Below are 72,089 nucleotides of genomic sequence, written 5' to 3'. Positions count from 1 at the left end.
CGGCGAGGATACCCTATCTGCAAGATCATCAAATCAGCGTGATACATGTATAACATAAGCATAACAACATATAGACATATGCAAATAAATGCACCAACACATAATCATCATTCTAGCTATGGTCTAGTCATCAATGCAAGGCCATATCAATAATGCATGCTATGACCTCATGCATGACAATAACCATTACTCCATTGTACACATTTCCACATGCAATTATCAACATGCATAAGCAATTCCTAATGAACTACATATACATATGAACGCATGTAGTTGAGCATAAGTGATCAATTCTTGTAATCAACCTACAAGACTGATACATGTAATCAAAACATTCAAGAATGCACCTGGCATACAAGGATGTAGTCACACAACATATAATCAACATGTAAGTTACATATAACCATATGCAACCAGTCATATACCCATAACGATGCATTCCAAAAAATCAATCATCAAGTTCCTTATGACAACCATACTACCATCATGATCAACATCAAGCAAATGTAACATGCACATGAAATGAGAGTGTAAGAGACACACATGCAACTGACATGCATGCATGACCAACACACATCATACATCCAGTATGGGGGGTGAACCATCCTCTGATACCACTCTGTAAAACCCTCCTCACACATCTACCCAAGTAACCAGACAACCAAGGTAAACATGCGATGAGAGGCTACTATGATTGGATTCAACCTCCTATGTGACCTTAAGGAAGTAGAATTGATGGAACACATCAACCAACCTATCCACATAAGCAACAAAACCCTCAGGATACATGTTAGCCACTCACACATCTTGTCCCTGGCTCCCACTAATGTTATGGACATATTAAGCTTTAGTCTCTCTCATGCTATAGGCATGAGAGAATCCATAAACAAAAAGTCGCTCTCACAGGCTTGCTTGCCAGAGTCTAGAGACCCAATTTGCTAGTTCTGTGCTAGCGTCCCCAAGATTTGAGCCAATTTTTTAGGCCTAGAGCCAAGGTAACTGCCCAAAATGGAATGATAGCTTAAGATTAGTCAAAGAACAGGGAAACAATGATGCAAAAGAAATAAGTTAAACAAGACCTTATTCAGACCCCTACTAGTCATGATAGACATTTCATCAAACATATCATCAACATGTAACCTACAGGTGTAAACAACAGAATTACATGTAGGGATCTGATACTTATCTGGGAATCGCTATGAACCATTGTTCCCTCATGTCATTTGGTGCATTATCATTTATTAGGCCATAGATACATTATCCATTCATTTACAAGTAAAAACATGCTAAGATCCATACATAGATGCTTTCATAAAACACACATATAACCAACATAATAACAACATAAATACTCATGAAAGTACAACCATATAAACCACATATGATCCATCAAAATTCTCATACAAATACAAGGAGAAATAACCTTTCATTAATGATGCAAAAACCAAACACGGAATGGGACTTCCTTGTCCCACCCGACCATAGAATGGTTGAGCCAAATCTGTCTTCAGCCATTCACCCATGTTCCATATTCCAAGCATGAATGTGGAACTCAAACCAAAGTACCAACCAGGGAATACCAAGGCTAAACCACCTCACCCTCATCAATAGAAACCAAAATTTAGCATAATCCATCCCGGATCACTAGGACAACATGATGAACACATCATAATAGGCTTTACTATGATCTCCACCTGATTACTAGGCCAAACAACCATGGATGCCATCAAATTTCTCCACCTATGCCGTGAGGAATTTTCCTTGCCTCCTAGTCTCTTAGGCTTTACCGCAATCCAAACCCGAATCACTAAGCCCTAAAATGAGACCCACTCTCCAGGCTTTACCGCATATCCCAAACCTGAGATTACTAGGCCCAACAGAGACAAAACCACCTCTTGGCTTTACCGTATATCCTGCCATTCATCGGGAAGGATTCCTAGGCCCACCAAGGAAACACAATCCTGGATTTACCATAACCCATAGTCTGGCTCAGGGGTCACTAGGCCAATGGATTTACTGTGATCCACAGTCCAGTTTAGGGACCACTAGGCCATGTTCTCTATCATTCAGAGATCCACCTCACTCAACTTCGAATCCATCCGACAATCTAGATCAACCAAAACATGAGAACCCCATCACACCATGGCTACCTGGAAATGGAAAGGCTAGGCTAAAAACACAGTTACACCTAGAAAAACCCATGCCACAATAGCAAAAGAGCCACATGCAATACCATGCATGCCAAATATAGCATGGAAAATACACATGTGAATCAACACATGCAATGAATCATGATGTAGCTGCATGATCCTACCATTCCCTGCTTGATCTTTGCTTCTTCTTTCCTTGTTTTCCTTTCTTGATCCAATCCAAAAATTTCTCCAAGAAAACTCTAAGTGTCCAAGACTGAGAGAGAGAGAGAGAGAGATAATAATGAGACAACTCCAAAACTCAACTTACAAAAGGTCACAAACTGACCGTCAGAAGCCTTTTTATGAATGAGGCCTCTAGTTTCTTCATTTTCCATTATTTTCCTTCAATTTCCTCCTCACATGCAACCTATGACCTTTCACCTCCCTTTTCTCTTAATTTCCATTATTTTCATAAATAAATGTGCCAAAAATTCCATTTTTCCTTTCCAAAGCCTTAGCCATTGCCTTTGCTGATTTCCTTATTCATAATAAACCAAATGAACACCCCCTAGGATGTCTTTCCCCACATTCATCTTGGAATAAGTGTCCCATTAACTATAGTTATTATTGTTTCCTTCATTTACTTTTATTATATGGAATTTTCACCAGGGCTGTTACAGAAGCAATTGTCTATAGAAAATAATTTGGAAGCTAAAATGATATTTGGCATAAAAGGTTAACAAGAAAACAAGAGGAAATGAGTATTTTGAGTACTTTGTAATATGCAAATATCATCTCGTTAAGGATTATACTTAAATTAATGTTGCATCTCTACAAAATGTAGGTTATTCCATAGAATAACTTATGAGCAGTAGCTCATACATGTTTCTTTCTCTGGGAGTCTAATGTATGTGTATTAGACAAGAACAAGATATGAAAAGACTGGATAAGAACTTACCAACGTGATGGGAGGGTCACGTGTAAAATTGAGAAAATTTAAATATTTTTGTTAAAAAAAATTGAATATTTAATTTAGGAGTTGGTTTTGGTTTTATACAAAATATGGAGAAGTTACGAATATCATCTTGATAAGTTATTTTTATTAGTTTCAGTTTCCTTTATTTTGTGGAGAAGAGAAATCAATTCATATTCATGTACCTTTGTTTGTAACAATTAGTTTTTGGAATAAAAGAGTTCTTGGATAGAGGGGAACTCATTGTTTTTCCTTCTAGTTGGTGTGGTTGAAGTTAACTAGAAGTAGAGAAAACACCTCTAAACATTTCTTGAATCTGTGTGATATGGAATATATTTTGTGTGAACTGGGGGTTATTTTGTTTGATTTAATGTCTAACTAGAGAAAATGGGGCAATACTCTTACATACAATTATTCAGTTTATTTACACTAATGAATCCTTTGATGTTTCAAACACTGGGTAATAGTACATTTTCATGTTAATTCTTGCTATATCAATTTTAAAGTCATGAAGGAATGTGTAGTTTTGCAACAATTTGATTTCTATTAAATCGAGACAGAGCATCCCATTTTATAATATGGTCCAAACCCTTTTGAACTATATTTTTTCCTCAGATTGGTGCATTTGAAATAGTGTTGCAAACCCTGGTGAATGAAGGAAAAATAAAATTGTGGACCGTGTAGAAGTGTAGGGAAGGTTTTATAAAGAATCGATTCAATTCCTTTTCTCTAGAAATCACAACGTAGAGCCTTTAATAGTATGTGTTTGGAGAATTTAGCATCTATAGATAAACACTAATTCACTAGACAAGTACTTGTGCCTAGAACAACAATTTAAAGTGTTTTAGACTTTCCCTATAAGCAATAGATAAGAAGAGAGGATAGAAGGCCTACATGTAGTTTTGCTTTCCTCTCATCTCCCTTGTATCGATTTTGTCGCTCATTCCCATACTTAATCCACTTGAAAAGTACCTTGTCAACACAACAGAAGACAAAAACCAATCAAAGCATACAATCCATTGAATATAAATGAAAGGAATCAGAAGAAATTCATATATATAAGCATTATGAATGAACACAACATATGGGAAAAGGTTCAAACACTTTATTAGATAGAAGAAGGAATTACAACCATCAGTGTTTGATTCAAAGTCATTCCTCCAACTTGGATCCCATCCACATCACATCAAAAGCAAGACAAACTTGTGGCATCACATCATTTGATCCAAAGTCAAGTCTCATAGCAGCATTATCTCCTTACAATTCAACACAATCCAGCCCCTAATCAATTAGATGAGTGGTCAATTTATAGGAAGATGAAGCAGGTTTTGTCATTAATGGTGACATTGAATGGCCTTCCATACTTATAATTAGTTCCATGGTGGAGGGGAACTGAATTTAGGATTTGATGAGCCCTAGAACACTGATATGAATGTTGGGATTTGATGTGCCCAAATGGATCTGTAACAGTATGCCACAAAACCATTTTGTAGAAAACTGAAAAGTTGGATTGAAGAACTCATCAAAGAACCTGTTAACCAAATAAATTGAGGATTGTTTGTCAATTAACAAAAAAAATCAGCCTACTAGCGACACAAGTTTATAATATTAATAATTCCATGGTGTTGGGTGTGGTTTTTATACCTGTTTCCTACACTTTATTTCCCCATTTTTGATCCTCTTTCCCTCCAAGCCCATGAAACTTAACATGTTAATCACACTTTTTCTCATTTATATAGCCTATTTCGGCATCATGTTATTTTGCCATGTTTTGCTGAATATTACGATACAATATTCCTTTTTGTGGCTAATAGGGGTAAGCAGTGGAGAAGTATTTTGGATACTCTTCTCTTTTTCAGCTATTGTTTTGGGAAGTTTTAGTGTCTACGATAAACGCTTAAACCCCTAGACTAGTAGCTAAGTCTAGAACAACAGAGCAAAGCATTCTCTACTTTTTCTATAACCAATAGATTAAATAATACAGTAAATAAGCCTACCTGAATCTTTCTCTTACTCCTTATCTCCCTTGACCAATTTTGTCGCTCCTTTCCGTACTTAATCCACTTGAAAACTACCTGCACACAGACAGAAGACAAAAAGTGATCAAATCATATGATAATGATCTATTTATTAAACATAAAATGGAATCAAGTGCATAATACACATATGAAAGCATCAATAAACAATACAAAAATATGGAAAAGGATTTGAACACTTTATTAGTAAAAGGAAGAGTTACAACCCAATGTCATTGATTCAGTGCCACTCCTCCAGTTCAATCCCATCCTCTCCTCATAACAAGCAAGACATTTTGACATCATTACAATACTTGAAACCAACTCAAGTCTCATACTAACAACATGTCCCTATAATTCAATGATTTCCCGCCCTTGATCACTTATATGAGTGGTCTTTTTACAGGTGAATGAAGGAAGTTATGCCATAAATGGTGATAATGAATGCCCTCCCGAACTTAGGATTTAGTTCCATGGAGGAAGGGATAAAGGGATTGATGTTCCTTAACTCCCTCCCTCATCCAATTTTGACCCCAAAGGAGTGGATAGCCTTGGGAAACTCCTAGAGGCATCCTATGAATAAGAATATTCCAAACCCTAATGCAGATTTCGCTCAAATTTGCCCAACACATGCCAAAGAGGGCTCAAGTGCGTTACAATGCACCCTAGCAGTGTACTGGGCAACACTGCAGTGCACCCTGATAAAGGCCTGCCTGCACTAATCTTCTTAGAGGCAATTTTTGGATGATTTCAGTCATGGAATCTCTTGGGAAGGAGAAATTCTTGATGGTTGACTTCATTAGGGCATGTAACAACTGAATTAGGGTTTGATGGGCCCTAATAGTGTTTATCTATAAGTTGGGGTTCATGTGCCCAAATGGATCTGTAACAGTTTCCCCCTAAAGCATGAAGTCATAAATATGTATGTCGAGTGAAATGATTTACTATGTGGAGAGGAGGATTTGAAGTGGAAGGTGACCTGCATCAATTACAATACATATATCATGATAATTTGATTTTTTCTCATGAACTTGCTGACGGAAGGCGTACCCATGCTCAGATTATAAACTTTCATTACATGTACAAATATAGTTGTCTACAGATATAGACCCATGAATAGATGACCATGAATGTAATGCCATTGTACATTTGATTTAGCACTCCTGAAAATATCGTAGACCGGATGGATGAAACTAGATCTGTGGTTTTCATTCTCATTCAATCTTTCACTCAAGTACAAGTCTAACCATGTGAATAGATGATTTGAAGTCGAACATGGGAAGACATCATCTGATTACCAGCCAATGATGTAAGCCGTTAACAGACGCGAGCAGAATCACCGATAATAATGATGACCTTCAAGGTACTATAGTACATTTCGCATGGTGTGAATAAATTATTTGATGTCGAACACCATACAAAGTCTTCCAGTCGAAGGCCAGTGATGTCAACCTATCGCCAGAAGTGAGAAACCTGCCATTGATGTATGCAAGCCTCAAGGTACTGAAGAGGTGTTTCTAAATCAGCTTCTTGGATAATGTGCTAATGTCGACAAGAAGCAATTCGTCATGGGAGGGCCTTGATGTATCCCACATCAATGACACGAAATGAGGTAAATGATTTTGGAGATGAAAAAATTGACTGACGATAGAAGGTTCAGGAATGGGAGTCATGAAAATGAAGGTTTACGGTATTGCAAAGTATGAAGTTTGAATTGAATGACTTCTCTTGAACATGTCGGCGACACTAAAATGAATTGGTAGCATTGACCCAAAACAAAGTAATGGATGGTATGATAGAACAACGGTGTGATAACCATCGAGCTGAATAACCCAACCCACATAATCATGATGATGAGGTGAAAGTGTCATGTTCAAGAGTGACTTGCTACCATAAAGTGTTCTCCCCTTTTTCCCATTTTTCCCAGTCATTTCTGACCAGTACCTCTTTATCTTTATCAAGCTTGAGGAGGATAACATATGCTTGTTGTATAATTTCACCCCTCGGGTGAATCCATTGCTATTTGATGCTTTAACGAGTCTAGCGAAGGTGAAACTTGGTCTTGTCTAGATGGACAAGTTTGTCACTATTTGATGTTTTTAACAAGTTTAATGACAAAGATAACTTGGTCCTTTCCATTTTTAGATAGTTTGAAAAGGGATGAAAAGGAAAAAGTTATTTTTCGTAGATTTTCCTCTCAAGTTCGAAAAAACATAAAACAATACGAGAGAGAACCTATTGACCACATTCGATCAGCATATTCCTTTTTCGTAGTTAATGTATATCAGCCCAAAAAAGGGTTAAACTTATACTAAGTAGATATCAATTCCAATCCGTTAACGAGCTGGAAAGGACAAGTACTCGACAATCTTTTCATATTTAGAGAGTCTGAAAAGAGCTTAAAGAGGACTCCATTTTGAGGAACGATTGGTGTTTAGGATAACAAATGGTTCTGGTGATGTTGGAACTTCTCAAAACATGTTGATTTATGTGAATAGGCTGGCTAATAAGACCACTCATTGCAACTATTCCTCAAAAAGGGTAAAACAACCAAGTGAAAGTGTATGATCATCCAAAGGGATGGTGGCGATGGGATGAAAACGACCAAGGATCATGTGACGAAAGAGGCTGATAGAATGGCAATCACGAGAGTTAAAAATGGAAATGTGTTCATTTTTACACAAACTTGAACTATAGGGACCTATGGTTGGGTTCGGTTTCATGTTTACACAAGCTTGAAATGAAAAACTATGCTTGGATTCAGTTTAATTTTTATACAAGCTCGAAATGAAAAACTATGCTTGGATTCAGTTTCATTTTTACACAAGCTCGAAACAAAAAACTATGCTTGAGATTGGTTTACATGCCCCCAGCATGATGAAAGGGAGAGTCTCTTGTAATGAGATGGAAGTCGTTGCAGTGAAGCAGGATGGTTATCCAACACCTTTTTGGCTTCATCCATATAGGGACAAAGGTGAATGGGTTGATTCCCTTCACATAACCTACAAGGAAACTTAACTTGACCATTAGGTACATGCCCCCCAAGCTTCATTAAATTCACCTAAATAGGCTACTCATGGCTATCAAGTGGATGGAATGAAGGTTCTTTTATGAGATCAAGTGAAAGAGTTGGCTAGGATTTTACGAGATCTAATCAAAGACTCGACTTGGAACTTGGGACCTTGTTTCATTTTTTAATGAGCTTAACACAAGACAAGGAACTCTGCTCAGATTCCTTGTTTCATTTTTTAACGAACTTGAAACAAGACAAGGAACTATGCTCATACTCTTTGTTTCATTTTTTAACGAGGTTGACACAAGAACAGAAACTATCCCCATATTCCTTGTTTCAATTTTTAAAGAGGTTGACACAAGACAAGGAACTATCCTCATATTTCCTTGTTTCCTTTTTTAACGAGGTTGACACAAGACAAAGAACTATCCTCATGGACCTGTTTCATTTTTTTAATGAGGTTGACACAGTAAAAGAACTATCCTCATACCCTTGGTTTCGTTTTTTAACGAGGTTGACACAAGACAAGGAACTATCCTTGTATTCTTGGTTCCAATGCTCCCAGTACATGATGTACAACATCATTGAATTGATCGTCAGTTGATGTAGGTATGGAATGGGTTTCCACATAATTAACCCATAGCGGGGATGATACCACTGGTACAAAAGGACCATTTAGGGAAGATGGTTGACTAGAAGCCATATTTGGACCGGGAAATGAAAGCTAGTCAACGGCGAAAATTCTGCCTTTATGCAGGAAACAAATCACTCGAAAGAGTGTTGAAACAATAGCTCCCATGTCATAAACATAGTCGCGCCCTAGAAGTAAATTGTAATATAAAGGGCCTGGGACTACCATCACATTCAGATAAATGATTTTTCCTCCCAAAGTAATAGGCAACTAATGAAGGATCCCTATTGGTTGACTGGTTCCTATGTTAAAAGCTAATAGATTCTGGGTAACAGGCACACGTGGCGGTGAACTGAGTGCTTGCCAAGCAGTAGAGGAAAGGATACTCACTGATGCACCTTCATCGATAATAGTGCCAGATACGATCACATTATAAACTTGTACTATGATCTAGAAAGGCATATAAGGAGGAAGACGGAATCCTACTAGTCGATTCTAATCAAAGGAAGTGACCAAAATACTTGGAGGGGGTACCAGAGAAACGGGAGAATTAACCCCTTGAGTTACAAGAACGAGAGGATTTTCCTACTGTCTTGATGGAATAGGCAGACTGCCCCCAAGCTCATTTGAATTTGAAGAAACAAAAAGAACCTGAGTGGTATCATATTCACTCTCTTCGGGAAAGGTACGATTTACTGAAGGTGAAATCGGGTCAACTGTTACCTCGACCTATTGATTTGGGTCAGGTATAGACTCATAGGATTCATTTTCAAAGAGAGTGAGTTTGACTGATGGCTGATTTTTTTAGTCAATTCATCAACTAGTGAAGGATTTAGGGAGAGTTTCCTGTAACTAGATGGAAGTCACTGTGGTGATGTAGGATGGTTATCCAACACTTTTTTGGCTTTATCCAGATAGGGAAAGAGGTGAATGGGGTGATTCCCTTCACATAACCTACAGGGAAACTTGACTTTTCCCCTTTTTCCATGAAATTTACTACCACTAGTTGAAGGTGTGTCACTAGCATGATCTTTAGAAGTTGATGACATAGGACGATGTGAATGGGAAGACCATTCTTCTAATATCTGAGGAATATCAGGACAATTTCGAAGAAGATGGTCTCCCACACAAAGTTTGCATGGATATCAAACTTTGTGAGTCTTGAAGGGTACTTCTCATCAGATGCTACATTCAAAGAAATGGTTGCTTGTTGCCCCTCTGCTGAATTTTCTTCTTCTTCTTCTTCTTCCCTTTCTTCTTCTTCTTAGCCACCTGGTTACTAGTACCAATACTTCCACCAGGCAAAGAGGAAGAAGGGTAGGAAGAGACAATTGAGGAAGAATGCAAAGGGTCAACTTTAGGATCAACTGGAGGTTGATTTTGTCTAGTTGGAGGCGTAATCGATTGCAGAGAAATCATGACATTTTGATCCAAGGAGGTTGAAAACAACCATACTTGCAAGCCAATGGTAAATCTCAGAAGGGACAATGTAGCCATATATGGAGCACCAATATTTCCAAAAGGTGGAAAAGGACTAGGATTCCCATGAAAAGTAATTCCTTGATCAATGGACTCCAGATTTGTTGCTATATGTTTCAACCTAAGATCAACTAGGGAGTGAGCGTGGAGGATGTTATCCACAGTCAATTAATTTTATTTTAATCAAAGTAACATAACAAAACAAAAGAGGGATGATCTAGGAAAAAGGTTTACCAAGCAACTGTGAACTGCAAAATACCTCCCGACAAACTGAGAAGTATGGGCAGGCAATCTCCCCGAATGTTGTGTTCGATGTATCACAGTGTACAAGGCATCCGACTCGGTTACCTAAGGATGGATAGAAACCTAGTGTTATCATCCCATATATACCTGAAAGTACGTGGAGGCCGAATCCGTATAAGCTTTGTCTAATGCAAAACTGTGCAGTGAGAGCATTCCCATATACTTTACGTACTGTAACACCGTCCTATATACTCGAAGGTATGTGGACGAGCTACGATATACTCACATACATGGAATGAGGTATCACACTCGAGATGTATTGTAGACAAGTTAGCGATAGCTGCTTTGTTTTACAACGTCAGAACACGTCTCTAGCCTAGAACCACTAAATTTTCTCGTTAATGAAAATTCTCCATTAGGTAACTTGACGTTTATTTTAAGTTGATCTTGCTTAGGAATTTTCCTTTCAAGTTCACCATGTGATGTATTCTGAAATTCCTAGGAATGCAACTATCATGATAAGCAATTTTTCCATTCAATTTAACGATGAAAATCCTAGCTACTTAGGGATAGAGCAATCAAATTCCTTTTGACAAAGAGCAAAGAGCACATCTAATGAAATTTCCCTAGCTATTCCTTTCAAGCATTCACAAACTTTTCAATGCAACATGCTTGTATTTCTTTTCGATTTCCATTAATGTGAATGAACAAAAAGCAAAACTAATGCACAATCGATCAATAAACTCTTTTCATAAAAATGATGATTTTGCGACAATTTCTTTTCAAGGAAAGTAAGACTTTACAACACTTTCGTTTCAAAGAAATAAGGAATTATGACATTTTCAACGAAAAGAATAATCATATGCACACATCAATCAATCAATATTTCATGAATGAGGACTTTACAACAATTCAACTTTCGAAGGAAAAGACAATTTTACGACACTTTCTTTCAACAAAGATCAATCAACAAAAAATTAACTTTCGACTATAGATTGAAAATGACAAAGTAAATAGATAAGAAACATTTATCAATCCTAGTCTAAGTAGGGCTAGATAAGGAGATGAAAAACTATTTTCAGAGACAAGACATCATTGACATTCATCAAATCATTCAAATAAGAGAAAATTGGCAAAAAAATTAGCTCCTAGATGGGAAACTAACCCTCAAGGGATTAGCACAGGCTGTAGTGAGAGACAGTGTGCTTTAGTGCACTAGTTCTATATGGGAAGTGCATTGAAATGCATTGTGTCCTTCATTGGGCTGCGCCGGTGACAGTAAGCCATTTTTGAAGGCAATTTGACACAGTTTTGACTCAATTTTCAATGAAATAAGACTTAAATTCCATCAACGACCGCAAGTACAATATGTAGAAATGTCTTAAGAGGCTGATAAGCTACTAAGATGGATAATCGATCCCAAGTATGGTTTCCAATTTGTTTTGGGAAGTTTCAGTGCCTACGGATAAACGCTTAGACCCCTAGACTAGTAACTAAGTCTAGAACAATAGAGTAAAGCATTATTTACTTTTTCTATAACCAATAGATTAAATAAGATAGTAAAGAAGCCTACCTAAAGCTTTCGCTTACTCCTTATCTCCCTTGACCAATTTTGTCGCCCCTTTGTGTACTTAATCCATTTGAAAAGTACCTGCACACATACAGAAGACAAAAACCGATCAAAGCATATGATAATGATCTATTGATTAAACATAAAATGGAATCAGGTGCATAATACACATATGAAAGCATCAATAAACAATGCAAACATATGGAAAAATCTTTGAACACTTTATTAGTAAAAGGAAGAGTTAAACCCAATTTGCTTGATTCAGTGCTACCCCTCCAGTTCAATGCCATCCTCTCCTCATAACAAGCAAGACATCTTGACATCATTACTATACTTTAAACTAGCTCAAGTCTCATACTAACAACATCTCCCTATAATTCAATGATTTCTCGTCCCTGATCACTTAGATGAGTGGTGTTTTTATAGGTGAATGAAGGAAGTTATGCCATAAATGGTGATAATGAATGCCCTCCCAAACATAGGATTTAGTTCCATGGAGGAAGGGATCAAGGGATTGATGTTCCTTAACTCCCTCCCTCATCCAATTTTGAGCCCAAAGGAGTGGATGGCCTTGGGAAACTCCTAGAGGCATCCTATGAATAAGAATATTCCAAACCCCAATGCAGATTTCGCTCAAATTCTCCCAACGTAGGCCAAAGAGGGTTCAAGTGTGTTGCAATGCACCCTGGTAGCTGTCGTCGCTACTGCTTCTATAACAGCGGTTGCTCGCTATTCCTTCACTTCTGGTAGAGTTGAAGGCTGGGCCCTCAATTGTAACTCCATGATTTGTAGGTTCAACTCCAACTGAACGCGTGCCATCTCAGTACGAGTGTCACGTACCCCTATGGCCAGCTTACAGATGCGTACCTCAACTAGATCCTCCTCCGAAATGTCGAACTCTGGGAACATTTGGCATGCTTCCTCGATGACCTACATAATGTGCTTTATCTGATTAGTCGCCTCGGTCTCAGCGGCGATGGCAACATTTCTCTGTAGGGCTATCTACTCGTTGTTGATCCGTTGTTCATTGATCACTTGCAGGGCGCAGTGCTCATGGGCCCTTAGCTCTGTAATCACTCCATCTTGCAAGAGGTGGACCAATTCTCGCGGAAGTGCTGCTAGGTTCAACCCTACTCACTTTAGGGTGTTGACAGAGTGCCTGTTAGCCTCATTCTATATGGTCAGTGCTCCATCAGGTAGCACTATTGCACTGGAGGCCTTCGTGCGCAACATATCAGAAGCCTCTGAAGTGCCGATGGCCAGCCTGGTAGACACCGTGCCATCCTACGACACGCGGGTTTGTAGCTCCTGAAACCCTTTTTGGATAACCCCCAGGATGATTTTTTTCTGCAGTTAAAATTGTTGTAAGGCCTCCACGGTGACATCTCGCACTCTGTCACCGATATCATGCAAGTCACCCTCTGTTAGCATGATAGGATCGAGTGATGTCTTGGTCGCCTTTGATTTCTTTCTGGGCCCTCCCTTCTCCAGCTCTCTTGGGTGCTTGATGTGGGCGAATGTCTCCTGAGGGTCTGTGCCGTGCTGTTCTATTTCCTCTTCTAACTCATGTGAAGGGGACCTCTCGCCTTTGTCAAATCCCCTCTCTGTCCCACATGTCTGCTTCCCTGTCTGCTGCGTGGCCTTGCACTCCACCTGGGCCTTATCAGCGGCCTCTTTTTTCCTCTTTTCGGCCAGCTGTGTCATCTTAAGCTTAGCCTCCTCCTTTTTCTTCTGCGCAGTGGACTTGCTTCCTCCCACCGCCAAGTCTATTGTAGAGTGCCACTTTGCCAGCTATTGATCAAGCACCACATCAATGGCGTCATTTGTTGCAAGATAAGGAAAGTCGTACCATTTATGTACAGGGTCCTTTCGCACCCTAATGGATACTCGATGGAAGTTTGCTTTAAATTCGGCATAGCCCTATAGGTTGGCGTACACTGTAGGCAACAATCGCGGTTTGTGGTTGATGGCCATTCGGATGTTCATTTGCATCAAGATCCAAAAGATCTTGTTGTCATTTACTCACTACGTGTCCTTAGTCGCCCACAGCGAAGTGTACTTCATTGTTTCTGGGAGGTCTGGCACGACCAAAGGGAACTAACTGTCCTCTGGCAGCTCCCACGCTACCAGCACAATTGACAGCAAGATCCATGCATAGTGGAATGTCTTGCTGAGCTCCTGTGCTTCGCGGTAGTTCGCTAGGAACTCTCCGTGAAGGTAGTTTGGCCAATTGAGCTGGACTCCTTCAGCACACTATGCTACTAGCGCGACGACAGGCTTCCGCACCTCATTGGTACAACACTTCCTCATCACTTTCCTTGTGAGGATCTGCATGGCTACCTTCATAACAGGGTTGCAGATGCTGGATATAGTGTATCAGCGTAGTTTCTTCAGCAGCTTAAATTTTTCCTTCATAAACTCTGTGAGAGCTTGTTTACCACCTTTTCCGCCAAATATCATGGCCAGATTCTTGCCTGTATACAGAAATCATGTTATCCTATGAATCCGCCTATCTGTGATGGGTATTATCTCCTCTAGCCATAGAAACCCGTCATGCACCAAGCACAACAGATGCTTGATGACTAAAACTGTCACCGGGGTGCAGTTTTAGTGCGGCACCCAAATCAGGTTGAGCAACCCTACCTTGTCTGCTCCTCAGAGCCACCTTTGCGGCTACAATGTGGTCATTCCAGAGTTCGTATCAATGATACGATGCATCACCTACTCGATCACTAGGTGTGGGAACTTCTCGTGATTAGCCAAGTCCCAGTCTTCAAGTTTTAGCAGCGGCACTCGTACCAAGCATGGTCCATCAAAAATAATTTCGTCCGACAACAAAGGGGTTTGTAGGGGAGTCTTACTCTCATTAATGTCCTTTGACACCTTGGTCTTAGCCTTGCATGGAGGGACATACTCTGGCAACTGAGTAATAGGTTCTGCACTTTGGGTTTCAACCTCCTCTACTTCGACTCCCACATCCTCATCTTCCATTAGGATGTCTTCAATGTTTTCCTCCTCTAGCTCCAGATATATGGTCTTGCCTTTCTCCTGTGTAATGGTTTTTGGTGGGTTTCTTCTTGGTGATGCACGCACCAGTATGGCAGGCTGCATGCCGTTCCTTTCCTTCCTGGTTTTCTTGGTTTGGGTCAGCTTTGGTCTCAGCATCCTCAATGATTTAGGGACCTCTACCAATACTTCGGCCACTTCTGGAGTAGCTTCCTCTGCCTCCATCTCAACTTTTGGCACCGGCTCCTCTACTATTTCTTTGGTATTTATAGTTTCTGCAGGTGTCGACATAATACTCTCCAATAGTACTCACGACGTCTCAGGTAAGTTTGCAAATGTTGGAGTCTCTTTCAAAGCTTCAAATAATTCTTGGTTCATGAGTGCCTGAAAGCTCAACAACTCAATTCTCAAAATGCCAAGTGTTTTTCGCTAGATAACCACTTGTAATTTATAGGGAATTTTGAATTCAAATCTGATCATTCCCCCCAAATTCGGTCCATTAATGCTAGATTAGCGGCAGATTTTCAAAGATATAAGCCATAAATTTTGTCTTAAATGCCGGCTGCCTACTCCATTTGGCCACATTTCTACCGTCAAATCATGTACAGTGACTTTAATGGTCAATTTCCAGCTGACCTGCACTCCATGGGTAACGCAGCTCCCTTTACACTGCCACGAACCCTATGACACTTCCTTGCTTCGCACAATCCTCCAATCGCGCAGCTCCCCAACCCGGGCAGTGTAGTTTATAGTCCTGTGCCTCCTTTCAGCTGCTTGGAGCACTAAGACTGTGCTACCTTCATCTAGTCACATGGCCAGACCACTGGTGTATGGCTTCAAGCGACTGCCATTCACCTTTCCTGGGAAGGGTTCTCCATTCAATTTGACCAGTTGTATCACTCCTCCATCGGTAATTTCCTTAATGACATAGGGCCCTAACCAATGCATTTTGAATTTCCATGGAAATTTATCAAAACTACTATCATATAACAAAACCAGGTCATTTACCTTAAAGGTGCACAACTTAATATGTCGATCATGCCAGTATTTTTTGTGTTGCTTTTGGACCTGTTGGTGAAATCCATCTAGAAATCTTTGTTCCTCAAGCTCATCTTGCTGTGCGAGCCTTTCCTCCAGGGATTTGCAATCCATCATACCTGTGAGCGCCACTATTGACAGACTAGGCACAATATATTCCATAGGCATTACCACTTCAACCCCATAGACAAGCCGAAATGGGGTTTGTCCAGTCAACCTCTTACATGTCGTTTGATAAGCCCATAGTACTACAGGTATGCGTAGGTCCCAATCACTTCACTGAGCATTGAAAACCTTGTCCAGCATGTTCTCCAAAACTTTATTGAATGCTTCCACCGTCCCACTAGCCTATGGGTGATAAGGCATGCTCTTTTGCTGATATACTTGAAATTCTTCCGTTAGCGCGTTGATTGTTTCATTCAAAAAGTGCGTACCGCGATCACTCATTAAGATATTTGGACAGCCAAATCACGTCAGTACATGCTCAAAGAGGAACTTTGTAGTAGTCGCACCTATGCAATCCTTCACAGGTTGTGCCTCCGCCCAACGAGTCAAATACTCCATCACAGTGATAATGTACCTTGCTCCCATCTTTCCTTGGGGTTGAATGGGTCCCACAAAATCTATCGCCCATTTCTCAAATGGTTGCAACATCATTTGTGGATTAAAAGGCATATCATCCCCCCGTGATGGCGTGCCAATTCTTTGACACACATCACATGCCTTGCAATACGCTTTTGAGTCCTGATGGAGGATTGGACACCACAACCCTACGCGTAGAATCTTCTACACGGTCTCTCTCCTTGCATAATATCCTCCCGCAACACCCCTATGAGCATCTGTGAGGATGCTACTTCTTTCATTGTTAGGTACATATTGTCGTAATATCTCATCAAACCCCATTTTTATAGATGCCCAACAATGACAGAAATCTTCCGTGCACACCACTAATCCCTTCTTCTGCTGGATAGTGTTTCCTTCCGGGGTAGTTCCTATCGTTAGGAAGTGTATTATATCCTCAAAATTATCATCTGCAATGTGCATTGCAAATAGTTGTGCATTAAGCAATTCCTCCTCCAATTTAGTGGGCTCCACCTGCAGATTATCCCCCGTGACATAGGCTTATTGACTAGGTACTTCAACATGGAGTGATTTGTATACATCTTAAAATGGCCTCCCATCAAGTAGTGCCTAAACATCTGGAGCACGTATACCATATATAACCCTTCACACTCGGTGGTGGAATAATTCTTTTCCGCCTTCGACAACCTTATACTTACGAATGCTATAGGATGGTCCAAGTCCTCTCCACCAGCCTGTGTTAATACTGCTCCCAACGCTATACATGACGCATCGACATGTACATGGAACTCCTTCTTCCAATCTGGGAAGACTAAAATTGGCGCGGTGACCATATTTTCTTTCAAGACATCTAAGCTCTTCGTATAATCTTCATTCCAACAAAACATGACATCCTTCTTCAACAATTTCTCCATAGGCGTGGTGATCTGGCCATAGCCTTTGATAAAATTTATGTAATATCCCGTGTGTCCCAAGGTAGCGCGCATCTATTTCACACTCCTCGGTGCTTCCAAGTTTAGTATCACCGCGATCTTCACGGGGTCTACCATCAGTCCCTGTCTGCAAACCACATGACCCAGCAGGGTCCCAAACGGAACACAAAACAAGCACTTCTTCAGATTAAGCGCAATCTGCTATCTTCGACAGGTATCTAGCATCAGGTGCAAGCTTGCTACATGGTGTTTCATCAACCCAAACACAGTCCAATCATCAAAGTACACTTCTAGAAACTTATGAATAAACTCTTTGAACGCAACAATGACTACGCGCGAGAAAATCACAGGCGCATTCTTCAACCCAAATGGAATTACAGTGTACTGGAAACAACCCCACTTAGTCGTGAAGGTTGTCTTACTCCTATCCTTCGGCACGATTTTGATCTAGTGGTACCCCAAGAAGCCATCAGTGAATGAATATGCTTCTTGGCCACCTACATTGTCCAACACTTCATCACTAAATGGATTCGGGAAAGGATAATGTATGCAAGCATCATTCAACTTTCTGAGATCCACACATATCCTTATTTCATCCTTCTGCTTCTTCTCGTCTATCACCATTAGGCTTACCTAGTCAGATTCTTCCACAGGCTCAATGATGCATGCCATGAGCATCTTGTCTAGCTCTAAGCGGACCTTTTCCTTATACTTCGAATTGAGACGGTAAGTCCTTTGCTTAACCGGCTTCGCGTTGGGCTTCAACGTGATCTTCATAACACCTAGGTCCTTGATTATCCCTTTTAGATCCTTGAACTTGGTAGGGAATAAATCCTGGTATTTGCGCAGAAATTCAGCAATGTTATCCACCATTGGCGTCATCCCAATAATCTCCAATCTCCACAAATTTGGGCTCTGCCTCTGTACCAATGTTTACTTTCTTCATTTTCAGCAATGTGGTTATAACAGTATTCTCAACCTGCAGTCCTTCAGCCTTGGGATGACCCTCTATTTTCGAGATGTTAATCTTTCACAGATCCTCATTCTCTTCTTTAATGGTTACATTATGGGATTCTAGTGCATGACTTAGCTGAGTAGCCCACTCAGGCTTAATCAGGTCTAAAGGATCGTACAATATCCTAAATATTGCTGCTTTTACCTCTTGTAGCACCTCATCAATACTGTCATACCCGTCTTCAAAAATGAATGTCATTATGAATCCTTCATGCAGAATATCCCATTCACTTGTCCCATGGCAAAGCTTTGTTTCTACATACCCATTGATCGAGACGACATCCAGGGTGTGACAGAACAAGTGCACCTATTCAGGCTGGGATTTCTCTCCATAAGCCTGAGCCCATTTAGCCAAGTGTTCACGTGGGTCATCTTGCCCATCATACTTGTCTGTCATTTGCACCTTCAACTTCCCAAAGCGTGTCCTCATCATTCTCCTACATTCGCGCCAATTGTCAAAGCTTCCCTTGTGCGTACCCCACCATCTTGCAGGTGTAGCACGCAGCACCCAGTCCAACACTTGGGCTGCTTTTCTGGTACCTCCCTCTCAAATGCATCCAAAAATATATCTACACCATTTAGGCCATCATAAGTGGGTAGATTCCTTACCTTTGATGACACACAACGCAGCGACCGGGTCATCATGTTATAACTCAATGTAGTTACTTCATGTAACCGATTCTGTGAGCGCTCCAACTCTTCATTAGAGTCCTAGGTACAGGAACTCTCACGATCCCATGTAATTCATCCATCCGTTGTTAGATTCACCTAGTCTTGGTCTCGCGTTGTTATCTTATAGATACAGTCTAGATCGTCATCAGTCTCTTAATCATGGACTGATTTAGTATAGCGTGATCCTTCAGCAGGATCTACGGGTATTATTATGTGTAGCGATTTCTTCTCAAATATCAATTTTTGCTTCTTTAAGTTGATTACCCCATTCATATCAGTAGCCCAATCAATTCCCAGGAGTGCATGATAGGGGTTGCTGTCATCAAGAATTTCTATTACTTCAAAGTTAGCTAGCAAGCTTGCACCTTCAATATCTACAGTCACCCCCTGCAGCTGCCCCATGGGGATGATATTTTGCTAGTTCGCCATCGTTAGCTAAATTAGAGACCATTGTAGCACTGTTCTCCCCATTCGTTCCCAAGTCTGCTTCAATAAGTCATTTGCATCTCACCCCAGGTCCAAAATAACTTGATCCATTTCATACTCTCTTATCTGCACAGTCAATCTCATATCCCACCCCGTTATTGTTTTATTCTTACCAATCTTTTGTACTACGCATGGGTCACCTGGAGCATTTCCGACGCATCTATTTATGAGCTCTTGTAACCCCTTCATAGCCCTACTATCGTGCAGTAACTTCATACTAGTTTCTAGGAAGATTGTGAGCATAGAAGGGTCAATCTCCTGATCAGGCTTATCCTTGCTCCCTGAAGTGGAGGCCTCAGCGAAGCTCTTCTTCACTTCCATGAAGGTTTCATGTGTGTGCTCCAAATCGAACTCATCCTCCTTCATCAGAGATTTATGAACCCATGTACTATCCTCAAGTTGTCTTGTCATCTCCTATTGTGATTCCACTTTGGAGCACTGTATTTACATTTGGATCCTCTTCGCGCGAATCAGACCTCATCATCTATAGGTTCTAAGTTGGCGGAGGTGGTAGCACCCCTTTGTCACATATCCTTGCTATTAGCGTAGGGCAGTCTTCCGTTTCATGATAAAAAAAGTGCAGTACTTGCACGATGGATGGGTTGGGTTAGTGCAATCATGGGCATAGTGTCCTTGTCCTATGCAATTAGAGAAGATCAACTGCTCCCGATCTTTGTTAGGTCCTCTTCTGCCTCGGCCTCGTTTGTGCCCCTGAAATCCTGTCCTCACCATCCCTGCGCCTGGGTCATGGGGCCGCGTTTCTTCCTGGACCCTATAGGTGGGTGTTCTATCCAACATCAATTCATAGCTTATGCAGTTATGCTCATCATTTCCTACCGACCTACACATATTGCAGAATAGTTTTTACGGTGTCTGTAAAAACTTCTACAACAAATGACAATTATATGTGGCATGTTTTCTTACTACTTGACATATAGTGCACCACAATGCAGGCCCCGTGCTCGGTCCTGCTTGAGTTTCCAGCCTCAAAGGCATTGTTCCTCCTCTTGAAATATAGTTCGCAAAGATCGGACAATGGTCTTTTTCATGCCCCTAACTCTTGCATTTCAGACACCATACCTCTTCGCGCACCTCTGGTTGAACTGTTCTGTCCTACTTCAAACTTTTCATCTCAAGGAAAATATTTTTCAACTGCGCATGGATCTACTAAACCCCCAAATTTGGATCTTGCATCGTCGTTTCATGCAGCCTCATGGCAGTCTCCAAGGCCTCTACCTGAGTTGTTATCTTCTGCTGCGACAGTGTAACCCTTAAGTGTGACAGGAGCGAAGCCACAAACCATTTGCGATGTTGTCCATCTGTTAAGTTCATGTTAGCTTCGCGGATCTTACACTTCAACCTCTCATCTAATTCCCAAGGTGTCTCGCCTAGCTGCATCGTGATTTCCTTGAATCCAACAATAGACTGTGCTTTAGATTTAGGCCTACTCAATTCTTTGTTCAATGCGATATAGATGTCTGCCTCTCTAGCATTCGGGTTATCATTAGAGTACTTGATGTACCAGGTTAGCGTACAATCTTGTACAGCACTAACCAATGTCGCCTTCTTCGTGTTATCATCTGTAATGCCCTGAGCTTCGCATGCAGCTTTTACAATGAACCAGAATTGGTTCGGGTCCTCATTCCCAAAGCCTTTGAACAAAGGAAACTTCACTGAATGTGCCATACTGAATTGCGGTGGAGGTGGAGGTGGTATGGGCGAAATCACAGGTGAAAGTGGTGAAGTTGGAGGTGGTGTGGGTGGAGGTGGAAGCCACGGGAATCCTTGTCTTATTAACTGAATAACACTTCGTGGAGAAACATGCATTGTTCCCTCTTCATGACCTCGTAGAGGTGAAATCAACGGACTATATTCAGGACCCTTTTTTCCTTTGTTCCTGTAAGTTTTTCCACTTCGCATATCCCCAAACATCAAGGTAGCTGCAGAACCCATTTTTTGCACAATAACATTCTAATCTAGGTATTCAATGTTTTCACGTACTTACCTCGTACTCCTTTCAAAAATCATCGCTCCGCCTCAATGTAGTTGAGTGAGCTATCAACCACGAATGCAGTCACAAATCCTCCTATGACACGATCGAGCCAATGATCAACAACACGGGCGATCTTGTCCTCAGATGCTTCCAAATTCTGTACTAGCTTCAGGGTCCAAATAATAGGACCGTCAAGTTTCAACCTTCCTTGGGTATCTGCTAGTTTCATGATCCACTTGTATAGCTCAATCGGAGAGGAGTAGAAAACGATTTTGTGGATCTCTGTATATAGGTATTTGTCCAACCACTGTTTCTTTGTCAGTCGCGAGTTTTTGTTCTCTTGCACCGAAAATTCGTGATCTTCCTATCCAACTAGTCTTTGATCTCTTTCTTAGTTGGATTCCAATGATACAACATCACACATCTCTCATGCAGATTCCGTTCCCGGCAATGGAACCATTTTTTGGCTTGATGGGGACTGACCTAGGTTCAACGTTAATTAGCCAAACAAATCCCTACACTATTGGCCCTTTCGGCACCACCCTGTGGAGCTTGGACTAAAGTCTCACCCGAAGCAGTATGGGGGGATGCTGGAACCAAGTTTTCACATGCTGAGATGGTCATGATGTCGTTTTATTCCTTCTATTCCTGCCTTCATGCAGGTCACTTAGTTCTAGGGCTCTGTCTACCTAACCCCTTATTCCTCCCTTCGATACCTCTGTGAAAGGGTACAACTGACCTTCGCGTAACCCTAACCCTTGATTCAGATACTTTCATGCTACTAAGGTAGCGTATTGCTCAGATTGTCAAGTTATCTTAAGAATCTTACTTGTCTTATTAATTACTCATAGTTAGCACCACATAATTAGATATTCTTATTTGCATTCATTTATCCAACACAATTACATTCATTCGCGCACCATATAAGCATTATAAAAGAAATTCATACATAAAATGAAAAAATGCATTAATCAGAACAAAGACACAAAAATTGTAGAGTAATTCTCTTTATTGATATCTTCAAGCGATTACAGACTCTATCCACCCGCACACACAGCTGCAGGGGTCCATGCACTCAGCTATGGACTTCCACCCTAGGCCTCTGCGCAATCAGCTGCAAAACCTCTACCTACGCTACGACCCAAAACTTAGACTTCTTACTTTAGAGCTAGGACTCTCTTACTCATTATTCTCCATATGTATGACTCTCAAACTACTCAGAGCTTAGCTCTCTTTATACAATCCTATGGTCCGCAGACCATGGGTAGATATTTTACAGCCAACTTTACTTTAAAAAACTAAGGGTGGACAACCTTTTATGAATTATGACACCTTTGCACTCCGTGACCACAAAATGCGAAGTCTTTAGAAGTTTATTACAAAAATTTACCAAAACATGGGCTTTTAGCGCCAAAACTATCCTTTGGGGGATCTCGTTCCCAACAAGCTGTTACAGGTGTTGTTGTTACAGCACGTGTCGTTTGACCTTTGTTACACCAAGGATGTTGTTACCCAGTGATTGTTGTTACATCCTGAACCATCATTTGACTGCAGGATGTTGTTGCATCGTAGTTGGCAAAGTCATGGGTACTATTCCACACAATAGCTGTTGGGAGTTATGAATTGTTTATTTAGAAGTAACAGATCCAAACGGTTGTGATCTTAACCAATGTATCTGAGAAGCATTTGTATTTAGAAACAGGTTATAACTACTTCTATTTTTATGATCAGCATGAGAATCATGAGATTCTCATGAGTGATCTATTCCTAATTTTGGGTATGTAATAATTATAAAAGGAACTCGATTTCTCATGTACGGGGATGGCATAGAGAAAATCATTGTTACTCTGCTCTTATAAATATGAATTATTTTTAATATTGAAGGCACTATGATGATGTTGTTACTGTTCCTCATCTGATTCTCTTACTAATCTCATGTTTATTCCTGTGCCCCTAATAGAGAGGAAGGGCTCTCCTCTTTAGCAAGGACTGCAGTGGTAGAAGTAGTCTTATATTATTGCTTCTTCTATTGTTGTATGGTTTTCTTCTGTTGCCATATAAATTGTAAAATACATCTGTTTGAGTTCTAGATTATATTATGCTACTACACTAGTTTGATTAAACCAAATGGTAGTGACCAGCTAGTGTAGTCATTAGTTTACTATGTGGTATGCCCTTGCTCTGGTAATTGTGAAGTGTGATTTCATTTCTATGGAGTGTTTTAATTTCTACATGAATGATTATATTTCCGCAATTTATTCAACGACATTATTTACTTTCTCTTTTTATTTTTCATTCTTGGTTGTAGTGTATCAGCACAGACAGTGCAAAATCCATTGAAACAACAAGACCTACCATGGGTTGACAATTAATGGTTGCAGTATTGGTCAATTAGGATTGATTAAAACAACACTACACATTGGTTTATTAATCCCTTGGTTTTATAATATTAATCGCTAGTATGTATAATAATATATTAAGGTGATAATATTAATAATCCCTTAAGTTTACAATATTAACAATCCCTTAGGTTTACAATATTAAGAATCCCTTGGTTTTATTAATCCGTTTGGTTTATTAATCCCTTGGGTTTATAATATTAATAATTGATTGGGCTTACTAATCTCTTAGGTTCTAATATTAATCCTTTAGGTTTATTCATCTCTTGGGTTTATTAATCCCTTGACTTATAATATTAACCCCTACTACTAGCGTAACCCCTTATTTTTATTAGTACAACCCACTTACTATATTGTTGTGCCCATGTAGTACCCATATTGTTATTATTGTGCCCTTACTTTATTATTGTTATGTTGGCTCTGATTATATGATGACCCCTTAGACTCCTATATATAGAAAGGAGGTCTTGTCATTTGCATCATCCAAGAATTGCTCATTTGTGTAATGTAAAGGAGGTTTCCCCCTCGAAGAGGCTGAATTCTAAGGCATTGATCTATATTTTCTATCTTTTTGTGAGATGGTTTCATAGCATTTGGTATGAGAGCTTTGGATTTTAGGGTTTTGCTGCTCCAAAGAGGTCATCGTGGAATTTTCGCTATAATGTTTATGCTAAAAGGTCACAGAAGCTAAAAACAAAACGCATTTGAGAAGGAATTGGTTTGAACCTCGAGTCTAAATTTCAAATCTTGTCTCACTATGTTTTTGGATATATGATCTGAAGAATTTAAGGTTTTTGCAAGCTCCAGAATTTCATCTCAAATAGGTCATCGTGTAATTTTCGCCATAATATTTTTTCTACAAAGGTTAAGATTTCGAAATTAAAACCCATTTGAGCTAAAATCTTGGCGATGCTCGGGTCGGAATCTCAGATCTTGTTTCACTATATGTTTAGAGATATAATCTGAGGAAGTTAGGGCTTTTGTAGACTCCTAAATTACATTCTAAATAGTTGACCTTGGGAAAATGTTGTAACTTTCTCTCTGAGCAACAAATTGAAATTTAATAAGAAGTTACAGAAAGAGGATAGACTGTAGTTTTTTTTGTATATTTTTTAGATCCAAAGGTCGAAATAGTGACACGTGGCACGTCATACAAGTTCGCTCTATGGAAACATTATATAATCAGGTCATCTTAGGAGATTGGGTATAAGTCTTTCTTGGAGAATCAAATTCTGATCAGACTTGCGGGGTTAGAAAGAGGAGTCATAGGGCTACTGAAAAAGACAATTTAATAACTTGGAGATCTAAAATGACATAGTTACAGTTGTTTCAAGATCGAGCTCCTAAAATCAAGAAAAGGCGATATGGGGAAGTTTGATGGAAAGGATCTGTTAAATTGGATACAATAGATGGAGCAATATTTTGATCTACATGAAGTGAAACTGTTACAAAATGTATGTATTGTTGGAAATAATACTGAGAGGGGGGGTGAATTGTTATAGACATTTTTGTGCCTTACAGCTCCAAGCATGAAATTTCCATAAACCAAGGGCTCCTAAGTCCCTAAAAGTGTTGTTCCAACCCCTAAAGGAACAAGGTCAACAAATTACAGCTTCTCCCAGAAGTTCTCCACCAGAAATTGCTCAGAATAAGTCAAATCAGGATCATTTCAGCTGCTCCACTAGCCAAGTGCGTTGCATAGCACCTAAATCCACTAGCTAGGTGCGTTGCAATGCACCTAAATGCACTACCAGGGTGCATTGAGCGGGAAATGAAAAATGGCGGTGTCATTCCGCGAGGTGGAGAGACCATGGAAGCTTCCAGAATCTTCTCCAATGACACTTGCCTCACTGAATTCGACCAAGGATGAGTAAGAGGCTTTCAGTCTCCAAGTGGAAGTAAGAACTGACAGAGAGAAGCCACTAATCAAATCATGAGCTAACTCATCCTCCTTGCATACATCTATATATGGATTCCTCATCCCAGAGATCCAGAGGCTGGAATTTTGCACATTGTAAGGAATTGCTGTTGGTTTTGAGATACATATCAGAGAATTGGGGGTGAAGAAGGGAGTTCTTTGCTGGGAGGTTGATGCTGGGTCAGGAATCATCAGTTGTAACTCCTCCTGGATCTTCTTGTATATCAATAAAACTATTTGAGTTTCTTCTCCATGCTTTTGTATCATTGATGCTTGTTACATTTGTATGGTTAACTTAAATCTGATCCTAAGTTATTTATGAATATAAACCCATGTCTTTGTATAGTTTCCTTCTTCTGTGATCTTACAGGTACTTGGTGAAGCTGGACAAGTAAGGGAGTAGGTAGCTGGAAGCTGTCAAAGAGGAGAGAGATTCGATCGAAGGACTAGCGCAAGACAAAGGTTGGTTCATCCTATTCCTCTTTGTTTATAGTTCATAAAGAAGATACAAAAGTAGTTTTATCTGTTTGTTTCTAAGGTAGTTGTCACACCTTAGTGGGATAGAGCAGTTCTAAATTAACACTTTTCCCGATAACAAAATGGTGACTCCGCTGGGGATCGTGTCTAATTAGTTTGTTTGTGTTTCTCTTGTTGTTTATTTCATAAACTTATAAGTAGCAATCGAACTGCATTTGCCATTAACAAATGCAAAGTAGACATCTGCTACTTCAATCCATTCACTGGATCTGTTTATGATTTGAACAGCTGATTCGTAGACTAACTGGTTGCCCTTGTGATAGCTCTTAGACCCCCCTTAGATCCACCTCTGATTGTGCATTACTGATTGCTTTTACTCGGCCAAAACCAAAGATTAAACTACAAACTGTGACCCAGAACCCAGATAGAATTCTCGTTTCTGCCCCAGCGCAGGCACTGTGAAGAGGTTCTGCATTTCAACCCACTTCCTGAGAGGGAAACTTGCACTGCAATGCAGTTTCTATGTGTAACAGGTGCGCTGATCAGCCTAGCCCTGTGCAGCTGAGGTTCTTTGGTTCATTCTTTCTAGTTTTGTCTCTGATTTTTGCAGCCTGTGATCAGTATATGACTGTTTCAAACCCCTTTTCCTTACTGATATTCCACCTCATTTGTACAAAAGAACTGTAGATGTTTTTATGTGTTTGTTGAGTCGTTTACAGTTTTCCATTGAAAAAGTATAATAGTCGTACTGTCGTCCTTTGATTTAGATCTATCGCAAGTGTCGATTTTGATCATAGGATAAAGTTTATTTGCTGTTGATGGTCGATTATGCTTTTACTTTTGCCTTTGGTTTGAATTTGTGACTTTCTAGTGTCGAAACGAGTATTTATTTCAAAATCATAAAGTGCCGTAAACATCTCTACCTTTTGATTTCGAAAAGAAGCTTGTTTGTGTTTGTCGCTTGAAAGCAAATTCAGATTTGTACATCAACTTTATTTTTAGCATCAATATTAAGAAAGTGAAAAACAAATACATGCATATGCATTTGCATATTGACAGTCTGTTTGGCTTGATTTAGGAAAGTGCATTTACAGTGTGCTCTTTGCTCTTTGCGAAAAGATTGTGTCTTTCTTTTCCCCTAGTAGCTAGGATTTTCATTGCTGAAAAGAGATAAAAGTTTGTTTATCATCTTTAGATTGCATTTTAGGAATTACATCTACATCTCGTGGTGAACCCAAAAGGCAAACTTCATAAGAAAGATCAACTTAAAATAAATTCAATGAACCTAACAATGCTTTGGAACTTAACACACAACATTTAGAGGTCTAGGCTAGAGACGTATTCCGGCGTCGTAAAGCCTGGTAACTGTTGTCCTCACTGATGGTTGGGTGATTCCTCCACTTTGAGACAATAAGTGCCAGTACGGACTTGTTCTCCCACGTATCGTCGAGTATATATTGGGAGACCCCTATAGGCTTAAAACCTTTATCCATAGGAAGCCATGTCGGCCGCCCTACTGATCACAATGCACCGAACACAGCATTCGGGAAGATTGACTGCCGTACCGTAAAAAGTATTCTGCAGTTTTGCGATTGGTTTGGTACTCCCTCTACCTAGACCTCTAGAGCAGTCCCTTTCGTTCCTTTTCAGACTCCTTAACGGAAAAGGTCCATCTGAGCACTTGTCACTTCAGGCTCATTAAAAATAGAAGGAGACTAGAGTCATCTTTTGTTTTTTCTCGACTCTTAAAAACTGAAAAAACAAGTTGTGTCAAAGCGTGTTAAAATTTATTTTAAACGGAATATTCATACCCCCTTTCCTACGTTGATCTTGGGTTGAGAAAATGGAGCCTACCAACCAAGGAATTCCCCTTGGTGGAAATCCTAGTCCCTTCTCCTCTTGGGGAGATGTTGGTGCACCCCATATGGCCACATTATCGCTTCCAGGACTGACAATTGGTTTGCCTGTATGGCTCTTCTCAACCTCTGTCGTTCAGAACACCACCATTCTTGAACAATTGAATCAGCAATTAGACGAGTCTAGAGTTGCCCACCAGCCTTCTACTTCCTCTAATTCTTCCTCTCTTCCTTCCTCTTCACTTGATGGAGCTGGTAAAGCTAAAAGCCAAGCTCCTAAGGAGAAGAAGGAAAAGAAGAAGTAAGAGAAGAAGAAAAAAGAGCCAAAGGCGAATGGGGGAAAACGAGTGTCGTCTAACGAAAATCCACACACTGCACCGACCAGGCTAAATCGCCATGTGTCATTTGCAAAGGAGACCACTTTCAAAGAGATTGTCCTTCCATCCCCCGGATACTAAGGGACTAGTCTCCTCGTTTGCACAACCCGGTGTCGTCAACCTCTGTTGATCATGTTGAAAGCACACCGTCAACTAGTGAAAGTGAAGCCCTAGGACAAAAAGGGAAAGCTAGATTTCCTTGTAAACTGTGCGAAGGCAATCATGCCGTCCACCGTTGTCCCTTCTTAGACGAAGCTAAAAGAGTTTTGGATGATCGTCCGGTTTCACCGTTACGAGTTCCTCCTGGATATAAAAAACTCTTGTCGAGTCCGTCACTAGTTGAGAATCCAGCTGGCCTGCTCAGGTGGTTGGCTGAAGTGCCTATCATTGAAGATAAACCATCTGGATCCATACCAGACGAAAGTCAAAAGGTCGAGGCAGCAGTTGACGCTGTCTTGCCTTCAGAGGTTTCATCTTCAGATGATACAATCACTGAAGAGAACGAGGATGACACCATCCAAATTCTCTTCATAAACACAGACTCCGACGAACATGGGGGCAATATACCCGTTCCTTTACCGCAGGAAGGAAGTTCGTCAGAGCCATACCCGACCGTCTATTCGGTCCCACCTCCAAGCAACCTAGTTGTTTCCTTCGACTGGAATTAACTAGGCAGACCTCGTTTACCAGCAAGCATACCATTCTGAATTATCGTTCAAATATATAGAATGGTTATGGCTGGTACCATCATATATGAGGGGGCTTCTGTGAGTATCCTTTCCTCAATTTCTTGGAAAGCGCTTGGTTCGCCATCGCTTTTACCTGAGATGAGAAAACTCACAAGCTTTGATAAAGGAACCAGTCAACCTTTAGGGATCCTTCCCAATGTGCCCATAACATTGAGAGGGAAGACAATTCGCATGAACGTAATGGTAGTTCAAGGACCCTTGGATTATAACCTACTCCTTGGACGAGACTATATTTATTGCATGGGAGCGATTGTCTCCTCACTCTTTAGAGTAATTTGTTTTCCGCACGAAGGAAGAGTGGTCAAGCTCGTGGACCAGCTTTCATTTCCCGGATCACGCATAGAAAATAGTCACATACCATCCCTAAATGGTATTTTCACGCAAGAAATGTCTCAATCTCCAGTCCGTCCTCCCGATGAGCGCAAGTAATTCGGAGGGAAATGACTAAAACCCGGGGGGCATGCGTCCTGGTCTGCTTCGGCAGGAAAACTTCGAGTATAGGATAGGTTTCCGCGGGAGAATATGACTAGTCTGTACCCCGTCCGGGATTGGAAGATGGGTTATTCTAGAACAAGATTCTCTTGTCAAAGTTATGTGAGTTGGCGGGCATCGTCGCTCACCTTTTTTTTATCTCGGTAGACATCGCCGAAGAAGTGTTTTGTTTGCGCCGCGAATAGAACAATCTTTGGGTAACCTGTAAGAGGTAGGCCTCTCTCGGTAAAACAAATGTTTTGGCGGAAATGAAGTAGAGGTAACTTTGAAACTCTGTTTTATACCTGGGGGCATGCAAACCTTTTGGAGTGCAAGCAAAGAGCGATCATTTATCTGTTTTTTTGGATTGGTCGTTTCCTAACTTGCATAAAGAAAGGATGTGGGGAAAAATCTAAAAGTTGCCATTTTTATATGAGACATTCTTATCATATGATTGGATTATTCGAGCAGAGTTTACCGCGAGGTTCAAGCTCGTTAAAAAATAAACCTGGACCGAGCAAATGTTTCCACTTGCGTTTAAGCTCGTTAAAAAATGAACTATCCCCTGGTAAATAACCACCGTGAATGTAGCACTTCAGCCATTAAAGCCTTGGTCGTGTTTGCACCGTCACCTCCACTTTTACATTGGCCGATCATTCACCTCCATTTGATTGTTTACCCATTTTGAGGAACAGCTGCGAAGAGTGATTTCACTAGCCATCCTTGTGACACTGCCGTGATTGGAAAATTCCAAACCTTACCTGGAATCAACTGCTACCCTTTTTGTCACTCGTTCCTCAAAAGACGAGTCTTCTTTAAGCTCTTTTCTGACTCGTAAAATATGAAATGATTGCTGAGTTTTGGCCTTCCAGCTCGTTAAAGTGACAGGAAGTGCTATCCCTCCTCTAGATTTTAATCTTTTTGGACCTGAGGGATTATTGCACAAAAAGATCGAGCGCTTGTTTTGTTCGGCTCGTTAAAGCTAATGGAAAATTCATCCCTTCTGTATTGTTTTATACTTTTTCGGACTTAGGGGATTAGATGACGAAAAGGGAATTTTGGAGTTATCTTTACGTACCTTTTCAGACTCTCTAAAAATGAAAAGGACCGAGTTATCTTTGTCATTAAACTCGTTAAAAAGATTAATAGCAACAAACTTGTCTTTAGACGAGAACGAGTTTCACTATCGCTAGGCTCGTTAAAACATAGCGATGGGTTTGCCCGAAGGGCAAATTATAGAACAAGCATATGTTATCCTCCTCAAGCTTGACAAAAATAAAGAGGTACTGTTCAGCAATGACTAGGGAAAAATTGGGAAGAAAACTCAAAAGAATCTTTAATGGTAGCAAGTCGCTCTTGAACATGACACTTCCACTCCGTGCCCGAGTCGGGTTGGATTGTTTCATTCACCGGTCACATCGCCATGGTCTCGCCATACCATCAACATTTGGGGTTAATTCTACCAATCCATCACATAAGTGTCGCCGAAATGTTCAAGAGAAGTCATCCAGAAAGGCCACCTATGTCCCGCCCACTACCATACATTATACTCCATTCTTTCATGACCGCCACCTTGAACCATATATCATTAGATAGTTTTCACCTCCATCAAAATCATTTGCTCCGTTCCGTGTCATTGATGTGGGATTCATTAAGGCCCTCCTATGACGGATCACTTCTTGTCGACATCAGCTCATTATCCAAGAAGTTGATCTAGGAACACCCCATTCAGTACTCTGAAGCTTGCATGCCTCAATGGCAAGTTTCTCACTTCCGGCGACAGGTTTACATCAATGACCTTCGACCGAAAGATTTTGCGTGGTGTTCGACGCCAAGTCCTTTATTCACACCACGTGAATTGTACTGTAGTACCTTGAGGATCATTATCATTATCGGTGATTCCTCTCGCGCTTGTTAATGGTTTACATCATTGACTGGTAATCAAGCGATGTCTTTCCATGTTCGACTTCAAAACATTTTTCACATGGATCGACTTGTACTTCGAGTGAAGATTGGACGAGATTGAAGACCCCGGATCTAGTTTCATCCATCCGGGCTGCGATATATATTCAGGAAAATAAAGACATTGAAATGTACAACATTATAGCACAGATAATCATCCTACCAAAAGGATGATGGCTCTATCAGAATCATCAGTCTACCATCAGATGATTGTTTGTCCTATGTACATGAAAATGAATTTATAAAGCTGAGCATGGGAATGCCCGCCTCAGCTAGATCATGAAAACAATATGAAGATAATGTATTGTATTGTATCTTATTACAGGTCTCCTCCCAGCATTGAAAGAACTTCAGATCCTCCTAATAAAGCATTTCACCCGATAAACGGCCTCATACTTTAGGGGGCAACTGTTATAAACATTTTTGTGCCTTACAGCTCCAAGCATGAAATGTCCATAAACCAAGGGCTCCTAAGTCCCTAAAAGTGTTGTTCCAACCCCTAAAGGAACAAGGTAAACAAATTACAGCTTCTCCCAGAAGTTCTCCACCAGAAACTGCTCAGAATAAGTCAAATCAGGATCATTTCAGCTACTCCACTAGCCAAGTGCATTGCATAGCACCTAAATCCACTAGCTAGGTGTGTTGCAACGCACCTAAATGCACTACCAGGGTGCATTGAGCGGGAAATGACAAATGGCAGTGTCATTCCGCGAGGTGGAGAGACCATGGAAGCTTCCAGAATCTTCTCCAATGACACTTGCCTCACTGAATTCGACCAAGGATGAGTAAGAGGCTTTCAGTCTCCAAGTGGAAGCAAGAACTGACAGAGAGAAGCCACTAATCAAATCATGAGCTGACTCATCCTCCTTGCATACATCTATATATGGATCCCTCATCCCAGAGATCTAGAGGCTGGAATTTTGCACATTGTAAGGAATTGCTGTTGGTTTTGAGATACATATCAGAGAATTGGGTGATCTATGCTTTGTTGGCGGTGAAGAAGGGACTTCTTTGCTGGGAGGTTGATGCTAGGTCGGGAATCATCGGTTGTAACTCCTCCTGGATCTTCTTGTATATCAATAAAACTATTTGAGTTTCTTCTCCATGCTTTTGTATCATTGATGCTTGTTACATTTGTATGGTTAACTTAAATCTGATCCTAAGTTATTTATGAATATAAACCCATGTCTTTGTATAGTTTCCTTCTTCTGTGATCTTACAGGTACTTAGTGAAGCTGGGCAAGTAAGGGAGCAGGTAGTTGGAAGCTGTCAAAGAGGAGAGAGATTGGATCGAAGGACTAGCGCAAGACATAGGTTGGTTCATCCTATTCCTCTTTGCTTATAGTTCATAAAGAAGATACAAAAGTAGTTTTCTCTGTTTGTTTCTAAGGTAGATGTCACACCTTAGTGGGATAGAGCAGTTCTAAATATACACTTTTCCCGATAACATGAATCAGTATTATTAGGTCAATTATTTTTCATTTCACAATCAGATTTGTATACGCAACTTCAGTTAAGGAAACAAGCGTATATCAGTAGACTTGTAATTTAAATTATTCTTCAGATGTTGATCATTAATCTGTCCATCAAACTATATAAACAGTAACCAGGAACATTGAAACAGAACAAGCAATCACACATAAGAACACAAGATATAAGGTGGAAACCTAATGTGGGTGAAAACCACCTGCTGCAATTCGTCTCTATCTTCTTTTAATTAGAAACTTATTTTTACAATGTTTCTGTACTCGTGCAGTCCTTTACCAGTATGCAGGCTGCTACCTGCAGAGGGCTACAACTCTCTCTCATTCTCCAGCTTCTCCTGGAAGGGAGCTACAACCCCCTTAGCTCTTGTACTAGCTGAATTACTAGTACGTAGGTGCTGACCAACAGAAGGCTACAACCTTCTCTTTTCTTCTAGGGACCACGTTTCATAAATTTTCAGACTGGATCCATGAATAATATTAATCAAACATCAAGTATATTTGCATCAACCAATCTCTTTGTACAACTGAATCAACCAATCACTTCTCTGTATGCTATACCCAGAAAACAATAACTGTAACCAGACACCAATCCTGAACCCGGAACACTGCAGCAATAAACAGAATTATCTAAAACATATATCCAAGAGATGTACGCTGCTTCAATGTGTACCACCTGTGTACATATGCTTCTGAATCAAGCCCAACCTACGTATACGCAATTTATATTCACAGAAACAGCATGTATACGCTCCTTTGCTTCGGTGAACCTGTGTATAGATCTATAAGAGATAGTTCACTCTTTCAAATATTCAGACATCAGTTATACCCAGATTTTCAGATTTATAGATCAAATCATGCGCCAAACAGAACAAAAACACACAAAGATACTACTATTCAAGTCTTGAGTTTTGACCCATCAATAAAACTTATCCATCTTCTTGCACTTAGGTTCCTCCTTGATTGAGATTTAGCTATGCACCATTAACCAGTATTCCAGTTCTTGCAACTCTTAAGATATGCAATGCTTAAGTCAATATATATGCCAAATAATCTCCTTTCCTTTTTATAGCCTTAGGCCTTACTCAAACCATGGTCCAAAACCATTGAGAACCAATACTAGGGATCCAATACCTGGGTTCAACACTTTGAACGCAATACCAAGGACCAAAACCATAGGTTCAAATATGTCAGACTAAATACCATGGACCAAACATAAGTTTTCCCACATGTACATGCTTTGCTTTGCATGAAAATGCGTGCATACGTATACACGCCTTTTGATTGATAATCCTATGTGTATACGCGACTTTGTTAATAGGAACCTGTGTATACCTCATTTTCTTTCATTCTAAGATCCTGAACTGAGATTTGCATTTTTGAGTGAGTTGCCATCAAGGACAACACATGTGCCATAGAGCCAAACCTGTGTCATAATGCCAACAATCTTCCCCTTTGGACTTGATGGCAACCCCAAGTCACTCAAAAATCATTCTCCCCCTTTGACATCAAGGGCAAAGGGTTATGCTCCCCCTGAGTACATGCTGAATTTTCTGCTCTACTGTCCAAGCTCCCCCTTACCATAGGCAAGGTTTGCAAAAATATTTTCTACATGACTTTATCATAACTGACCTTCCTATCACCAAAGACTCGTACATACATCCATCTCCCAACCATGTGGGGATACACCAAGAATTTACACATGATAAAAATAAGAACATTACTTCATCCATCCCGGGCATAGTGGGGAAACTAGGATAGGCCATTACATGACCTTGATAAGAAAAGAAATACATGACATAGAGATGAAATATCTACAGCAAGACTATGACAACAACTATCATCAGCAACATATGTCAATCATCATTCAAACCAAATGCCATGTTCTCCCTCTGCACCTGTTCCACTTGAAACCAAAACCAAAAATTTCTAAGATAACGCCAACAATGCATTATTAGAAAAATATATGCTCCCCCTAATGCCAACAAGTTTCAGCAGCAAGATGATGCATCAACAACTCCCAGCTTCTGTCTGAGATATTCAAATGTCTCCTTGGGCAGTGGTTTGGTGAGAATATCAGCAACCTGTTCCTTAGAGGGAACATACTCTAATTTAACCTTTTGTTCAAGCACTTGTTCGTGGAGAAAATGATACTTGATAGGTATGTGCTTAGTCTTTGAATGAATGACAGGATTCTTTGAAATATTGATTGCATTTGTATTATCACAGAGAATGGAGATAGGTGGAGTACAAGTTATTTGAAGGACTTTCAATGTTTGCATCATCCAAAGAAGTTGTGTGCAGCAAGATGCAGCAGCCACATATTCCGCTTTAGCTGTCGATAAAGCAATTGAACCTTGTTTCTTGTTGAACCAAGATACTAATCTGGAACCCATAAAGAATGCACCACCACTATTTATTTTTCTATCATCCATGCTTCCTGCCGAATCTGCATCTGTATATGCATGAAGTGTCAGATCTGTATCTCTAGGATACCATAAGCCATAGTTTTGAGTTCCCTGAAGATACTTGAAAATTTTGTTGACTGCCTGAAGATGAGTTTCCTTTGGATTTTCCTGAAACCTTCCAACTATTCCCACTGCATGCATAATGTCTGGTCGGGTACCTGTTAGATAGAGCAGACTACCAATCATGGATCTATAGGTTGGTTGATGTACTACTACTGATTCATCATTTGCGCTGAGGCTACATCCTGTTACCATAGGGGTACACACTGGTTTCGAATCCTCCATCCAATATTTCTTCAAGATCTGCTTGAGATACTTGGTTTGTGATAGAAAAAATGTTTTCTTAGTTTTGTTGGACTTGTAAACCAACAAAATACGTGAGCTCACCAAGCAGGGACATTTCAAATTCTTTTTGCATCACCAAGGCAAAGTTTTGACTCATGTCTTCTTCATTACTACCAAAGATGATGTCATCAACATACACAACAATTATTAGCAACTTATTATTGTAAATTTTTATATATAGATTGTTATCTGTTGATCCTTTTGTAAAACCTTGTTGATGGAGGTACTTATCCAACCGATAATACCAAGCTCTTGGAGCCTGTTTAAGGCCATAGAGAGCCTTTTTGAGTCTGCATACAAGTTTTGGATCATTTCCAAGAATAAACCCATCTGGTTGCTCAATATATACTTCTTCATCCAAGTATCCATTCAGGAAGGTAGACTTCACGTCCATTTGAAATACCTTGAACTTCTAAAAGCTGGAAAGAGAAAGGGACATTCTTATGGTCTCAAGTCTAGCAACTGGAGCAAAATTTTCTTCAAATTCTATACCTTCTTGTTGAGTATTCCCTTTACAAAGAAGTCTGGCCTTGTTTCTAATCACATCTCCATTTTCATTTAGCTTATTTTTTAATATTCATTTTGTTCCTATGACATTCTTATATTTTGGTCTAGGAACCAACTCCCAAGTGTTATTCTTTTCAATCTGTTCAAGTTCTTCTTCCATGGCCTTGACCCAGCATTCATCTTTGCATGCTTCTCGTACATTTTGTGGTTCAGTGCAGGAGTGTAATGCTAGATAACTTGAAGCTTTTGAAATGGTTCTTCTTATTTGTGCACCTTCTTCTTTCTGCCCCAAAATTTGGGTCTCTGGATGATTCTTCTGAACGTACCTGGATGGAGTCTTTTCTTCTATTCTTATTTGTTCTTCAGGTGCCTCATGGGTTTCTTCTTCATCATGAATCTGATTTGATGTTGAAGGATAGTCTTCATCATCTTCGAAATCTTCAGATTTTACTTGCCTAGGAATGTTTCCTTCTTCATCAACCACTACATCAATACTTTCAACGATTTTTCCAAGTCTTTTATTGCAACACTTATATGCTTTGCTGTGGGGAGTGTAACCAAGGAGAATGCCTTCATCTACTATAGGTTCAAACTTGCCAAGGTTTTCATCAGTCTTTTTGATGTAGCATTTGCTTCCAAAAATTTTGAAGTATTTCACTGTTACCATACCAAAGTTCATGAGGAGTCTGAGTGCTATTCACCCGGACGTTTGTCTTGTTGAGAATAGTAATTGCAACAAATGCGGCTTCACCCCAGAAGGTTGCAGGAGTTCCAAACTCATCAAGCATAGCACGAGCCATTTGTTGAACTGTTCTGTTCATCCTTTCCACTACTCCATTTTGCTAAGGGGTCCTTGCAGTAGAGAATTCCCTTCTTATTCCATGTTCTTCAGAAAAATAGAAAAATTCATTCGAGTTAAATCCCCCTCCTCGATCAGACCTGAGGCATTTGATTCTGCGATCTGATTCATTTTCAACCAAGGTTTGAATGATTTGAGCTTATCAAAAGCTTCATCTTTATGCTTCATAAGTCCTATCCAACACATCCTGGAAAAGTCGTCAATGAACAATATAAAATATTCTTCTCCTTGAGGTGACCTTTTCCTAGATGGACCACATACATCATTATGGACAACTTCAAGTGGCCTGCTGGCGGATCCTTATTTCTCAGGGAAATTTGTTATGGTTTTCTTATTAAACTAACATGATTTTCATATTGTATTTTCTGGAATTCTGATGTCGGGGAGATCATGAACTGCCTGATATTTGCATGCTTTCCTTATCTGAGAGAAGCTTAGATGCCCCAATCTTCTGTGCCATAACTAGTGTTCATCATTATTGCTTAAATAGCATTGTTGTTGTCCTCCCTTGAGTATGTATAAATTATTTGGAGTTCTTATGCCTTTGATCACTATTTCTCTTGTATCAATCTCACAAACAATGCATCCATTTGATCTAAATATTACTTCATTTCCTTGATCACACATTTGACTGACACTTAATAGATTATGTTAATAGCCATCAACATACATAACATTCCCAGCTTTGACCTTTTCTTTTAGAAGAACAAAACCTTTACCTTTTATGAGAGCAAGGGTGTCATTTCCAAATGAGACCTTCTTTTCCTTTTCTAAGGCACTTTATGACTAAAGTTTATCTTTATCACCTGTCATATGTTTCGAGCATTCACTGTCAATGTACCACTGATTTTTTTGTCCTTCCACATATAAGGCTATCCCACATCTTTCTCGTTGCAGTTCTTTATTTCTCCATGTTTTGGGACTCAATGAAGCTTGCTCCTTCTGAGTTGTTTGCCGAAACCTACTCATGCATTCAGAATCTTCATGACCAAAGTTGTTACAAATAGAACATTCTATTTCATTCTCAATAGCAGAAAATTTATTGTAGGTCCTTTTCATGATCCCAGTCATACTCCTTTATTTTTGAGCTTCTCTAGTCATGATGGTCTTGTAGGCAACACATTGAGCAGCTTTGTGACCAAAGTTATGACAAGAGAAACATTGGCCATTGAAGAAATTCTTGCGATTATCAAACCTACTGACCAAATGATTATAGTTTCCATTGACATCCATTCTTGAGGCAAATTGAGAATGATTTACATGTGGTTGGTTGTAGCTTCTGTTCATCCTTGAAGTAGATTGCCCTCGATTTACTTGATAATCTTTATTCATTCTTAAAGTAAATTGTCCCTCATTTACCTGGTGATTTATATTATGCCTTTGTTGGTGATTGTCAACCTATTCACTTCTCCTTGCTGCATCAAGATCACTTTTGGAGGTGGATGACTTCTGTGCTTGAGATGCTTCTTCAGTATATCCAAGACCTGTCTTGATTAGAGGAGAAAGCTGCACTTTGATAATCTCATCTAAAGTTTTAGACCCTTTAGCAAAATTAAGATTAAGAGCTTTTGATTTATCAATATCTTTTCTATGTCCCACAATTTCACATTCTAACTTTTCATTGTGTTTTTATCTTTCAGCAAGTTGGAAGGACAGAGTATCTATAATCATCTTCTTTTCTTCTAAGCAAATTTTGAGTTTAGAAATTTCTTCATAAAGACCTTCTTCATCTATAGCATCCAAGAAATCATCATCTTCAAAAGCCATCAAAAGTCTATAATCATTACCTTGTTCATCTTCATCACTATTTGAAAGTCCATCACTGTCTTCATGTGTGTAATAGCTCTTCTTACTTACATTCTGTTTTATGTTCCCTATAACTGGTTCCTTACCTTTTTCAAGCTTATCTTTATGAGGACACTTGGCAGCATAGTGACCGACTCTTCCACAAGCAAAACATTTGAAAGGTAACTTACCTCTGAATCTTCCAGAACCCCGTTGAAGGTTCTTGACAAAATTTGATTCTTCCTCTTCTTCTGATAGATGTCCTGAGTCGTAATCTCCTTTTCCTGAGGCTTTGAATGCGGCTTCTCTCTTGTCTGATGGTTCCCCTTTTCTCATTTCGTAGGCGGTTAGTATTCCGTGTAGCTGTGACATGGTAAGGCTCTGTAGATTCTATTTTTCTTCTATGGCAGAAACTTTTGATTCAAACTTAGAAGATAAAGATCTTAGAACTTTTTCAACCAATACAACTTCTTTTATTTCTTCACCCAAATTTTTCATACAATTAACAATCTCATTTATACGTAGGAAATAGTTAGCCACATTTTCATCATTGTACATTTTGAGATTTTCATAGCTCTGAGAGTTTGAAGTTTTGCTAATTTTACCTGATCATCTCCTTCATAGCTCAGAATGATCTTGTCCCATATTTATTTTGCGGTTTTGAGCTGCATAACCTTGACGAATTCTGATTGAGATAGACTCCCTAATAGAGTATTGACAGCCTTTGCATTTGTTTCATACTGCTTCTTACCAGCCGTATCTGTAGGAGTTGCTGAAGGAAATGTGTATCATGTTTCCACGATATCCCAGACTTCCGTACCGAGAGATTGAAGATATGCAGTGATTCTTACCTTCCAATAGACGAAGTTGCTCCCATCAAAAATTGGTGGCTTGATTGATGCTTCTTTCTCATAATTTCTCATGATGATGGATCTACCTTCAAGCGATCAAGCTTCTTCTGAAGGACTTGCTCTGATACCAATTGTTGGAAATAATACTGAGAGGGGGGGGGGGGGTGAATCAGTATTATCAGGTCAATTATTTTTCATTTCACAATCAGATTTGTATACACTACTTCAGTTAGTAAATACCGCATATGTACGCAACTTCAGTTAAGGAAACAAGCGTATATCAGCAGACTTGTAATTTAAATTATTCTTCAGATGTTGATCATTAATCTGTGCATCAAACTATATAAACAGTAACCAGGAACAGTGAAACAGAACAGGCAATCACACATAAGAACATAAGATATAAGGTGGAAACCCAATGTGGGTGAAAACCACCTGTTGCAATTCGTCTCTATCTTCTTTTAATTAGAAACTTCTTTTTACAATGTTTCTGTACTAGTGCAGTCCTTTACCAGTATGCAGGCTGCTACCTGCAGAGGGTTACAACCCTCTCTTGTTCTCTAGCTTCTCCTGGAAGGGAGCTACAACCCTCTTAGCTCTTGTATTAGCTGAATTACTAGTACGTAGGTGCTGACCTACAGAAGGCTACAACCTTCTCTTTTCTTCCAGGGACAACGTTTCATAAATTTTCAGACTCGATCCATGAATAATATTAATCAAGCATCAAGTATATTTGCATCAACCAATATCTTTTTACAACTGAATCAACCAATCACTTCTCTGTATTCTATACCCAGAAAACAATAACTGTAACCAGACACCAATCATGAACCGAGAACACTACAAAAATAAACAGAAGTGTCTAAAACATATATCCAAGAGACGTACGCTACTTCAATGTGTACCACCTGCATGCATACGCTTCTGAATCAAGCCCAACCTACGTATATGCAATTTATATTCACAGAAACAGCGTGTATACGCTCCTTTGCTTCACTAAGCCTGTGTATAGATCTATAAAATATAGTTCACTCTTTCAAATATTCAGACATCAGTTATACCCAGATTTTCAGATTTATAGATCAAGTCATGCGCCAAACAGAACAAAAACACACAAAGATACTATTATTCAAGTCTTGAGTTTTGACCCATCAATAAAACTTATCCATCTTCTTGCGCTCAGGTTCCTCCTTGATTCAAATTCAGCTATGAACCATTAACCAGTATTCCAGTTCTTTCTCCTCTTAAGATATTCAATGCTTAAGTCAATATATATGCCAAATGATCTCATTTCCTTTTTATAGCCTTAGGCCTTACTCAAACCATTGTCCAAAACCATTGAGAACCAATACTAGGGATCCAATACCTGGGTTCAACACTTTGAACGCAATACCAAGGACCAAAACCATAGGTTCAAATATGTCGGACTAAATACCATGGACCAAACATAAGTTTTCCCATATGTACGCACTTTTATTTGCATGAAAATGTGTGCATATGTATACGCGCCTTTTGATCGATAATCCCACGCGTATACGCGATTTTGTTAACAAGAACTTGCGTATACCTCATTTTCTTTCATTCTGAGAGCCTGAACTGAGATCTGCATTTTTGAGTGAGTTTCCATCAAGGACAACACCTGTGCCATAGAGCAAAACACTGTGTCATAATGCCAACATGTATTGCATCTTCATATTTCGAACCAGATCAATTTTTATGGTATAAAGGGCTTTGTTCTCATAAACCACTTGTTACGTGGTCAGTTTTCACGGAGGAAATGACAGCACATTATGAGGATACAAAGAGAAACACCTTCTTTAGCCAATTGATAAATCTCAAACAAAAGCGTTCAATGGTAGAGCACATTGAAGACTTTCAAAAATTGAATATAAGGGAAAATGATATTCCAGAGAATCAGAGGATTGATGTCTCCATAGGGACTTTAAAGGATAATATTCAACATGAGATTCGTCTTTGGGAACCTGATTCATTGGAGAATGCATTCAGGTTGGAAAGAAAAGTGGAAAGAAAAATTATGACAACAAGGAAGTCTACCCCTCACAACTATAAAGATGTAAGTGTTGTTTCTCCTAACCTTCCAAAAATTACAAGGTTAACACCACAACAATTGGAAGAAAAAAGAACAAAAGGGCTTTGTTACAATTGTGATAACAAATACATTAAAAGTCATAAGTGTGCTCAAAGGAAATTATTTTACATTGATTTTTAAAAGGAGGAAGAAAAGGATCAAAAAACATCAAAAGAAGAGGATATACACCATGAACCAACCCCAGAGAAAGAAGAAATGAATCCGACCATATCTTGTAAAGAATTGGCAAGAATTACCACTCCTCAAACTCTCAAGATAGAAGGACATATCAAGAAGAAAAATATTCAAGAAGTGAAAGATCACATCGAGAATCAAGAAATGAATCCGACCATATCTTGTAATGCATTGGAAGAAATTACCACTCCTCAAACTCTCAAGATAGAAGGACATATCAATAAGAAAAAGATTCAAGCAGTGAAAGATCACATCGAGAATCAAGAAATGAATCCGACCATATCTTGTAATGCATTGGAAGAAATTACCACTCCTCAAACTCTCAAGATAGAAGGACATATCAAGAAGAAAAATATTCAAGCAGTGAAAGATCACGTCGAGCATCAAAAACAAGTTCTCCAACTTTTAAAGGATAGCGCCACTTTGGTGCAGAATCGAATGAAACAACAGGCAAATCAACATCGCAGTGAAAGAAGTTTTGATGTAGGAAATTGGGTATTTTTATGGTTACATCTCAAGCAAGCTATTTATGAGAGGGAAATGGTGGCAATACTACATGAACTTAAGAAATGGAAACCTTACCTAATGGGAAGACACTTCAATGTAAAAATGGATCATGACATTCTTAAATACTTTTTAGAACAAAGATTATCTTTAGAAGAACAGAAAAAATGGGTCACAAATATGTTGGGTTACGAATTTGAAATCATCTACAAAAAAAGGGAAGAAAAATTTTGTTGCAGATGCACTCTTAAGAAAGGACGAGGATGTGGAAGAATTGTTTTGTGTTATTTCTATTATCCAATCAGATTGGATGAACAAAGCAAGGGATGAATAAAAGAAGGATGAAGAAGTGTGGCCACTCATTCAAAAGTTGCAGAAGATCCCAGTTCAAACAATATTGCCAGAAGTTGACGAGGAAGGAAAAATCATATTGGAACATGGAGCAGTCACATAAACAAGACCCTGATAGCTATGAAATCGATCAATTTCAGAGTATCTCATTAAGTGGAAGAACTTACCCACTGAATATTCCACATTGGAGGACATGAATTTTATATAGAAGCATCAAGAACTACTCAAGCATTGAGGACAACACTTTTTGAAGGAGAGGGGCATGTTAGGTTCCTATACTACTAGTGTAACCCCTTATTATTATTATTACAACCCCCTTATTATATTGCTGTACCCATGTAGTCCCCATATTGTTATTATTGTGCTCTTACTTTATTATTGTTATGTCGGCTCTCATTATATTATGACCCCTTAGACTCCTATATATAGAAAGGAGGTCTTGTCATTGTATCATCCAAGAATTGTTCATTTGTGTAATGTAAAAAAGGTTTCCTCCTCAAAGAGGCTGAATTCTAAGGCGTTGATCCATTTTTTCTATCTTTTTGTGAGCTAGTTTCATAATAGAATTGGCACAGACAGCGCGAACTCCATTGAAACAAGAATACCTATCCTGGGTTGACAATTAATGGTTGCAGTATTGGTTAATTTGGATTGATTAAAACAACAATACACATTGGCTTATTAATCCCTTGGTTTTATTATATTAATAATTCCTTGACTTATAATATTAATCTATTGGGTTTATGGATATTAATAATCCCTTGGGTTTATAATATATTTTATTTTGTTTTTAATATAAATCCCTTCGGTTTTTAATATTAATCCCTTAGGTTTACTGATCCCTTGGGTTTATAATATTAATCACTTGGGTTTACAATATTAAGTATCCATTGAGTTTATTAATCACTTGGGTTTATAATATCATTCATAGGGTTTATATTCCTTTGAGCTATAAGATTTATCCTATGGTTAAATATTAATTTCTTGGGTTTATAATGCCTTTGGGATTATAATATTAATCTTAGGCTTTATATTCCCATGTTTTAAAATTAATCCTCAAGTTTATAATATTAATCTTGAGGTTTAATATTAATTCCTTGGGTCCATAATCTCTTCGGTTTAGAATATTAATCCCTTGGTTTATAATACTAATCCCTTGGGTTTTTCAAATAAATCCCTTGGGTTTAGTAATCCCTTGGCTTTATAATATCAATCCCTTGAGTTTATAATATTAATAATCATTTAGTTATATTATTCCCTTAGCTTTATAATATCAATAATCCATTGGTATATTATATTATAGATAATATCATCAATAATAATAATAATAATAAGATTAATATTGATATTAATAAATATATAATTATAATAATATTATTATAATTATATATTTATTAATATCATTATTAAATCCATATTATTGATGTCTATTGGTTATATTAACTTATTGTAGCGGCTACAACCACCATCCAAAATTTTGGCTTGCACCCAACTCGGAGCCTCCCTTGAGAAGTTTCTCTTGATGACTGGACACACTTGGGTTCACTCCGTGAGCTCGTGTGAGTCCTTGCATCCGCCTTGCTTGATCATTTCATTCAAGTTTCTGCATGCTGGTGTTTAAGTCATGCTTGCGACCATGTTCTGAGTCTTCGCTTCGTATGTGCTTGTTGTGTTCGCTATGAAAGCATATGTCGCAATCACACACAGAGTCACATTCACTGTCGCGCAAGCATCGTCTTGATTAATGAACGGTCAATCACGAGTGTCACGCTTGTCACTTGCATTGTTGGTCAGTCATGTTAAACATGCGTGTCTGGATGGTTTGAGTCGTTTCGTCGTTGAGTCATGTGAGTGTGCATTTCTATGATCACCTATGCATCTTTTTATTGTTCACACACTTAGTCATTTTTGCTTAAGTTCTGACAAACAACCTCCCCTCTGATAGCTGGACCATCACCCCATCATTGCCTCGATCTACTGTCAACCAGAACAACATAGGAGCACCAAGCTAGTATTTTTAATCCACATTGTCCACAAGCAATTCAATCAGCTCTCATGCTAGCCACCTGGATAATCAGACTCGGTAGTCACCCCGGGACTAACTCCCCTAAAAAAATGCGTCAAGGCCACTAACTTTACTGGCTTAGCTGACTGAGGAAATTGCGCAGATAGGCCAAACAGACACCAAGTGCCTATCCCTGTCTCCCTCATAAAATTGTGTAGTTTTCCGAGTCAATCATCCCGACAGTTGACCTTAGTGCAGTTTCCCCTGCCAACAGATCCTAGCAGTACACTGCAGTTCCCTCGAGGAATTGCGTAGTTTTTGCTGCCAGTGAATGAGAAGCCAACTGCCAGTTCCCTCTGGGAATTGCGCAGTTTTGGCTGCGAGTGACCCCAGCAGCCAAAACTGTGCAATTCCGAGAGAGAACTGGCAATTGGCTGCTAGTCTTCTAGGCAGTTCCTCCCCAAAACTACGCAATCCCTATTTGCTAATCATCCTTACAGGCTAACTTGTTCCTTCAAAAAATTACGCAAATTTTTCCTTCTAGCCCCTGATGGCTGCTCATTCTGAAAAATGTGCAGATCCGTCCTACCTTGCCCTCCTGCAGCCCAGATTGTCCCTCCAAAAATTTACACAATTTTGCCTTCTAGCCGAGCTAGACCTTGCAGATAGTCACTGTCGACTTGGACTATCCATCTCCATCACTCAGTGACTATTGAGCAGTTTTCATCAGCAGTGCCTGGAGCCATCATCCTGCTTCAGAACCTTGCTGCCTCTCCGAGTTACCTGCATCCGAAATGATCATGTGTCATGGTAGACTAGGAGGTTTTGGATTTGATGTCGTCTCGTCATAAGTGACTGCAGGTATAGGTACACCAACAAACATGGCAAGACAACGAATGGGATGAACGAAGGTAGAACATGGAGAAGGAAAGGTTCGCCAACAGATGAATGAACAATGCATGCGAAGATATGTGCTCACCAATGGACGAATGGACGAACATTCTTCACGAACAGATGAGCCTGTCGAGCCTTCCAACATGCAAGCAAGGAGCAACATGCCAAAGCTTCATCAAGCGAACCAAAGACCATTGCAGACTCCGCACACTTCACCATGCAGAGGTGAAGATGTGCTACACCATGAATACATCCATCACCCAACAACACTGTAGCTTGACATGCATTCCAACATCAACACAAATGTACAAGCAATTTCATGTCGAGTCATGTCATGAGACATGTCACCCACATCTCTACTACGGGCTATGTTGTCAATAAATTTGATGTAATGTGGAAGTCCAAGAGATCCACTTGATGAACATAGAGTCATGTAAGTCTAAAAGTCATGGAAATCAAATGGTCATGAGGGTAGTTGAACAACCATAAGGGTTAGTTTCACCCTTGGATATAAATACCCCCTTATTTGTACATGCAAATAAATTTTCACCTCAACTCTTCCCACATAGCCAAGAGAGTCTGTAATCTTTTCTTTGAGAACTAAGTAGTGGCTCCAACAACCCTCACTTCGGGTTAGTGATGTATAGTGTAACGATGTGTCTTGGAACTTTCGCTTAATTCAGAAGCCTGCTAACAGGCCAGCACGTTTTCACACATGAATTGTAATTGTTTTAAGCCTAATATTTAACACTTGTGATGCATGTTGCTTTAACCTGTGTTCTACATCTGAACTATTTCACTTGTTGTAATACATAATCTATTAATGGAAATATGTTGTATATGTCGTTAACATTGTCTTGCCCATGTAGACTACTCTCATGGACATCAAACAGACCTCTCACATGAAGCTTACTATAACAATCGTTGCACTCATTCGGACTCATCCATTGAGTGTTGTACATGTTATCTTACCTTGTACGTTGTGACTGTCGCATACATGTGGACTGCTCCTCCGAAAGCTGTGCATGTCCTGTTGTGTTGTGTGTTGGGACTTCATACAAACCAACTTGGGACTCATTCTAACCATGTCCCTCTAGAGTGAAAGAACCATTGACATAAGTGACACTTACACTCACTAGGCACGTGAACCTCACTTCTCGAAGACAAAGAAGACCACTCTCCTGTGCTAACAAGCAAGATTGAGGAAAATCCTTAAGACACTCGCAATCGGGCCATCATACTGGATGGCACTCCAACAGTGTGAGGTCTAATTGAGACTTCATACCAGGGTGTTCCCCTGAATGTTGGCAAGTCCAACACCGTCAACATAACCACATTTACTAATATAGTTGTGCATATTGTTAAACAATTTAAGTGTCACATTTAAGATCTCTAAACTTAAGTATATATAATTTGAATATATATATCCTACTTCTTATATCTTCTTGAGCTTTATACACAATATAAAACCATCAAACCTATAATCCTAAACATCCAAATCCAGTAGCAAAGTCCTGATGTCGAAACTTAAAAAATGAATAAATCTTGAAATCTATTTCGAAGGATACAAGTAGATTCACTGACTTATCCATTTAATTAATCATTTCACTATCCATTTAATCATTTAAACTCATAAACATAAGCTTCAAGTCGTTAGTGATATTCAGACTTTTAAAGGAACTTTCACACACACCTTTCTTCGAAAAGTGGGCTAAAAATCTATGGTCATGTACAAATTTAATCATACATTTGTTGTCATAACATGTTCGTCCTTGCTATTGTTCATAAATACAAAGAATCTTCCAACAATAATCAAATCAATCAATGTAAATGGTATGATAACTCACAAATTTTCCAGTGTGGATTATTGTCGAAACAAATGTAAACCCCGTTGCCAAATAGTCCAGGGTAGGAAAATCTAGTCACACAGTACAAAATTAAGGTTTAGGAATGTGTGTTATAGAGTTGTGTGTAGGAGCACCAGTGCCTTGAGAATTTGCATGAGCAATAGAGCGCAGGTTAGGAATAGTTCATATGTTACGGTAAGGATAGTAGATCTTATTCAGTTCTCCAAATAAAATGAACTTGAGCTGTATTATTTAACACAATATGAGTTTCCAAAGAATGTATATGGTTGAAGAAGAAACACACAAGTCTTTCGGGTGTCTATTGGGAAAATGGGGTCTAAGATTTTGTTGAGGAAAATTTATCTAGCCACCAGAGAATGGAACACAGGGAACATTAATTGAGGTGTTCAAACAAAATATAATTCTACTCTTAATTATTTAGCAAACCTAGAATTGTTCTTCACATTCCCTTACCAAAGTGGACCAGTAAAAAGTCATGAAAAATTAAAAATATGGGTTATGTAAAAACATTTCACACATCAATTTTTGTGATACATTGAGAGAAAATAAAGATGAGAAATTATTCCTGATGATAATTTTTCAGAAATGGCAACACAATTTTACCAAGATAATGAAAAATTAAAAATATGAGTTATGTAAAAACATTTCCTGCATCAATTTTTGTGATACATCGAGAGAAAATAAAGATGAGAAATTATTCCTAATAATAATTTTTCAGAAATGGCAACACAATTTTACCAAGATAATGAAGCTTCATAGCCCATATTGAAAATGTATTGAATTTTAAATAAACAAATAGTAGTAGCAATCTCGTCCTCTAGTGTGCACTTCAGAACAAAACCTAAATCTTTGTGAAACAAATAATGAGTAATTCTAGTTTATAGTCCATAAGCAACCAATCCTTTATATTAACAAGGATTGCAGGCAATGGTAGTACATTTTACATTTTCTATAATGCATATTTATGGCATTATACATGTTTCAGAATGTAACCCAACTGCGGAGTTTGTATTCTCCATGCAGAATTCATGAACCTGGCAACTCAAATAGCAGAAATTGAAAATTCATAGCGTGTTTATTTACAAAGTTCTCCAATATTATACATGTTTTTGTTTATTAATAGAAGAGAAACAACATAAACTAAATTTAACTTTTATCATTTGCAAAAAGGAAAACTAGTGATTTAGTGGACTTGGCAGTAGCTTATATTGACACACTCACAAATGAGTTCATTATTGAGTTTGTTTGCATGTTCTGATGCACCACTACCATTACTTCTCTACAGGAAATAACAGTGATTTGAAAATGTTAGTTATTGGTGGTCTTTGAGACCTAACCCTTAGACTTTTATCATTTGCAAAAAAGAAAACTCATGATTTAGTGGACCTAGCAGTAGCTTATATTGCCACATTCACAAATAAGTTCGCTATTGAGTTTGTCTACATGTTATGATGCACCACTACCATTACTTCTCTACAGGAAATAACAATGCCTTGAAAATATTAGCTACTGGTGATGTTTGAGACCTAACCCTTCGAATTTTATCATTTTCAAAAAGGAAAACTCGTGATTTAGTGGACCTGGCAGTAGCTTATATTGCCACACTCACAAATAAGCTCGCTATTGAGTTTGTCTACATGTTCTGATGCACCAATGCCATTACTTCTCTACAGGAAATAACAGTGCTTTGAAAATGTTAATTACTGGTGATCTTTGAGACCTAACCCAAGAGTATTGAAGCCTGAAGGATAAGCAAAAATTCAATTATTTTCATGATAGCTAAAGCTTAATCAACTAGGTACAGATCTTATGGCTCTACTAGATCTAGTATCATGGAAAAAAATATATTACCCCAAGGCTCGTGGTGGGCTTGGTCCTCGTGGTGGGCTTGGTCCTCGTGATCTAGGGACACTCAGTGTGGTTTTAAGAACTACACTCTGGTGGAGATGGCTCCAAAGTGGAAGAGAGCTTTGGCATCAAATTTGGATTAATAAATACAAGGAAGTTGTACCTAGCCACCGATGTGTTTGATCAAAACAATTTCCTTCTGGTTCATTTCACTGAAATCTAGCTTGCAAAGGAAGACACCTGATTCAAGATATACACAATTAACATGTTGGATAATTGAGCAGAATTGTCCAACCAAGATTCAGGTAAATTTGGGTTATCGCTAAAGTAATTTTCCAGAAATAGTGATCTGCTTGTTGTATTCAAGGCTTGTGACTCTGCAATATTTGTACACGTTCCAACTTTCATACCAACATTTCCATCTGCAAATATTAGCAACAATGTATCTTGTTTGATTTCTCAGTATGATCTGACACGTTCTACACAGTTTTCCATAACGCATATCATAGAGCAGATAATGGATGTAGAAACCAACGCAGAAAGACTACAGTACTTACATTGATTTTCAACAACATATTTGCACTAGTAAGAAATGCCTTCAATCTACACTTTCTCTACATTTTCTAGAGTACGACAAGTATAATAATGAAAATTTAGATATTTAGAGCCATGAAAAGGAAGTGACGAGCTTAGAGAATGATTTATTGATTCAAATGAAAGGGGATTTTAATAACCAGTATGTAGGGCTTCGGTCCATGTGTAGTCAAAATATTTATGATTATCTTCAATCAAAGAGGGACTATTTATAATCATTATTTAGACTTTATGTTCTTGTTTGTATTCAAAACACCTGCGAATATCGCTAGAGAATCTTCTTTTTTATTTACTGTAATTAAACTTGTTTCTGTTAAAAAGAAAAGTAGACAGTGAGGTACTTTAAGAATTGCAAAATTTAGTCCAAAAGTTATGAGTAACAAAAACCTTAAAAGGTTGCAGTGTGAAGCCACTTCAAGCCCCATTATCATTAAAACTTGAACATTTAAGGTGAGCAATGAACTTACAAAGTTGGGATATATATGCATTTATTATTCAACCCTTACTTGTACGTTACAAGTGACTTGCCAAAAAAGATATTGCTTGAAATTTAATCTCTTAAAAAGTGAAGGTTTAATAACATACGAGAAGAGTTAACAAGTGTATGTAACTTTACAAATTCATGAGAAAAATTTTTAATTAGCACTTGTACCTGGTTCTGTCTCTTTTACCCACAGGAATCAACCACTACACTCTCGAGCCTTTCATCTTGCTTGTTTCCCTATATACTAGTTGCAAGTTCAAGCTTCTGTGAATTTTTTTAGAACCCGGTGAAGTTCAAGCTTCTATGAAGTTTTCACCAAAGAGGGAGCATGTGAGCCAGTTGGGGCCTAAAACTGGAAACCAGTTGCCAAGCCAACCCTGATGTATCCAGATGTAAAGCTAGGATCGCCTCAGGAAAGGATTTGTCGTATAACTTTCATTGAAGCTTTCCAAGCCAGAAACAAAGAAGAAATACACTGCATTTAGCAACTTAGGATATGTTAAAAGGCACATTTTCAATTGGATATGAAAATGAAACCAGGCAATAAGACTTCCAAAACAAAACTTTGAATAAATTTTTTTTGACATAATGTTTTTTAAAAACATTGGATAAATGGATCGATCCACCCAAATTAATATGAAATCAATAGACTATTGATCGCTATAGTCTCGTTGTCATAGGCAGGGAATAATGAGAGGCAAAATCATAATGGGTGAAAAAACTTTTGAATCATCATAATATGGTTACTGTTGCGACGGACCTGTTAACGGGGAATGGTCTTGGAAAGGGTTATATATATGTTTCCAGTTTGATAAATAATTGGTGAAATAAATGTTTGAGCTACAAATGTATTGATGTGTATAAATTTTAGTCAGATTATGTTACATGTTTAAATTTGATAAGGTTATATATATATATATTTCCAGTTTGATAAATAATTGATGAAATAAATGTTTAAGCTACAAATGTATTGATTTGTATAAATTTTAGTCAGATTATGTTACATGTTTAAATGTGATGAAAGAAAGTTGAGGTTGAAAATTAGAGGTGAAGACTTAAAAAGCTAAAAACTAAAATATCCTATTATCCTACTACCACGATCTTACAATTATACAAATGAGTTTTGTTTCCAGTTACCAACATCTTACAGTTAAAGAAATGGTTTTTTATCCCATATTCAAATTGATCCAATATTGGATATTGTAGGAACTGGTTAATACGGGAGGGCGGAGACGAGGGTTTCGGAACGGATGCGAGACGAGGGTTTCGCAGGCGAGAGTTCAGCCAAAGGAAGGAAGATCGGGGGCCAAGGGTAGAGCCAATGCATCAGGAAGATCCTCGGGCGCGGACCTCATAATCACAGATAGCCGGAGAAGAAGAAAAACGAAAAACTAAGGAGCACGGGATAATCAAAGGGCAAGTTCTGACTGAAAAATGGGAACGGAGCAGGGGAGGGGAGAGATCCCCTCCTATAAGGCAGTAATAACGGGTGAAGCGAGAAAGGAACGGCAGAAGGAAGGAGATCGAACAAATGAAGGTGAAACCTCAGCAGCGGGAGCGCAAAGGAGAACAGGAGTAGCAAGTAAATGTCTGCCGAGGGCGACGAACAAACCCAGGTTTGTAATCCCGCCCAATAGATTAGAGAACTATAGAAGTTACATGAGAGATTACGCTTTGATCTGTAAGTTCGTAGGATATTGGCCAGCAGAGAAAGATCTACTTAGATGGATCCAGCAGAGGTGGAAACCAAAAGGTCATGTGGAAGTAAAGCTGGGAGCGAAAGGATTTTTTACAGTAATATTTTCCAATCTAGAAGACAGGGAAAGGATCTTTGAGGAAGGACCCTACTTCATGAACAATGCTGGTCTATTCATGAGGGAATGGGTAGAATGCTATAACCCAGAAAAGGAAAGAATGTTAGCTGCCCCGATATGGATTAGACTCTTCCGCCTACCAACAGAATTCTGGGACCGAGAGATCCTTAAGGGCATAGGAAATACAATAGGTTCATTTGTGAAAGTGGCAGAGTCGACGAAGAGGGGAAGATATACAACATATGCTAGAATATGCGCGTACATGAACATCACAGAGCCGCTTCCAGACACAATAGAATTGGAATATCATGACGAGATCTGGCACCAAGCAATTGATTATGAACATATCCCATTTCGTTGCAGAAGATGCCATGAGTATGGCCATCTATATCGAGAATGTCCCATTACAATAGCAGAAAAGGAAAGAGAAGCAGAAAACGAGAGAAGAAATGCAACAAGGAATACAGGAGAAGAGGAAGAGGACTTCAGAGAAGTGCAAAGGAAGAAAAAGAGAGGAAACAGTAAGACACAGACGGGGAAGCAAAAAGGAGCCCATAGCACAGAATCCCAAAACAAGTTTCAAATTCTACAGGATGACGAAGCAGAAATAGAGACAAATGAGGAAGAGGAATTAGAAGGAATGGAAGCAATGAAAGAAAATGAAGACAAAGAGATAGAGAAAATGAATAAGGATCAAGAGAGGGCAGAAAGCCCAAGAGAAAGCCAAGAGGATCAAAGAGAAATGGAAATAGACCCACAAAAAACAAAAGGGGAAGAAGAGGAACAAGTTATGGCGAAGCTTCTGCAGGAATGGAAGAGGCTCGATGAAAGATTTATCCCAGAGGAGCAGAAACAGAGATATAAAGAAGCTTTCCAAAGATATAAAGAGAAAAAGGGAATAATGGAAGATAGAGAAGATGGGAAAATGGCGAAGCAGGAAGCACAAAATATAGGAGTGAGCAGTACTGGCAAGGGAGGCAAAAAAAGAGGTAGAAGAACAATGAGTGAAACAATTCAAGAAGTTGGAGAGATGCTAGTTAATTCAGGAAGAGTGATACCTCTCTCAGAGGTATTCCAATCCCCTCAGAAACTGTTACGATGATAATTACAAGCTGGAACATAAGAGGCCTCAATAGCAGAGGCAAACAGAGGTATTTGAATGACAGACTGAAAAAAGAAAAGCCTAGCATAATGATAGTACAGGAAACAAAAATAAGTACTGAGAAAATGAGAGACCTCCTGAACAGAAACAAGAACAGATATGAAATGATGGGACAGGATGCGATCGGGAGCGCAGGAGGCCTGGTAATAATTTGGAACCCTGAAGAAATTCAATTTAGCAATTGGATAAGTTTCCCAAGAATACTAAGAGGGACAGCAAGGATAATAGGAACTACGGAGGAGGTTATAATAACAGGAGTATATGGGCCGCATATCCAAGGAGAAAAGGAACACTTTTTGCAAAATCTAAAAGCACTGAGAAGTCTAATCCCAGAGAAACAATGGATTGTAGGAGGGGATTTCAATCTGATTAAAACCTCAGCGGAAAAAAGAGGAGGAATAAGGAGAATGGATAAAGCAATGGAACAGTTCAGAGATTTGATAAGAGAGCAGAGACTGATCGATATTCAAACCATTAATGGAAACCACACTTGGAATAACCGCAGAGGGGGAGTTAATCAAATCGCATCTCGACTTGACAGATTCTTAATCTCCGAACAAATAATGATGAAAGATGTATTCATAGAAGCCACAATTCTACCGGTAACAGGATCGGACCATTGGCCGATTAAAATGGAAATAGATCTAAAGCAAATACCTCCCAACAAACCCTTCAGATTCGAAGCCTTCTGGTTAAGAAATGAAGGACTGGTAGAGAAACTTGAAGAATGGTGGAGGACGAGTGATCAGAGAGGAAGAAATAAGATGCACACCTTTCAACTCAAACTGAAGGAGATGAAGGATAAATTAAAAAAATGGAATAAAGAAGAATTTGGTAACATTCTAGAAGAAAAAAAGAGACTGGAGCAGAGAATGGAAGAGCTGCAGCAGATGAATATCCTAGAAGGTATTCAGGAGGAAAGAACAAAGGAAGAAGGAATTATATTGAACCAGCTAGAAGAAAGAAGGAAACAAGAAGAGATTTTATGGAGACAAAAGTCAAGGGTTCAATGGCTCAGAGAAGGTGAAAGGAATACTAAGTTCTTCCATAAAGCGATGGTACAGCATAGACAAAGAAATTGAATCTTCTCAATAAAAAATCAAGAAGGTCAGAGAGTCCTCCAGCACGAAGAAATTGAAAAAGTACTGGTCAATCATTTCAAGAATCTATTAAAGGAATCTCACGATAATAGATCAGAAGCCATAACTAAGATAAGTAGGGAGATCCCAAAACTGGTAACCAGAGATCAGAATTTGGCCCTAATGAGGAAAGTTACGATGGAAGAAGTGGAGGATATAGTCAAGAACATGAAAAGGAATAAAGCTCTCGGGCCGGATGGGTATACAGTAGAATTCTTTCAAGCAGGGTGGCATTTTCTCGCTGAGGAAGTCTTAGAAGTGGTGGAGGAAGCTAGAATAAATCAAAGAATATGGCCAGGAATAAACTCAACCCTGCTGACCCTGATTCCTAAAACTAATCAAACAGATCAGGCCGAAGGCTTTCGCCCTATAGCCTTATGCAACGTTATTTACAAGATAGTAGCATCAGTGGTGGCTCAAAGGCTGAAATCGATTCTACCAAGCATAATTTCCCCAGAGCAAACTGGGTTCGTAGAAGGAAGACAGATCCTGGATGGGTTAGTGGTGGCCCAGGAAGTAATCCACACTTTGAAAATGAAGAAAGAAAAAGGAATGCTGATAAAATTAGACCTATCAAAAGCTTATGATAGGTTAAGCTGGAATTATCTTGAAACTATCCTCAAAGCATTTGGATTCTGTGATAGATGGGTGAAATGGGTCTTAAGCATGATCTCCACCCCGAATTTCTCTATCTTGCTGAATGGAGCGCCATCAAAGACATTTAATGCTACAAGAGGACTTAGACAAGGGGACCCCCTATCCCCCTTCCTCTTCATAATAGCAGCAGAAGGATTAGGTAGATACTTCAAAAAAGAATTAAGAGAAAGGAAAATCCAAGGCCTGAGACTATGGGGTAATCAAACTACAGTCACCCACCAACAGTTCGTGGATGATATCATGATATATTGCAAAGCATCCATGAAGGAGGTGAGAAGAATAAAGAAAATTTTAGAGGTATTTATGGAAGGCTCAGGTATGGAGGTAAACAATGAAAAATCAAGAACTTTCTTCTTTAATACGGTGGAGCCCATTAAAAACCATTTAACCAGGATCTTGGGTTACAGGAAAGGGGATCTCCCTACAAAGTACCTAGGAACGATGCTAGACTCCTCATCCCTCAAAATAGGAAACTGGAAGAACACCCTGGAAAAGATCATGAAAAGACTAGAAAATTGGACTTTTCGTACTCTGAACTTGGCAGCAAGGGTTGTTTTGCTTAAATCCACCATTCAGGTGATCCCGATATACCCCTTATCAGTGATGGCAGCTCCAAAAGGAATATGCAATAAGCTGGTAGAGATTTACAGAAAATTTCTGTGGGGAGGACCCAAGCAACAAAAGAAATGGGCCCTCTGTTCTTGGGACAGCCTAACCAAACCAAAAGAAAAAGGAGGTCTCGGTCTGAGAGACCCTTGGACCCTAAATCAAGTGCTAGCAGCTAAGTTAAGATGGAGATGGATGCAAGGGGGGCAGGACCTGTGGAAAGAGATCTGGACATCAAAATATAATATGCCAGTCACTCCGGAAGAAATACTAAGGAAGCAAGAAGCACCTCGAGGATCAGACATATGGAACCTAACCATCCAAAATAGGGAATTAATTGATGGGCATATTTTTTGGGAGATTAGAGGAGGCCAGATCGCGAGATTTTGGGAGGAAGCCTGGCAACAGAGGGAGAAAATGTTAGATCTACAAGGAATGCAAGAAATCTACAGAACAGGTATGGACAGAGACCTCATTAGGGTTAAAGATTATTGGACAGAAGAAAGAGGGAATGTAGAATGGAGGGAATGGAAACCTATGGATGAATGGAATAGGGATGCAACAGAGGATCAAAAAATTATATTTAGTAAAGAATTAGATTCCAGGAAAATAAAAAAGAGAGGAGGCAGCGACATCCTTCGATGGGGCAAGGAAACAAAAGGAGCGTTCACCATAAGGGAAGCCTATAAAGTAAAGATACAGCAAGAGCAGGGGGAGGCCAAAGAGCAGAAGTGGAGGAAGATATGGAGAAATAAATGGTGGCCGAAGATCAAAATGTTCGTTTGGCTGGTAGGAAGGAAACGCATCTTAACATGGGATCGAATTCAAAAACGAGGCTTCTCAGGTCCTTCAAGATGCAGCCTTTGTAATCTAGACGAAGAAGACCAGGAACACCTTCTCAATGGATGCAGCGCGGCCCAATTCCAATGGGAAAAGACGAGAAACTTATTCTCGACCACGGAACGAAATCCACAGGATATAATCCAAACCCTATGTGATTGGGGAGAAGGGAAGTTTAAAAGCAAGATTGTAAGAAGAGCCTGGAGCTTGACAGCAGGCTTCAACGTATGGAATCTTTGGAAAGAGAGAAATAGTAGAATCTTTAAGGGGAAATCTTCAGACCCGGAAGAAGTATGGAAAAGAACCCTAAGACAAATCAGAGAATCAATCCTAGCAGAAAATTGGGCAGAAGAAGATTGGAAGACATCTGAAGCAGAAACTGAAATCCTAAAAAGGCTGAATTTGGATCAAGGGATGATCTATCATCAAAAAGCAAAGCAGCACCAACCTATAGCAGGCCAAAGTCACACAATCTATCAAAAACCTCCGGAAGGGTTTATCAAACTCAATTTCGACGGGGCAGCAAAGGGGAACCCAGGTCCAGCTGGATTTGGAGGAGTCTTCAGAAACAGACAAGGAGAGGTAGAATGGATCTATGCAGAACACGGAGGAACAATGACTAATAACGAAGCGAAATTTATGGCAGTGTATCAGGGGCTCAAAATCGCCATAAGGAATGGATATAGGAAGATCGAAATCGAAGGGGATTCAGCCCTGGTCATCAGTACCATAAGGAAATTAATCCAAGGGAAACAGTGGGAGAAGGTAGTTAAAAGCTGGAGGACAGCGAGTATAGTCCAAGAAATCGAGGAAACTCTGAAAGGAATTGAATACAAGATCACCTCTCATGTAAGAAGAGAAGGAAATAAGCCCGCTGATTGCCTGGCTAATTGGGGAAGTAAAGAATCATTGGCGAAAGTGGATGACAGTTGGTCCAATCAAGCAGCAATGGCAAGATGGGATGGATTAGAACAGCGCATAAACAACGATAACCATGACTCAGCATAATGGTAATCAAAATTTTGCATGGAGCGGGAGAAGGAGAATAAGGTAGGCTCATGCAGCAGTGAAGACAGGACCGAAGGACGGCGGCCTTAAATCCCTGTCATCAGCATTTAATGATCATTCAGATCACCAGGGACGCGGCCCAAAGCGAAAACCGGACATCACCGCAGGAACCATCATTCAAAGCGTAGGGGAGATAAGAAGTGGAGAGCAAACCCATCATAAGCGAAAAGGTGGCGAGAAGCTTATAAGGCAGAACAGGAGGAGAATGACAGGCAACAAGAATTCGAAGAAGGTGGTGAGAGAAGGGGAGATTTGGCAGAGGAATCACAATCAATGCCTCAACCGCACCAAAATGGCTGAGAGAAGGGATAAGACAGTCCAGGCAGAGAGGGAGGCTGTAGGCGACAGGCACTTTGAACGGGGTCGCGTCAAAATTGAAATAGAAAGCTCAGACGAAATGGAGCATAGCCAGGGGGGAGGCTTTAGGGGCAAGCATTTCGAAACAGGGCAAAGCAGCAAAGGAATTAAACGGGGCAGAAAAGGTCAGAGATGGAAGATGCATGAACAGAGAGGAAGAGGTCGACCCCGACAACCAACCATCAACGAGGAGGGTAACAGGCACTTTGAACGGGGTCGCGTCAAAATTGAAATAGAAAGCTAAGACGAAATGGAGCATAGCCAAGGGGGAGGCTTCAGGGGCAAGCATTTCGAAACAGGGCAAAGCAGCAAAGGAATTAAACGGGGCAGAAAAGGTGGGAGATGGAAGACGCATGAACAGAGAGGAAGAGGTCGACCCCGACAACCAACCATCAACGAGGAGGGTAATCAGGCGCAAAGAAGATGGAAAAGGGGAAAGAAATCAATTAGCATGGCGGTGCATGAAGCTGAACAGGCTTACAACTTGGAGACAAATCTGGACATAAGGAAAATCATTGATGCCATGGAGGACAGGGTATTAGAGGAACCTTCTGACCTGGAGATGGATGAATGGGCCTCGCAGCTGCCAGACCCTGGTAACACGCGGGGCAGATTAACCCTGTACCGCCGTGCGCTTCACACTTACTGGGTGCTGAAGCACCTCTTGGCAAAAGCCATGGAGCAAGTTGCGGCCGAGATGGTGGAAATGGCGCAGGAAATGGCGGCAGCGAAAAAGGAGGTGGCGAACGTGGAAGGGCTGCTGCGACAACAGAACGAGCAACTCAAGGAAATCCAAGAGATGCTGAAGGAGCTGGGGAAGACCAACGACAGCAGCAAATTCGGAAGAGGAAATGCGGCGAATTGAGAGGCCTGTTATCTGTTTTCTTTTGAATGTAGAATGATACTGCTTGGTTTTTGAATATGAGTTTGTATGCCTTAGCAGTAGTAGTTAATCTAGATCTGTTAGCAGTAATGGGACAGAATAGTTTTTTGGATAAACCTGGAGAAATAGGGCTTAATGTCCTTCAAAGTTTTTTGACATTTTTAAACATGAAAAACTTTATTGACTGTCTGATGAATTGGAGCCAACAGATCCGGTTTCCCAGTTGGGCGGATTGAGGCTCCTCTGGTTGTACTTCTAATTTTGATGTAGATAATAGAAATGTCATAGCTTACAAAAAAAAATAAAAAAAAATTGATCCAATATTGAAACTAGGGCCACTTAAACTCAACCTAGGTGAAAAAAAAAATAATGAATCAATGTCACGTTCAGTTTTTGTCAATGGTAGAGTGGATAGTGGATAAATGGATGGTGGATGAAGTAATTGAGCAAAAAGGGATATGAAGAATATTTGACTTCTTAATAAGTACCTTTATCTTTATCATGCATGCAAATGAGTGCTTTTCATATTCTGTTTATACTTTCACATATGTTGTGTTTTATCTATCTTTTGGACCATGCATTTTATTGGTATTTCTGCACCATGCTTACCATTATTAATTAATTATAGTAATTAATAATAATAATTAATTAATAATAATTAACTATTATAAATTAGTTAATTATTAAGTGATAAATTATTATAAATTAATTAATTGATTGTTAATTAATAAATAATTAATTAAAATTTATTAATTATTAATTATTTAATTTATTATTAATTACATTAATTAATAATATTCTACTTATTAATATTAATTAGTTAAGTTTATTGATATAATATTTACTTAATACACTATTAGTATATGAATATTTAGCGTTTAATATATGATTAATATTTAATTATAACATTAATATAATATCAACAAATGTAGAAAACTTTTTTGAAACATTTGAATAGCTTTAATAAAATATAATATTAACAAGTGGAGAAAACATTTTGGAAACATTTAAATAGCTTTAATAAAATTTTAATATAATATTAATGGTATATTGATAATATATTGTTTCACAATATCTTACCTATAAATTAATATATGCATTACAACATGTTAATTATGGTGGAGTATCGTTGACATGTTCAACTATAGTCAGCATGGGCATCATATTCAATAATAGTCAACATGACTACCATGGTGAACCATAGTTACCATGGACATCATGACCTATCATTAGGTGATCCATTGTCAACCATAGTGAACTATATTGAACTATGGTGAATGGTCGTTGTTGACCATGGATGCCTATAGTGGATGGTCACAGTTAGTCATAGACAAACCATGGTTGAGCATCAACAACCACTATTTCAATGGTAACCATAATGAAATCATGGTCAACTATTAAGACACCATAGTCAAAATATGGTCAAGCACAGCCAAACCATGGTCAGCTATAATGAATCATGTTTAAATATGCTTGAAAATAGTCAAAGTTTAGGTTTAAGTTTAATTGAACTTAAATATTATGCATGGTCAATATTTATTTATAAAAAGGCTCAACCATGGTCAACAATGGTCCAATGTCACATTGTGACAAAGATTGCTTCAATATGAAAATCAACCGTGGTCAACAATTGTCAACCATCGTCCAGCATGGTCAATCATGGTCAAACATGGTCCAACATCACATTGTGACAAAGATTGTCTCAATATGAAAATAAATCATGGTCAACCATGTTTAATCATGGTCAACAACCATGTTCGACCATGGTTAACCTTGGCCCAACATCGTATTGTGACATAGATTGTCTCAATATGAAAATCAAACATGGTCAACCATGGTCCAATGTGATATGGTGACAAAGATTATCTGAATATATGGATCAACCATAGTCAACCATGTTTATTTTAGAGTTTATAATATTTATCATAACATTTATATACCTTGTTTTATAATATTTATCTTAGTGTTTATCATAGGATTTTCTCGATATGAAAATCAATCATGGTCAATCATGGTCAACCATGGTCTAACGTCACATTGGGACAAAGATTGTCTCCATATAAAAATCAACCATAGTCAGCCATCGTCAACCATGTTTATTTTAGGGTTTATATATCTTGGGTTTATAATATTAATCACTTGGGTTTAATATTATTCCCTTCAGTTTTTACTATTAATCCATTGGTTATATTATTCCCTTAGGTTTATTAATTCAAGAGTTCATATTCATAAGGTATAATTTTATTCATAGGATTTATAATATTAATCCTAAGATTTAATATAAATCTCTTATGTTTAAAATCACAGTGAACCATGGTCATCCATGGTCCAACATTGCATTATGACAATCACAGTGAACCATGATCATCCATGGTCCAACATTGCATTATGACAATCACGGTGAACCATGGTCGAGCTTCACATTGTAAGAAAGATTGTCTCAATATGGAAATCAACCATGGTCAACCATCATCAATTATTGTCAATCATGGTCAAACATGGTGTAACAGCCCTAGTAAAAATTCCATGTAAAAATATATATAAGGACATGGTGATGGGACATGTATTCCAAGCTGAATCATGGGGGAAACATCCTAGTGGGTGTTGATTTGGTTTATTATGGCTAAGGAAATTGGCAAAGGAAATGGCTAATGTTTTGGAAAGGAATGAGGCATTTTATTTATGAAAATAATGAAAATTAGGAGAAAAGGAGGGTGAAAGGAGACATATTGCATGTGAGGAGGAAAATGAAGGAAATTAATGGAAAATGAAGAAAATAAAGGCCTCATTAATAAAAAGGCTTCTGACGATCAATGGGCAAGTCTTGGTCAGTTTAGTGTTGGAGCTCTCTCTCATACTCATGGATACTTTTCTTGTAGCACTCTTAGAGGGTGTGGCATACTTGGATTATTAGAGAAAGAAGGCAAAGGAAGAGCAGGAAAGTGCAAGAGGGCATCAGGATTAGCAACTACATCAGATTTGCTTGCAGGTACCAAGTTACATGTATGTTTCCTTCACTAGTTTGGCATGCATGGCATATGCATCTGGATTTTTTGTTGTGATCTGTCATTGGCATGGAGGATTGCATGTATTGACAATGGATTGCCTAGCCTTGCCATTTCCTGAATAGTCGTGGTGATTATGGGTCTATTTCCTTGTTGTGTTTCTGGTTGGTTCTCATGTTTCCTTAGCTTGGGTTGAGTTATTAGTCCCGTAACCTTGGTTTGACAAATGCTTTGGAGCCTTGGAACAACTTGGGTTGAGTTACTAGTCTCATAGCCTGGGTTGGAAAAACGCTCTGGTGCCATTGGTGGGTTGATTTACCAGTCCTGTAGTCTTGGTTGGGCAAATTCTCTGGAGCCCAGTAAAACTTGTGGGTTGAGTTACAAGTCCCGTAGCTAGGTTGGACAAATGCTCTAGAGCCCTATGAAGCCCTAGATGAGTTTTGATTTATGTGTTCTATGAGATCCCACAATCATGCTTGGAATATGGCACGGGGGTGAATGGTTGAAGAGAGATTTGGCTTAGCCATTTTATGGTTGGGTGGAGAGTGGAAGTCCCATCCCGATTTTGGATTTTGCATCATTAATGAAAGGTTATTTATCCTTGTATTTCTATGATTATTATGATGGATTATATGTGGTTTATATGGTTGTGAGTTCATTGATATTTTTGTCGCTATTATGCTAGTTAGTTACATGTTTTATGACAACAACCATGAGTGTCTCTCCTCATGTTCTTACTTGTTATTGAATGATCAATGTATCTATGACCTAATGGATGAAATGGCAACTAATGCGATAAGGATACAATGATTCATAGCGAATATCAGATAAATATGAGACCCCTATGCTTAGATATTTTATTTACGCTTGTAGGTTGCATTTACTAAGTGTTTGAAAAAATGTTTTTCATGGCTAGTATGGGCCTAGTCAAGGTCTTGAACAAGTATTTTCTTTAGTACTATCATTTCCATGTTTTTTTACTGATTTGAAGAGATGGTTCAATTATGGGAAGTGACCTAGGCTTTAGGCTTGAAAAAGTGCTCAAATCCCAGAGTCGTTGGCATAGAACTGGCAAATTGGGTCTTTGGTTGCTGGTAGGCAAGCCTATGAGAGTGATTATAGGGTTGCAGTTGTATGCATGCCCTGTCATGGGAGTGACTTTGGGTTTAATTCATCTAAATGTTAGGTTAACTTAGGGTTTGGGCACCTAGAGTGGTGGATTAGCTCCTAGGGGTCGTGAAGCACCTGAGGGAGGTCTGTGTGTTTTGTTTTCATCACTTCCAATTCCTTAAGGTTATCTAGGAGGTTGAATTAGATCATAGTAGCCTCTCGTTGCATGTTTACCCCGACTGGCTGGATACTTGGGTAGATGTGGGAGGAGGTTGTTACAGAGTGGTATCAGAGTGTGATTGTGCTCTCCTTGGGCTATGCATTGATCATGCTTTCTTGTTGGTTGCATAAGTGTTCCTTATGCATGTCTTCCATGTGCTTGATGCATTTTCATGGTATTGATCATGGTTGTAGTGATGTCTCCATGTGAAGGTTGAAGGTGTTCTCATAGAGTATGTCTTCATGTTTGTATGGTTGATTATGAATTTTTATGCACATTAGTGTTCACATGTTATCAAATGCACGTGAGGTGGTTGTTGTTGTCATGCATGAGGTCATGGTTTGTGTAGTTGATATGGTGATGCATTGATGACTGGACTCTAGCTAGAATGGTGTGTATATGGTTTTTCACTCATGTCTTATATGTCTAGATGCATTTTTCATGCATGTATGGTATTGGTTATAGTTATGTTTGAATAGTAGGTCAAACATGCCTTGTGAAATCATGGTATGAAATTTAGGTCATCATGATGCTATTGGTTGTTATGATGCTAATGTGTTGGCTGAGATAGAATAGGAGATGCAGATCATCATAATGAGGTTGCAACATTGGAATTTGGGGTAAGAGTGGATCGTCATACAATTATTGTATGTTTGGCATGCAGGTATGTATGTCAAGGATTTTTATATGCATTAGGTTTATATACATGAGGTTTATAAACATGTATTTTGATGTTATGGTTAGATTCGTGATAGATGATAGTTGATTAGTATAGTCACATGTAGATGTGTCATGAATGATAGTAACAATACTTGTGGTTGTATTCATTGATATTTTTGTTTTATGTTAGATAACTTGATGGTCATGTTATATGTTGTTGATGATCATGTTATATGTTAAGTGATTTTTTTTATATGTTTGTTAACTTGACGATTAGGGTTATAACATTAATATGATGATGTTATATGTATCATGCTAAATTGGATTGGATTATGTAGATGGTTATGGTTACGATATTCAGGTATGAGCCCACATATTGTTGATGACTTTGCACACATGGTTGTTATTCATGAATGATAAATTCTTACGAGTTATGATGAGAACATGTTAGTTAGTTAGTGTTATGGATATCGTGATCTTATTTATCTTTGAGTTGACATGTTGTAAAGTTATATCTTGTTAACTAGATTGATTGTGCATACAAGATAGCCTCCCATGAGATACATTGAGGTATGAGTTTTCTTATGTAGTATACTTGGTGCTTCATTCTTTATTATGTCGTCTATTTGGTGTTTATTTTGTCATCTAGTTGATTTATTTAACATGGTATGTTTAAAAGTAGGTTGAAATTTTGATGAGTTACATAATATGAGTATGTGTTCCAATGATCTTGTTTTAAGAGGATTGTACTAACACATATGTGTCGAGACAGTTGATATGTACTTGAGCATAGTAGGAGATAGCTGTAGCATTGTGCCTAAGGACTATGAGTTGACTAGGAATTATGACATGATTGTTAGTCTTGGTAAAGGTTGATTTCAAATTGATAGATATGATTGTATTGATATTTGGAACATGTGGTTGACATGTGTGAGAAGTTGCAGGGTAACATGTTAGATATTAGTGTGACAAGGTAACACTTGATGTGTTTATATAACTAACAATTGGTTGATGTGACAATACATAGTAAGCCTCAATTGAAACAAGTTAAAAAGGGTAAAAGAAAGGAATTGGACAATAATTCCTTTGGCTATGTTTAGAAGACCTAATTCCAAATGAATGAGTGTCTTGCATACAAGACGTGTTCTTAACCTTTATTTCCAACATTATGTGGATATGTGTTATATTCATAGAAATGTATTTGATAGGTGTATCGACCAATTTCTAGTTACAGGTAGATCTGTCAAGGGAATTGGAGTCCCTTGAGACATGGCACATATGTGTTCAGCTACAAGGCAACATACTTGGTGTAATAAGATAAGGTAATTGGTGTATTTTTATGTTATATTTGTACACTAAGATTTATGTGTTTATGGTAGTATGATGTATGGGATTTCATGGCAAAAGAAATTGCCATGAAATTGTGAAGAACGCTCAGGTTGACGTTTCCTTGGGAACCCATGGGGATTGAATCATGGTGTCTATTACCAATCTTGTGCTTTTGGTCTTTTATGAATTGTTGAGATTGATTGTGGTTTTGTCTATGTCTGGTGCAAGGCTTTGCCACTTTAAAGTTATGTCATATTGTTATTGACTTTCATGGTTTTCTTCTTAGTTGTTTCTTGTCTTTCCTTTTATGTTTTGAGTCTTGGGAATTGTTTGGGAAAGAGGAAAGTTGATGGAGCTCGGGAGAGATTTTTGGTAACCAAAAGGCAATATAAGATTTAGATGAAGATTTGTGCATGAGTTAGTGCAACGGAGGGTAAGACTTTCACAGCCAGTTCGACCAGTTGGGTCCATCAGTGTAAATGGATGATGTCAAGATAGGTAGGAAAAAGGTAACATAAAAGGTAAATTAAATGGACCTGTGATGTCAGATGGCTTGAATAAGTTGGGAACAATGGTTCTCAATGTTGTTCATGAATAAAGGAAGTTCTCTTAACCTCGACCTTGATATTTTCTAGTCAATTTAGCATCTTAAATTTCTCTACATAAATTATCAATCAGGGTATCGTAAACTGATGAAGTGTGGTGCACCATATTTGTTTAGTTAACCTTTCTCTTACTTCGTTGTTTTATAGTTTATGTTGTTTTTTTTGGGTTTTGTTCTTGTTGGTTTTCTAAAGTGTTTAATGCAAATGGAAATCCTATTCTAAGGTCTTAAGAATACTTTTAAAGGACAAGTATGGATAAAGATTTCAAGACAAGGCCTATGTCCCTAATGGTAACTTCCAAAACTTAGCACTTCAAAAGAACTTAAAACATGTTATTGATGGAATTAGTACTTAAACAAAAGTGTAAATATGCAGCTACTTCAATCAAAATAGAATGCAATAACCAATCAATGAGCTAGTGACTATGAAACCCAGTATCCTTGCTGCTGTATAAAAAGAAAACTGAAGAAAGTAAAAACTGAACTGAAAGCAACTCAAAGACTGAAAGCAAAGCAACTAATTCACACTACTTCAACTCTTCTGATCCTTTACCCTTCAGCTCAATCTACCTTATGGGAAGCAATCATGAACAAGTTAAGCAATATTATATCTAAATTGCATAAAGGAAACTAATCACACTACTTCAACTCTTCTGATCCTTTACCCTTCAACTCAATCTACCTTATGGGAAGCAATCATGAACAACTTAAGCAATATGATATCTAAATTGCATAAAGGAAACTAATCACACTACTTCAACTCTTCTAATCCTTTACCCTTCAGCTCAATCTACCTTGTGGGAAGCAATCATGAACAAGTTAGGTAATATGATATCTAAATTGCATGAAAGTAAATGAGCAAAACAAAACTGAAAGAAATAACAATGCTGGAATTAGAACTCAAAAAAAAAATCAGCAGAGGACAAGATGATTCTGTCATGTCATTAGTCATTAAAAAGCTATGTGCATTATTAACCTACAATCAACATAGAATGCAACAACCAAACAATGAGCTAGTGACTATGAGACCCAGTATCCTTGCTGCTTCAGCAGAAGAACAAGATGATTCTATCATGTCATTAGTCATTAAAAGGCTATGTGCATCACTAATCTACAATCAACTGGTTGAACACACTTGCATGAATTAAAATTGCATGAATGAAAAATCTAATCTATCAAACTTGAAAGCAATCAAATAACATAATGAAATCAAAGCAAAATTGAACACACTTGCATGAATTAAAATTGCATGAACGAAAAATCTAATCTATCAAACTTGAAACCAATATTTACAAAATGAAATCTACTCTACCTTACATTATTTACAAAATGAAATCTACTCTACCTTACATTCTAATATGCTCCATGACATCTACTTCACATCTCCTTTCATGTTGAAAACATCAAAGCTTTATTCAAATTCTTCAAAAGTACAAAGTACAACAAAGTTCTCCAAAGCTTTCAAAAGCCATCAAGGAAGAACTACAAACTTAAGAACTAGGGACTAAAGACTAACAAATGAAGGAGAGAGATCTCCTATTTATACAAAAAGATGAGAGCCATCTCATTAATGATAGTCCATGAATCTCTCCCTCTACCTCTAATGTCCTAATCAAAATAGGAACTGATAAGACACATGTCTTCTTAGAGTTACAATACAATTAGGAGATGTGACACATATCCTCATGATCCCATGATTCTTTCCAACCAAATTCGAATTTGGCCTTAGAGTGCCACATAAGGGTCTTCTAGAAGTCTCCTTTCAACCTACACATGTCAACAACTTCAACCCATTTGTTAGGTATAAGCATATGCACATTATTTTCTAATTTTTAACCACAAATTCACTTAAAAGGCTTAGAATTAATAAAGATTGGAAAAACACAAAGGTGGCCCAATGATAATGAAAGTGGGATGAATGTGATGACATAGTAGTGAAATGGAGGTGATATAATGGACATAATAGTGAAAGTGTAATGGAAATGAATGACATTTTCAAGACTCAACATACCCCCCAACTAAAGCTATTTCATGTCCTCATGCAATATATATTACATTAACTCTTTTGATCCTTGAGCTTTGGCTTAACTTTGCATGATATCATTTGATAACTTCATATTCCTGCAAAGTGTTTCACTTGAATTGCAACATGGTTGGTTCTTGTGTTACAACCATTTTTTTTTTTTTTGCCTTCTATTTTGATCTTTGAACTTTGCATAATGATATTTTGATTATTGTTGCAAAGTATATCTTTATTGGATTGCATGATGGTTGGTTCTTGTGTGACAACCATGATTTTGTTTGTATCCAATTTATCCTTTAAGCACTTTTTCAAAAGCCATTGTATGGTCATAATAGCAATGTAGTAATTAATATATGTTGGAAGTATGTGAGCTCCTGAATATGATATGGACATGGCAAGATATGAATATGAATGTATTCCCCCCCTCCCCCCCCCCAACTGATGGTATTGGCAATTTTATGAAATGAGGAAGAGAAATGTTTTTCCAACAATTATCATTCTAGCTTTTTATGGAATTCCATGGTCAAAAGTTAGAAAATGATGTACCTTCACTTACCCTTTGGAATGGATGAGTTGTATGTGTAGTGGCTGAAAATTTCTGATCATATTCTTCTTCAAGTGGCTCAACAAGAGGAGTCATGGATAGAGAGATAAGATGACTTTTTATTGCTTCTACTAAAACTTGCTGAATCTGCTCCAAAATGCTGAAAATAATAGTCTTCATGTCTTCAAAACTCATTGGCACAATTCCTACTATGTGAAAAGATGTTCTGATGTCGAACATAGTAGGAAATTGTTGGCTTAGTGGCCATTAATGGATGCCACTAGTCAACACAAGAACTCTCACCATTGATGACAATGAGAGTCAAGATGCCCAAACACATCTTGCTAGGTACGAATGAATTTGCTGAAGTCGAGTCACCTAGAAGATTTGACGAACAAGGGACATTAATGTATTCCCATTGTTTGTCAGCATGAGGACTTGCCATTAAGGCATGCAAGCCTCAAGGTGTTTTTACAAAGAACTTAGACTCAAAGGACTATGGACTCAATAATTTGCATTGAAGCAGGGTTTATTTGCGGAATGAAAATGACAAGGAATGGAAAATGAAAATGGAAAATGGCAATGGAGAACAGAAATGACAATGGAAAATAAGCATATGAATGAGCCTCTTGCTTTTATTTATGGGTTATGAATGGACAAAAAGAGATGGAAAGTATATGTGAATGTAAATGGAAAGTATGGAGTGGAATAAGGTGAATGGTTTATTATGAAGTGATGGATGGATGTGATGGAGACAATAGTATCTGAAAGTTTTTCAAGTGTTTGGATCTGATTTTTCATCAGCATATTTCCTCTTTGTTGCTGATCATCCTCTTATGAAACAAATTGGTCTCTTAGAGAGACACCATTCTCTTGTAGTCATTTGTCCTTCCTCCTGGAACCTGCAAAAAAACTAATACTTCTTCTGCAATGGAATGTAAGATTATCAAAGGAGAGAGGTGATCAATCTCTCTAGTTATGATATTTACACACAAAACAAAGAATTTGTATTAATGAAACAAGTTCTTAAAGGAAAAATCAAAAGAATTTATACCTGCTTTGGAGTTGGTGCCCCAAGTTGAATGTTGCTTCCTTTCAGCAATTTATTTCATTATTTTCTATTTCAAACTCTAATGATGGTTTTATCATTGTGTAGATCTTGTTGATATCTTTCCAATGGTACTTAATTCATCAAAATCTGATTTTGTATGAAAAAGTTAGGTTGATTTGAACAATGAGGTTTTTCTGGCTACGGAATTGGAGAACAGTTGCGGAATTGGACTTTAGCTGTGGAATGTGCACAGTTCTATAGCTAAAAATCTTGAATACAAAGTTAGCCATTCATCTTTCATCACCAGTCCAAAATTAATCAATACCTTCAGAAAAGTGAGCAAATAACTTATTCATTTCATTGATTCAAAAATTATTATTTTTTCTTGACATGCAGCGACTTAGTGTGGCGACTCAGTGTGGCGACTTAGTGATAACACACAATTTGACTTCCTTTTGACCGGGGTATTTTTCATCAAATTTGACCAAATGAGTAGGACACTATCCATGTACTGACATTCCCCCAGCTACCCATGTGGCTTGTTTTGCTTGATGACACCTGCAACCTAGAGTTTAACAAAACAGCTGGGGAAAGTTGAGCCAGCCGCGGAAAGTTGAGCCAGCTACGGAAAGTTGAATCAGCTGCGGAAAGTGGTTGGATTCCGCAGCTAATGAAAACAGAGTGTAGAAAATACTATGAAATGGAGTGGTTGTGTGGGTGGAAAAGGGAAAAAAAATGTGGAGGAGTGAAGGCTGTAACAAATTGCTGTCCAACCTCAATAGATACTTCATATCCAACAAGATCTTGCAATCATTCCAAAACTTGTGATGACTTTGTCTATTCTATAAATATCTGCACCAAGAATTGCCAACATATGAGCTGATTGAGTGTATGGAAAGAACATTTGATTGACAGCAAAGCCGATGCAATTTCCCACCACTATAGGGACTTTCTTTATATTCTTTCCAACATTTATAAGGTCAACAATAATCTGTGGTGAAGTTTTCTCTGTTCAAACAATTTCAAGGAGTGGCATCACATGTGCAGGACTGAAAAGAAAATGTGCCCCTACTATACGGTCTTGAACATATGTTTTTGCACTAATGGGATTGAGATCAATCGTGGACGTATTAGAGGCTAAGATGCAGTGTGCAGGACAAATCTTTTCCAGGTCAATAAATATTTCTCGCTTCAATGGAAATTTTCTCTCTTACAACCTCTATCACCATATCAACATTCCTAAATTCTGCATAATCTACAACTCCCGTGCATTTAAATTCTTGAAATCATTTACTATTGTCATCTCCCATTGATGGAACCAACCGACAAACTTCCCTCTTGCTTGGCGGAGTTTTATGGACACGTCATTGCTGTGAAGAGCCGTATGTAATGGAGTTAGACAGTGCCGTATTCAATTCAGATTGTTGTTAAACAGGTGTTGGATTGCAAACGGGTGGCATAAGGGCAGAAGACCTGGTGGCAAAGGGTGGAAGACGTGGTAGAGGTAGAGTAGGTGCCAGCACAGAGCCGAATTAAATCACTGTCCGCTCATTTAATTGAAAATTTCGTTTTTTTTTTCACGCGGCAGTCAAAAATGCGCTCCAAAGAACCACAAATTTCTCCCAAACCGCCACTAATCTCTTCAAACAGTTTCTGGGTTATCTAATTGACCCACCTGGAAAAAAAACCCATGTTTTATTTTCTTGAAATTCATCTCTGTTTGGGCAAATCGAGCGTTTTAAATTTGACGTTTTTCTGTTGTTTACGTTTTTCTGAGTTATCAGTTCTGCATTCGGCCTGTAAAATTTTGGAATTAGTGGTTGGATGATACGAATTTGTGCATTCTTATACATGTCAAGCTGTCCACCACAATTTTCACCTTTTCACAGCAATGAAAA

Source organism: Pinus tabuliformis, chromosome 8 (genome assembly GCF_031772625.1).
Source record: "Pinus tabuliformis cultivar Carrire ecotype Pingquan chromosome 8, CPIR1, whole genome shotgun sequence".
In the NCBI taxonomy this organism is placed as follows: Eukaryota; Viridiplantae; Streptophyta; class Pinopsida; order Pinales; family Pinaceae; genus Pinus; species Pinus tabuliformis.
Note: the sequence above shows the minus strand (reverse complement) of the source record.